Source organism: Gallinula chloropus (assembly GCF_964237585.1).
Source record: "Gallinula chloropus genome assembly, chromosome: 8".
Classification (NCBI taxonomy): domain Eukaryota; kingdom Metazoa; phylum Chordata; class Aves; order Gruiformes; family Rallidae; genus Gallinula; species Gallinula chloropus.
Window position 1 is genome coordinate 25705952 of NC_140093.1, and position 59555 is coordinate 25765506.

Genomic DNA, 59555 nt, shown 5'->3' on the forward strand with positions numbered 1-59555 from the left:
CTGTCCAGCGCTGCTTGGATTTCTCCCCAGAGCACCATCAGCCAGCCTGCCCTTGTTAGGAGCAGCAGCAGCAAATGCCAGACTTACCTTCCCCATCCAAGCCCTGGTTGCCACAGGAGCAGCAAACGCACTGGCAAACAAAGAGATACCTGACACGCCAGAGGGATTTACTGATGATCTTCTGAAGGAGTTTTGTACTCAGGAGAGTTCTGCAAGGGGCTGAAGACATGCAAATGTGCAGATAACCTACACCACAGGGAACAGGAGAGGCTCCACAGGTGCACTGAGATGTACCCACATGCAGTTGTACTAGTAAATACAAGGAGTTTGCTCTTCAGATACTGGATCTATGGATAATTTCTCCACAGCAGAACGACTTCAGCAGAAGAGGCAATCAGCAGTAGGCAGTAAAAAAACCCCCAAAATCTCATCAAAACTCCAAAACCAACCCAAGAAAACCCACACAAGAGAAAAACCTCAGAGCCACCCTTCTCTCACATTCCTTTGAAGGAAGTTGCAAACACCACTTCACAGGATACCCATCAGCAGCACATCCACGACCCACCACACTGACTGTTCATAATGCAGTTTTATTTTTTCCTTTGTACAAAAACAAATATAAAATTTAAATCCAATAGAAAGTGTATACTAGCAATGACAAGTTTACATTACAGTAAGACAGGACAATGCGATGTGTACCTAACACCACATTTGTTTTAAAACTCTCAGTGATACATGCACTACATAAAATAAAAACTGCTAGAACTTTTAATCTATTTCTACCAAGAATATCCAGGTATCAAGATACTCAAGAACCAAGACTGATCCTGAGAGGTGGTATCTACAAAATTAAACCTTTTCCACACACAAGAAGAAACCAACATTAATAGAAACATTTATCATTCTCTGTTAAAATCCTCTCACAAAAGCCATACATAAAATTTTTAGTAGATACAGAAAAAAGCTCAAAAGTTTGTTAGCATAGGTAACCATTCAGTAGTTTAAGAGAATTTTTTAGACATTTTGAAGAGATACTGTAGTTTTCAATCTGTACTTTTCCCCACAAAGCCAGAACTATGTCGACTCCTGTTTCAAAACCTAGTCAGTGGTTAAAACTAGCTCTTGAGTGAAGTCAAAGAGTAGTGTACAAAATATTTAACAGGACAGGGGTGTGTCACATGAGTGTTTACTTCTTGGAGAAAGTCTTTTCCACATTCAAGGTTTGTTTATTTGTCCCATAAACAAGATTGTACCTGAGGGATGAAACAAAACACAAGGATTACCATTGCCTGTAAATACAGCTAAACTTGTCCATGAAAGCATAAAGCCCACAGAGTGCAGCTGAGCTACCTCACCACAGTCCTGTCTAGCCTACCTCAAGCTTGTGAACCCAGGGAAGTGTATGTTTGGATAGGTGGCCAGCTCATATTTCTAGAGACACACAGATCTGTTGATGCTCTGTGAGCCTCGGGATGGGGACTGCTGCCAGGACCCTACTCTTCCCTCAGTCCTGGCAGCTGTGTCTTGATCCTCCTGACTAGCCTATCATCCACATGTCACTACAAAAAGTACACAAGTCATTCAAGCAACTGGGGCAGCTCTTCTCTAGGAGTCAACCCATACTACAAAGAAACCATGGTCACCACGTTGGAACACTCAATTCTGTTTATAGCAGGCTGGGGCAGCACCCTACACCCCCCCCAGCCCTATTCTAAACTTTGCCCTCACACTATTTTAGTCTGTCAGAAAGCTGACTCCTATTCACCAATTTGCTATTGGTAACAGTTCTCCTCTCCATTCAGGGGAGCTATGAACATTCAAGACCTCTTTTGTACCCTTGAACCCACCATGCTTGTTTCTGCTAACTCAGCAGTCTACACTTAACACCTATTTTCTGTTATGAGTTGTGCTCCAAATAAAATCTTCTAATACTAAAGGCATAAAGGTAGCCTTACAGATTTAGTCTTTTTAAAGCAAGAGTTATTCAGTAGCTCCAGATGACTTCTCTACTGCATAGCTTTTTGCTTAGAAGCTGAGTATCAGCTACATGTAAATGCCACCTACCTGTAGGGTTGTGCCGGATGAAAAACACAAACGGCCTGTCAACGATGAACCAAGGTGGGGAGGACCTGGCTATTAGAATTGCAGCTTGCAAGAAAGAGAAGGCTTAGAGTTAGACAAAGCAAGTTCCACAACACACCTACTCTATCAAATCAAAGTGTCCTGCTGTATACCAGAAGCTTGGACAGGTAGAGATAAATGCCCAAACCTATCAACTTGGACACAGGTCACATTCCTATGGTTATAGGAACCATCTTAAAAAGAAAGATGCTAGACCCACAGAAAGCTGAGAGGAAGTCTTGGGTTGTCACAGCTCAGTCCTCTCTGCCACCTGGCTAGCCAGGAACATTACATTAACAGCCAAAGCATTAGCTATTAGAAGACACTTCTCCAGAAGTAAGCCTGTTTGTATTTCTTGGAGTATAGCCATGGTCTGATCAATATTGGCAAGTTGGGATTTTCCCCAAGATGTTACACAAAATCCACTAACTGATCTGAAACTACAGTGTGTTCCTGCAACAGCCTCACAGCAGGCTGTCTCTGCTTCATGGTATAGCCTTCTACTACAGTTTTCCTTAAGGCTGACAGTTACCAGTTGTCACTTACTTGTTGCTGCAGAAGCTTTGGTTCCATCTTCACTAACTTCAATTTTTGTCTTTTGCAGAACGTTAGATACATGAAGACCTTCTGTTCCTGAAAAACCCAAGAACAGCACTTCCACTGAAACAAACTGCAAGAGTCCTGAAGTACCTTGCAGCTAGCAGCTATAGTAGCATGGGCAAGAGTAATAAGAGGTGCTACAATCCTGCTGGAATCAAAGTTGCAGTGAAGAACACTACAGTTCATATCTTTGAGTACAGTCACTAAATTTGTAATTACAAAAAATAGGGAATGACATACCTTACTCTTCCCATTTATTATGCTTTCTTACTTGATAGTTCTAGTTAGGAGTGTCCAGTTGCATTTTTAGCTTTAACTGAAGATATAAGCTATCTGAATTTAAGTTTCCTTCTCACATTGAGATAAATGGGAGTGTAAAAACCACATTTAGCAAGACACCTTGCTTTCAGTGAAACAGGAATTTTCTTTAAAGATGCCTCTGTAGAAGCTAATTAGGATTTTAATGAAAGCAAACAAAGATGATGACATCTTAAGAGTCACCAGTTCAAAAACTGTCTACACTCCACTTACAGCCCTGGTTTGGTTCAGTCCCTTAAATTGGGAATTTAGTCCTTGAGGTTTTTCTACAGCTCAAGAAAGTCATTAAGCACATATTTCAGGAACAAGTTAAATACTTCAGGTGCAGTATTTGTTAGTCTAAGGCATGGTATGGTTAGAAGTCCTGCCACAGGTTTTAGACAATGCCCTCAGGTTGTAGCATCAAATCTTAAGCAGCTGACCAACATGATTCAGTACTGTAATGCAAGACCAGAGGGGGGAAGCCAGTGCAGTGCTCAGCACAAGCCAGCAGCCATGCTAGGCTGCCTACAGAATAGAACTTTGCTCCACTGTCATGGTAACACTTATTCAAGACAAAGCAGACAACTGCACTGGTAAAACAGTGCTTTATTCAGCACCAGAAACAATGGAAAAGGACCACCATGGATTAAAGCCCCCAAGACTTACTTGTTATTTTTGCAAAGTTTGCCTTGGACTGGTCAAACATATCTGTAATACCAAGAGCTTTCAGAGGGTCCTTTAAGTCTGTTTCTGCTACTGCTGTGAATCTAGTTGGAACAAACAAGAATGCATCAGTATTATGGAGGAAAGCTGCCTTAAGCACTGCTGCTCCTGTATCAGAGGAGATACAGGATATGACCCCCCAAAACCTTCCCAGAAGCTCAAATGGGTTCTATTAGTACTTACTTAGGTAAAATAACCTGGACTCTTTTTGCCACCATGGTTGTCATCCAGCTTCCTATTGTTTTTGTGCTGATGTGGGGAATGATAGCAGAGAGTGGTGTTGTGCTTTCAGTAGGCAGAGCAATCAACATGCTTATCATTTCACCGTGGTAGGGCAGTTCAATGATGTTATACCACAGCTCGTTCGGGGTACTCGTAGTGCCTGAAGAAGTAAGCAGAGATAGTGAGTCATCATTCTTACAGCCTTAAATCTCTATTTCCCTTTTAAACACCTACTGCTATAAGCTTTGCCCACATCTTAAAGCTGACTAAGAAGTCACAGACTGCCTGCCTTCCTGCTAGGCACCCCTTTGGAAGTGGCATGGGCTCTGGACAGATGCTAGTTCGACAAAAAGCATAGTCAGGATGACACCATGAAGCAAATACTCATTTGAGTCTGACACACATGCTGTTTCCCAGACAAACCTCATCAGCCCAGAGTGGCAAGGCAGCTATGTTACAAATCACCATGTCTGTGAATCAGATCTCTACTTCCGATCTCAGCTGTACCAGGACCTACTGAGCACTGAGAAACAAAAAGCAAGAGAGAGCAGCAGACAATCATTCCAAACTGAAAAGATCTTGTAGACAAGCTCTTCTCTCCAAGAGTTACTGGAAGAGCTCCCGTTTAAAGTAGTCTATTGCATTTACTTCATTTTCTTGCTTAATAAGGATCTCATTAAGAAGGAGTCTCAAGTCTTTCAAGGTAGTGGAGAGCAGCCACTTTGAGGCAGTTCAGGAGGCTATTCAGATGAGGAGGAGTGAGATAGCAACACCTCCACAAGTTACAGCAACAGGCTCTTTGAGCAATCCTCTCCAAGTTCCCTTTGGCTACTGTAGGATTTCTGGCATGGGACTGGGAAGCAAATGCTTTATATAGCAGTTACAAGTGAAAACTTGTCAGCTTAACTACAGACAGGGTTTCTGGGAAAGTTTTTGGAGAGCAATAAAACCTTATTATCTTTCCACTTTCTTCATGTAAGCCTGCACTTGTCAGCCCAAGCTGAGAATTGACATCTTCATTAGAAATCTAATCTTGTTGCCAGGGCCATGCAACCAAGTTGACTGAGCTCATACTGCTAGCAAGTTGGCAGCATTGCACTTATTTTGCAGTGATTGTGTCAAGCTTGGCAGTTTGATTATTTCCTTTTGTTATGACAGTGGTTCTCAATATAGGGCCTGCAAATCAAAATACTGGTTGCATAAGTCAGCTACAGGACAGTAACAAAAAGGTAAGCTGTCTAACAGTGGAGCACTACTTTCCTGATCTGTTAGGTACTACCATTACTGCTGAGGTTTATCACACAGGAGGGGAGTTCATCTTCACAGTCAACTAATGGGATTCAAGATGCTGAGAAGAATAAGCTCTTAAAGATTCCTTTGGAAGCATAACTAAGATACAAGCCCTATGTTAGGATATCCAGGGATACTTAACCTAACCCAGGTCCTACAGCAGTATTCATCTTGTTCCTTTCTAGTTTCAATAGTTTTTAACCTCAACATTTTTTCAAGCTTAAACACAGCCCAACAGAATGGAGTTTAACTAGTCTCAGAATCAAAATCCTTGAAGATAAGTCTTAACAAAAAAACCCAGCCTAAAGTTATAAACTTCTTTCAAACCTCACACTGCAGTAGGCTCCCCCACCTCCCTCACCTCACACTTTCAGCAATTGCATCTGCCCTAAGATGTGGGTTTAGGAGAGAAAGCCACAGCTGTTTAACTTAAGTCCACCAATATCAGCTGAGCGCTACTGACAGTAAAACTGGGCATTTAGAGCCACAGCAGGTCTTGTTTTTTTCATGTATGGCAAGCTGTATTCTCAGGTCTATTATTCAGACTGTGTTTAGCACACATGGAAGTGAGTCCCAAGCAGCACTGCTCTCTTCTTGGAAGGATGCAAGAGGAGACTTTCTTTTATCAGAGCTTCAATCTGACTTTGACCAATAAAATCCCAATAGGGCTCCATCGCCGGAGCTCTGAAGTACATAGTCAGTCACATCAAGCTGCCTGTGTCAGCTCTGAGAGTCTCTGATGGAAGCCTGGCTGAACCTGCTGAACTTCTTTTCATTTATGACTCAATTTGAATTTGAAGAGCAGCTTCACACCTCGAGAGATACAGCCACCATACTATGCTCCTAAGCTCCCACAGGACCGGGGACTGTGCAAGTTTCATTTCTTTATTATACAGTAAAATACAGATTTATTCTATTCTGATCTTTCTTTCCTATATAGCTCATCACCAGATAAACCTCAGGGTTCTGTTGACAGTTTTCCTTTATTCTCACCCCTTAAAAACTAAGGATTTCTCCTCACTGCAAAGCTTAAATAACATGCAAAGTTCCCAGCTGGGGTACTTCAGGCTTCCCTTTTAAAGGAAACAGGATAAAGCAAGCACTTTGACAGCGTATTCAGCCTTAAGCAGCTGTTAAATACCTCGCACAGCAAGCTTACCCATACCTCAGCAGTGTGAGATACTTCTGTGACACAAAGCCCCCTACATCAGATGCAGTAAGCAATGCCATTGAAACCCCACATGTACAATAGACTCTTGTTCCAGTTTGAAGAGGAGCAAATCCCACCGCCATGGGTGGTGCTACTGGGAGTGGCTGAGCTTACCACAGCGGAAGATAGATAACTGGGACAGCATAGGAACTTGGTAGGTCTTCCCATCAGCTCCATAAAACGGACGTTTCTTCGTGTTTTCGGGTCGGAATCGTGATTTCCATAAGCCCTTGAAATACACAGCATTTACTAGAACCAGTCTGGTCAAGCTGCCATCAATATCATCCGGAGCTACAACCTGATCGATCATACCTAGAAGAAATAAAGCAAGCCTGAGTATCTGCTGAAGTAAGGTTGGCCAACTGTTCATTAGGAACCTGAAGCACACGCTACTTTAGAGGCCACTTGATCCACAAGCACAGCAACTCCACGTTGGGCAATATATTTGATACTCATAAAGCAAATGGTACTCTGTCAAAGTGTATCCTTTGGGATACAGTTAGAAAGCAGACACATCTTGCTAATTGACAGAGTGATGTTATAACTAACAGGGCATTACACTGTCCAACACGTGAGCAGATCTAAGGTTAGAGTGGTAATAGTTTCAGCTGAAGGACTCCCCCATTCACACTCTGCTAGCAACATTGCTATGCAAAACTGGTGATGTGGTGGAGAAAGAATTTGACAGCCTCATTTCACAAGTACCACATTGACCATGGTTAACACTCCTCACACCCAGGAGGCACTGCTTTTAACTCCAAGCGATAAAAACCTGTAGTTCACCTAGACTATGAGTATGGCTGTGCAACATGATCTCTGGCTTCAACCTCTAAGCTTGACAATGGGATGCCAAGAGCCTTGAACTGAACCACAAGGAGTTGCAGTCAGAGCAAAAGCTGAATTGCTCTACAGCCTTCCACAGGTCTGATTTCCTGAGTCAAACAGAGTTGCCTGAAAGCAGCCTTTATGTTTGATAAAGCCTCACCTCTTGAGAACAGGAGAATCTCCCCATATCCCATGGGTCACATTCAGTTGGTCCCTGACACCATGGGCAGATGGACACACACACTATACACATCCCTCAAGGCCAGACAGGCACATCTGCTAGGGCAGTGAGATTGCTGATTCCTGGCCAACAAGATCCTAAACATCACACCAATGCCAGCTTGCAGCTGAAAGGCAGTGCTCTTTCTACCTCCCCATCTTTCCCCAGTATTTCCATTTGAATCCAGAAGGTCTCAGATACCACTCTGCTGTCTACAGAGAGCACTTGCTGATACTCACCCCTTGTTTCATTTTTCACCCACTGGTTGATGGAATCACATGCTGCATTTGGGTCCTCAAAGTCCACGCTCTTGACACTGCACTGAAACACCTCTTTGTTCCTTGTAACAAAAGGCACTTCCATTTTAAAGCCACTCTTTGCAAACACTGCATTAGCAATTGTAACAATGTCTTTATTCTTTTTTGAGACTATGAGCCTGTTTATCTTCTTTAAGGCTTTACCAACTCCTAGTCGGAAAGAACAGCAAGTTTAATTTAGAATAAGATGATGAACAAACAGTTACTTTATATGCAACTATTAATGACACAAAAGGTCAGGCATTAAGTGCTTGACTAGAAAAGGAGACCAAAACAGGCATTCTGAGAGGCCTTCCAAAATACCCATTTCTGATCTCTCCTCTGAAGAACACTACTGTTTCCCAGCAAAACCACAACCTCCACTGTGAAGCCTTCTGCCCACTCTAGCAGTCTGCTCAGAATGCTGCTGACAGTGCTGGGGACAACACTGAGGTTTCAAGCCTTAGCATGGAGCCACTAACCATGCTCTTTGACAGAGCAGACTTCCAAAACATATTCCATAGCATGTAAGCCCAGGTCACCCATCAGTCTGTGACAGTGACAAAGTCAAGGGCTCGGCTTCCTCACTCAGAGCCAACAGGTCTGATGGATTATGCAGGTAGTCATGAACCTCAGAATGCAGAGCCAAAAAGCTGTTTTCTTACTACCCTTCCTTTCCATTTACTGGAGAATAAAGGAAGGTGTCAACATTTCTGTAATAAGGTTCAATCTGAGTCTTAAAGACTAGGCCCTGGCCTAAATAAGCTACAAGCAGGATCTGATCCCTTAAGACATGAGCTTGCCTTTACAAAAGGAAAAAGGGAAAGCAGCAGGTTCCAGTGCTTACAGTCAAGATCCTAAGACCCAAAACCAGCTTGTATGGCATGCTTGCTAGCTCCTCCACTGAATATGAGAGAAGGCATATGGCAGCACAGAAGAACTGCTATGTTCACCATACCCAGTTCTCCCTGTTGTCATGGCTTACAAATGAGTGCTTGTCTACACAGGGAAGCTATTGCCAGGCAAGCAACTTCATGTTCAGCCATTTTATTGAAGAGGATCCTTAACTGTCTGCTTTTACCACAGCTATTCATGGGCTCCCTCTGTTTCCCAATACAATTTAGGCAGAAACATTTCCAGGCTGCTTCCTTATGTAGACAAACTTAAGATAAGAGATACAGAGGGAATAAAATAGTTAAGAGTTATTCTCTTAGCTGCATATAAGAAGAAGCCTCAGATGGCTTTGCTGTTTCATGTATCATGAATGCTTTAGCAGTATAATTTGTATGAATTTCTACATGATCACTCTCCAATATTATGGGCAAATTCTTTTGGAGAACATACCATAACAGAGGTTCTCAAACTGTATTCTGTGGACCACTGGTGGTCCACGGAGCACTTTCTTGTGGTCCGGGGAGAGCTGGCTGGTCTCATGATGCTGGCTCTCCTCTTTGCTTCCAGCTGCTAAATTGCATTAAAAGACAGCTAAAGATAATTAAATACTTCCCAACTATTACCTTTCCAAAAAAAACAGTTGCTGTAGTTGTCAAAGGACTACAAGGCAATCATAAACAAGAGCAGGAGATCTGTGCAAAGACAGGTAGCATCCCATAATGAGGCTCCATAACAAGGTACTGGCTACCTCTAAGGAGTTTGAGAACCTCTGTGTCTCAGACTTAGAAAGTCTGCAGGCCAAATAGAACTAGTTGATATAGTGCCTGAAAAATTTTTGCAAGTACTTGTATTTTAACCATTCAAATGTTCCTAATAGTGATTATCCCATGAAGAGTTTTCAATCTACAACATTTAGATCTCAAGCTAGCAAATCATTTTGCTGTAGTTTAAACCCAAACAGAACCAAAACAGCAAAGCAAATGAAGACAGAACTACATGTTATATGACAATATCACTCAAGATTTAAACATGCACTTACCTCTTGGAGGGTTTCCTATGCCTGGAAGGAAGGCAGAATGCTGGCACTAAGATGTTAAGTCTTGCTGGCAAACACTCGCAAATATATTCAGCATGCAAAGTAAAGCAGCAAGAACCTTCAGCCTACACCCTCTCAAGGGGCAGACATCAGCAGAGGAATATAAACACAGGCACATGCAGTGTCAGGCACAGAGACAAGCAGAAACGGCTCTTTCAAGAAGAGGGCACTACAAGAACTACAGATTCAGGGATCTTGACAGCAGAAACACAAGTGAACAAAACTGAAGAGCTTCGAAGTGAAAGTATCAATTGTATGGTTAGAGTTTGCATTGCTTTCAACACCACAAGAATAAATTTTCTCTTGCCCTGTTATCTAAGGAGTGACAATTCTAAGGGCTGTTCAGTACAGCCTTGAAATGGGAGTATTGCAGACTTCCTGCACAGTGCTGGCACTGCTCTGCCATCCACACTGTTCTAGAAAATCAGTTTTGCAAGGATGAAGGCAGTTCTAGCCAGGACCCTGAAGTCATTAACAAAGCTGCTTATAAGCCAGTTCAAGTATCTGTACATGTCCAAACTCAAATTGCCAATTAGCTTCAAGCATGTCCATTCTGGGCTTTGGTAAATAGACTTAATTGGTGTATGATGCAATCTACCATACTTTGAAAGCCATCTCAACACAGCGTGAAGATACTGAAAAACGCACCCAAAACCACCTTAGGAATCACTGACCATTTACGCTGTATCTCATCATAGTTGTCAGCTGCTTCTTTGTCTTGCCATCAGCACCCAGCTGCAACACCCCCAGGACTGATGCAATCCCATGAGGAGAAACAACAATGTTGTCCTGAGGCTTAGCTTTCACTATCTGATTGAAGACCTGGATTCCAACATCAGAGCTAAGTTCCTCCAAAGGGTAAAAACTGAACTGGGAACATACAGTGGTTAAAGTCCCAAGAACAAAGACAAGTGGCAAGTGCCAGTTCATGATTTCTGGTTGGAGATACCTGTAAGAGAACAGGAGAAAGTTGAGTCAGCTTTACAGGTGCAGCATTTATTTTCAACCTAAGTTCTTATGTACCCAAGAAGCAGGCAAGTGTTGCACAGGCTCCACACAGCATTCAGAGCTCTGGCAATGGGACTCACACCAGCATTTTAGGTATAGGGGTTTCCAGCAGCAGAGATCTCTATAAAACAGCTAGGTATCAGTGGCTATATAACAGGACAGAAGCCACCAAGCTGGGAGACTACCTCCCACCACACACCAGTTCAGCTAGTGCAGCATTTCAGTGAAAGGGAGCCCTGGCATTCTAGTGAAACTGCCCTTTAGGATAAATCCGTGCTCAGAAGCCTTGCAGTACAGTCCTCGCCCACTAAGATGTGATGCACAGTGTATTTCATAGATCATTTTCTGCAGCAAACAGAAGCATGTATACATATGCAAACAGACCTTCTGTTGTGGGAATTTACACCTGCCTAGAATAATAAAGATTAGCTGCATCACCGGCATCTTCCGTGATGGGAATATAGAGGAAGACTTCTAGACTTCAAAATGCAAAGGTTAAGTTTGGATTTTTAGCCTGTACTTTTCCATATAAAAAAATTCAGCAGCTAATTAGTACAGAAGGAAATTCACATTCAAAATGGGTCACTCTTCATCTGCAGATCTAGCACCTAGTGATACTGAAATCTGTTACACCCATCATCTCCTGGGAGGTGAGGCATAAGCAGCAGCAACAGTTTGTTCCTGACCTCTCAGAAACAGATTAGAGAACCAAGCCCAAACCTTAAACACTGGGTACTGTAACTACTAAGCTGTATTTTGTCCTCGTGGAAGTGCATTCGATGCCTTTTTTGTTAGGGCAAACAGGTACTTAGAGGAACAGTCATGCAGTAATCTCCTATTTCATTAAATTAGGTTCCCTGGTCACCTTTGAGAGGTTCAGCCACAAGTTTTAAGACACTTCAGTATCACAGTTCAAGTGTCTCAAGTTCTATTTTCAGAGCAAGGAGCAAGTCTGTTCCCCCACTGAGCTGACTTTAACACCTAGATGCTCTTGGAGCACCAGTCTCAAACACACGACGGAGTCAAGGCGCCCAAAGGCAAATCGGGCTGCAGAACACAAGCACCTGATGAAAATGTCATTCGCACACCACATGCAAAAACCCAAAATGGGTCTCCCCTCCCCTTGTGCCCCCTGCTCGGTGTGGCACCCTGACTCTGCTGGCTCCAGCAGAAGGGGGCCAGCGGAGCAGCAGCGCACAGGCAGCAGCGCGCTCGGGCTGGGGCGTTATTGGCAGCTGCCACCCCCTCACACGGGAGGGCACCCTGCACCCAGGAGCTCTGCCATTGCACAGCCTACCTACGCTGCCAAGTTCAGACCACGCTGGAGCACTTCGTTACCAGAAAGCCAGCTGGTGTTTGTACAGATTCCTTTAATCATCTTTTAATAGCACGTACTGTAGCTGTGCTGAAACACTCGCAAGCAACAAATACAGCGCTCCCACTTTCTTCCACACCATTTCAGGGGATGGAATGGGCTCTGTCAAGGCTTGAACCAAAGCTGAACATGAAGTAACACAGGAGTTGAGCCATCCTTCTCCCAGCCCAGCTGCTAGTATAGCTGTGACCAGAGGAACCTGTTGGGCTGATTTAAGTTACACAACAAAAAGTGAAAACACTGTCCCACAAAGCAGGTTAACAGCCCACCCACTCATTAAGCCTTTCCCATCGACCTACTAATCCCCCAAGCAGTTCTGGAGTCACTGCAATACAACACCTCCCAAAGGAGCTCCATACCAGCCACCAGCAGGCACTACTCAAGCTGAAGCTGAAAGTTACATTCATTTGGATGGCTCCAGACAAGACCTGCCAGTGGAAAACCCAAACACCATCTGACTCCAAGCAGGTTACAGGAGTCACTCAGATTTGTCCTGCATCCCACAGCACTTGCCGTGCCAGGAAGCAGCCATGGGGAGGCTAAGCCTGGGCAGCAAAAGCTAAATTTGTACTTTTTTGTTAAAAATGTTAAAGAACGTTCTTAAGTGTTTCTTGATACTAGCACAAACTACCCAAGGTCTCTAGCTTTCTTCTTAGGGAGAAGGCTTTCTTCTTTCCAGGCAGCAGCTCTACACCAACAGCAATGCTGCCTTGCAAGAGGCAAGCATGGCTTGTCATTTCAAGAAGCTATGGGTTGGCTTTAAGGGTTTCTTTGGTGGTTTTGTGATCATCTCTTCATCCTACCCAGAGACCCAAGTGGCAGTTTAAACAAAAATTCTTAATTCAGATACTAATCACACTTCTACCTTTGCCTAGTATCTTGGCAAAAAAACCCACCCAAAACCAAATGAACCCACAACTATGTGAGGTTCTTAGCAGATGCACTTACAAGCAGGCAAACAGTTAATGTCAGTGCAACACAGCCTGTCCCATGTACTGATGGAGACCAGGGATGGGATAGACAATGCAGTCAGCACAGGATCTGAACCGTAATTTGCAAACCTTGCTGTTGATTGAGGCAGCTGCACCTGATCCAGTCAGCAAACCAGAAGCTGTTGGGCTATTTTGAGCACACCTAGCCTTGACATATTACATTGCCAGAAGTATATCATGAGAGCAAAGACAGGAGTGACACTTCAAGGAAACCAAATAACACAGTGTTTCATTGTCATTTAGGTGCTGCATCTGTGCAAGCCTAAATGAAGCCAGGCATTTCTCCCCTCTGCCTTTGCAAGCCCCAAGTTGGCTACTTCACTGGTGACAGCCCTGCCAGACTCAGGGGGACAGCTACCAACAGCCTCACATTTTCCCTGTGACATATGGGAAGCCTTGTCACAACCACCCAACTCTGCTCCCAAGGCCACTGCTGCTGGATTTTGGTTTTGCTTGTTATGTTTTGAGTAAAGACTGTTACCTCCTGCACCTAACCTCCCCAGAGGTCTCTATTCTCGCCTAACCCATCCCTCCCATTAGCTATTAAGGCAGACAGGTCTCCATTCTGCAGGGCAACCCCTAGCAGATACCCACTCAATAAGCAAAACAAAGTTGTTCAGTGACATGAGCAGAAGGAAAAAGAGTAAAACTGCTTTTCAGCAGTAGTTAGAGCCGTCACTTCTTGGTCCTGCCATACCCATTGTACAGCTTAAACAGCTGAGGAGCTAACTTTATCTTACAGCAGAAGTGGCATTCATGTTAATAATGCTTCTGGCATGGGTTTCAGTAAATTCAACTTTTCTGCTGTTCACTAAGATGAAGTACATTTGCATATCCTAAAAAAAAGGAAAGAAACAGCTTAAAGTACAGCGCAAGGAGAAAAGATCCAAAAGGATGTAAGATGTGTAGGTTGGAAAACAGTTGACCTGTTATACAGAATACCAAGCAGCTTTCAACAAGCTTTCATAACACTGAAGCTAAAAAACTTTGTGATAGTTAAATTTTAATCTAATGCTTCAGAAAGCCAAGCAAAAAATACAAGCTAGGCATTTCTTTGCTTATGACCTTTATATTTTTACAAAATTAGCTGAGGAGGAGGAAGGTGTATAGGCAAATTCATTTACATAAGTGTGGGCTTCTGAGATACACAGGACTCAGAAGAAAAATCCCTCATCAAGGTAGCCTACCCACTTAGATTGATAATGTACAGGAAAGGCTACATCCCTGCTTAAGCCTCTAAAGGCAACAGATACTGACAACAACCCAATGAATTCATCTAGGGAATAATAAAGACCAAACAAACTGAATTTGTGATGCACATCCAGTTCTTAATACTAATGCTAAAGTTCCTGAACAAAATGGGTAACAGGGCTGTGCACAGAGCCCTCAGAGGGATGCCCCATCCATAGCAAGTGTATAGAGAGCTCCATCGCTCCTCACTGAGCAGCACCACTCCAAGTCAGTAGTTACTACCCATATCTATCTGCAGAGCCTGGTTTAAGCTGCTGTGTGTTTCCAGACAAGCAGTCCAACCAGGCAGGGCTCCGGGGAAGGCAGGAGGGGAACACCACAGTGCATTACATCTATGCTGGTAACTGTGTCATTTCAGGACAGCTGATGAAATGTCTTCAGGCTACCGATCTCTGGATGACCTCAGCCTCTAAGCCAGCACTGCAAACGCTCACCCTCACATGTTAGGCAGCACACTCAACTCTCACTCTGCTCAGTTACTCTCATCACCCACATAACACATAGAAACAGCTTCAGTTTTCAGCTGAAATTATTGTGGAAGTATTTATGTCAACAGAGAGGGCACGATGCTTTTGGCCTGCTTGCGACAAAAGCAAAGTCACATTAATACAGACTGTTTGATCTGGGTGTAGAAAAGCATTTGGTGGACTAGGGATAAGTTCCAGGCTTCAGCCCCAGGCACAGAAAGCTGCTGAGCATGGATATCCTCCTACAGGAAAAGCTGGCTTCGGAAGGACTTGGTTTTCAGAGTGCCAGCCTGAGCTGCTGCACTCTTCCCAAGAGGAAGAAGTTCGTCTGGTTCAAGATGAGAGGCAACGACACAAGCTAGAAAAATACCCAGATTTGAAATACAAGTTGGGGGGAAAAAGAGAGACCTGTCCCAGAAAGCCTGAATAATACTTTGACATGAACTGGGAAGACATAGTGACCTGTACATAGATTTTTAGATATCTGTACCAACTGCACTAAGTACTATACATACATTAGTATCCCATGAGACACCTTCAGGTGTTTATTTTGAAGCCTGAGTTCAACAACAGTAAGGTGTAACTCCAAAGGCTCATTCTTGGTGCTGTAAGATAGATTCTGCTCTTTAAAGACATATTAAGCATAAGGAAATTCAGAGACCAGACTTCACTTCTGCGAATAGCTGTGACCAAAACAGCAGCAAGCACAGCTAAGCAGAGCACAGCTAAAAGGCACAGAGTCTTGCAGCATTGCTGATCTCACCCTATCAAACCCATGAAGGTCAGAGCCCCCAAGACCACGTGGAGACACCATGTGTGGCCTGTGTGCCCAGAGAAAGCACAGGACAAACATTTGGGGACTCCTCCAAATTTGAGATGTTGATGTTTCCTTGTCAGTACCATCTGTGCTACTAATTTAAAAGTCTTATTTCAACTGACATGTGAGCTCAGAGAAAGAAGTTTCACTTCAGGCATTTAACTAACTCTCTCCATCAGGACTGGATAATACTCCAACGTGGTAACAGTCACTTAAGGAGCTGGCTGAGCACACAGCAATTGTTTCTCCAAAGCAGCAAGACCACTCTGACTGCAAGGGGAAGGTCACATGCTGGGTCTTGTTTTTCAGATGATGCATGTTTGGCAACATATTAAAACACTGAAGCCTGTTGGTAAGCTTCTCCTCTCCCCCTCACAGGTGTTGGCAGTTCTCCTTCTGCCTAAGCCTCTTATAAGCCAAAACCTTCAGCTTCAGCATCCTCTCCTACTCTCCCTCTGCTTAGCCTTTGCTACATCTGAATGTGCTTTTGGGTTTTGAGCAGCAGGACCCAGTCTGAACACAGACGAGCTCAGGAGCAGCTTCTTCCACACAACAGAACAGAGGAATGTTTCATCTTCCTCTGGGCTTTCTGGTACATCCTGAATGTTGGCTCTCCCTTTTCATCTAACAACTCTTTCTAGTTCCCCTTGCTTCCAAGTAGTGAGAAAAAAAACCCCACAGAAATTCCCATAGATAGAAAACCACATTGTTTTTACATGTTGATATATCTAACAGAACAAAACATACTTTTATTATTCAGTACCTGTAAGACTGAGTATATGCAGAGCATTACTAAGAAAGGGCAACTGCTAGCTTTTAGGCAGCTCAGTCAGTGCTTACACTGCTCTTAAGAGGTGTAAGTTACCACCAATGTGAGATAAACCCAAGTTGTACACAGAGATAAGCTGGAAGTGGTTTTAAAAACAATTTTGTGTGTTAAGATAGTGGTGTGACTTCAGGCACACTCAAAAGCACTGGTTCTAAGGCTTTCCCCTCCCAACCTTATTCCTTTCTCAGCTACTTCTCATTCCCTGGGTTTGCTAGTGCATTTGGGCTGTTTCAAGATGGACTGTCTCCATCTGGAACGCCTCCCTTTCAGCTGTGTCCAGCCTCTCCTGCCAAGGGGGAATTTCCCAGCAGAGCACTGCCTCGCAGAGCTGGCTGGCCCCAGACAGGAACTGTGTCTGTGTCCAAGCACAGCTCCCACACCAGCACAGAGCTGGGCTCCAGTGCTTCCTCACAAAGAGTCCCCAGCACGACGTTTGGGGGGTTCCCCGCTCAGTACCAAGAACAGGCACACACACTCTGCAGCCACCTCACGATTAGCATCTTCTCTTCACAAACCAAACTGGTTTTTCTCTCCACTATCCATCTCCTACAGGGTTAGGTGGTGACTTGTAACAGTTCACTGCCTGATTTCACCATGTAGTTGTAACCATACTACAACCACAAAAGCACTGTTCAGAATTTGAAGAACTGAGATAGGCATTTACATGTAGTTTATTTTTACTACCATCCTTCATTTATACATAATTAAAAAAAAAAGCAACTTGAGCCCTGCTTCATGAAGCAAATACACTGCTGGCTGATGTCACAGAGCAGGGGGTTTATGGAGACAGCTCTGGGATTTTACAGTCCTGCCACCACTTCACAATTTTATCTGTGTTCTCTCACACAGTAGGCCAAACACCTTTTATTAAAGCACATATTCCTGTGTTTACAGCTGAGGAAACTCAGCTGTCTAAGATCCATTATCAAATCCTATAGTATCAGGAAGAGTAAAGAAGACTACATTTGATTTCCTGGTGTCCCAAAGTGGCTCTGTTGATCCCAAGTTCTTTATGCAACGTGGTTGTTTTAACATAATGAAGCAGCAGCATGGGACGGTCACCCCATCATGACTAAAGCTGCAGAACCAGTTTCCCCAAAAGATGCAGCAGAGCAGTGTTGCACAACAGGGTGGTGAGGCCATACCCTCCTGCTCAAGACTCACCCCAGCAGAGGCAGCGACTGTTCCACCATCAAAGCGCTCGCCTACAGGTGAGCAGCAGGTTCACATCCCAGACTCCTGGTGTGAGTTTTTACAGAAGAAAGCCTCATGGAACCCCAGTTCCCACATTGACACTACACAAGCACAGACTCATTAAGAGCCAAAGGCAAATGGGCTTGCAAGCTCCCACTAATAAGGAACTGGGCATTAACTCTTTGGTAATGGCCTGTGTAAGTATAGATTTACCTCACAAAGCACTGGGCAGCAATGGCTGCTGTCTTACCAACTCAGGTCCCTCACCATCACCTTAACCTCCACTTCTGCTGTAGTATCTGACCTTCTTTTCTTCCTAAAAGGATATTAAAGGGAAATCTAGTACCCTTGATCTTGCAATTTGCTGCAGAACTCACCTGTTACCAGGACTCCCATGTCTCTACACACAAACTGAAGTTTGCTCCTTCTCTTCCCAGGTAAACGTTAATTTCCTGGCCAGTGGCATGTGCCCTGTCTGCTGCACATGCAGGCTGAGCACAGAAATAGTCTTGGAGATGGCTCCATGGCCACTTTGAGACTGCATGGAGAGCTGTGCTTGGAGCAGACTGAGCATCATGAGCTTCCCAGTACACATCCTTCTTCAGAAGGGTTAAGAAACTAGTATCTGTAATGCTCGATCCTAGAGCATGTCAAGCAAAGGAAATAATTTTGTAAATCAAAAACCAACAAAAGCTAAAGATGTAGAATTAAACCCTCAAAATAAGAGTGAACATTTCAGGAGAGCTTTGACAAGGCATGCGAGTTGCTGCAGGGTAGTGAAGGATTGTTTGCCTTCAGATTCCACACCTTTTAGTTTTTGTTTACTCTACAAATCCCATCATATCCTTCATATCCTATTAAACAACACTCTATGAAGCCCTGGTCCCATCATTCCACACCCTACTGCTCAGTCTGGGTTTACAGCACATCTGAAAATGGGATTTCCTATGTAGCAGTAATATTTTCATTCACCTGGGAAGCTAAGGGAGATGGCAGGATGTATCAGCCACAGGACATCTGCCCAAAGTCTATGCATGCTCTGGTTAGAGATGCCCAAATGTTAACAAGTAAGAGACAGGCTCTCAGCCTTCCAAGTGGTCTTCAAGAAGCTCCTTTTAAAAATAACACAAGTAATTCAGCTTTACTGAATTTTTACTTATTCTCCCTCCTACAAGAGGTAAGGCTATGTCAGTAACAGTGTTGGCAGTTCTGTGAAGTTACACAGTTGTATTTGATACACTCACTTCACCATAAAATTACATTGGAAGAGTTCCAATATTCTCTGTGCAAGTACAAGCTCTTAAAAGTCCTTATTATGAACAATCTCATTGATATCCAAGACCTGAAACTTAAAGGATTTGTGTCTGGGGAATAGTGCCGTCTGACAAAGTACCTGGAGGCATCAGGATCACTGTTCTAACCATTTGCTTCACTTGTCACTGGAGATCTGCAGTGATAAGTGACTGGCTCTGTATTTATTAATCATACTGAACAACATTTATAATCAACAGCTTCCTATTTGCAAGTGAACTTAGAAGCACTGCTCCCATCTGAAATACTAGATAACAAATGTAAGCCCTAAAATGTAATACAGCCAGGGACCAAAGTTATTAATATTTAAAATGAAAAAACATTGATTTTCTATCTTTAGGACAGCATCACTGAAACAGACTTAAGCTTGCAGAAATACCAGGCAATAGTTTTCTAGTGACTTTCTCCTCAACCGTTTCAGAACTAACTTAAAATTACCCAAAAAAGGTAACTTCCCTTTACAGCATGTAGACATTTACTTATATTCTTCTTTCCCTCCACACCCACCCCCCCACCAGCTTCAGCAGTAGACCCAGTCAGCCAGAAGAGCATCAGAAGTCACAGATGCTGTAAGGATGCAGGAGTCACACCCAGTAAGGATTCAGGAAGGAAGCATTGTGCTGGGAACCCAAACTGTATATGGAGATAGACACCTCTCCAGTCATCTGCAAGAGGGCTTACATGAACCAGTTAAAAGGACTATTAACAGCTATTTAGAAGCCCTGGATTTAAGAAAGCACAGTTTTTTCATTTATCCCACCTCACTTCCAATTAATCCCACTGGCTTCACTACAGGCTTCTGGAAAGGCAAGACCTAAGTTTCCATTTAAAAAAAAAAGGAACAGCTGAATATGAACTATGCAGAAGAATCCTGCAAGAGCAGGTCATGACCCCAGTGCATTATCCCATCTGATTCAGTTCAGATTGAAAGTTTGTAGGCTGAGTTGTGAGCTGCATTGGCTGAGAAGCCTCCGCACAGTCCACGGCTATTTCTGTAACGCAGATGACGAACCTCGGCAGAGGAAGTAGGCAATTAGCTGGGAAAGCAGCCTCTTCAACTGAGCTGCCAGAGCAGCTGGAGGCCTCAAGCTTGCTTCATTGCTGAGAAAGCTACAGGAACTATTCCTTCCAGAAAAAGGAAGGTATATAACAAGATGGAGACGTACAGTTAACAGGCATCCGCTTACACAGGGTTTCTTAGGTTGCTTAAGGATATAAAGTAAGAATGGAAGAAGAAAAGTGAGTTAGAGGTAGGTCCAGTTTTCCTCTTGCTTTTGTGCCTGTAACCTGTCAGAGCCAGTGACAGACTGCCCTTGTATTGAAAGAAGAAACCTCCAAAGCCACTCACAACCTTTGGCCAACAGAAGCTTGCAGTTGAGACCAGATGACACAGCCATCTCCAAAGTAATAAGGACCATCATTAAATAGTACAACGCACCCTTTTGCAGGAATAGATGTTTAAAGTTCAAGTCCTCTTAAATAAGAACAGCATTTAAGAGGAAAACACAACAGTTGGTCAAAGCTACATAGCTGACGAACGTGAATTCAGCACATCAGCTGAATTGTACCAACATTTCTCAGTACTGCTGCTGGAGACTCCAGTGTGATCTCCAACTGCAGCTTACAGTCTGCTGACAACTAGGATTTCTCACAAACAGCTTACACCTGCACACTGAAGCCACTAAATACACACAGCCATGAGTACTGGTCTTCAGAACTCACTGGTAAACAGCCTTGACACCTTCCATAGCTGTTCTCATAGTCCCAAGATACTAAAAACCTTCAGGCCAGTGTTTCTAAAGCCCAGAAGAGAACAGGAGGCTGCCTGAAGCACATGGCTTACAGCAAGTTGCTGAGTGTGGTCAGCAAGACTGAGATTTCCACCATGGGAAGATCAATCCACAAGATGAATAAGCTTCCATACTTAAACCACTTTATGGCATATTTATCATACCCCAGCATGAGTCACCTCCTGATTTCAGCCTGGAAATAAAAGCAAGAGCACCTTTCTGACTATTAAAGGTGAACACCAAACCACAGGCAAGATGCAGTAGCTGCCAGAACTCATGTGTTTCCACAGACACCACTCAAGAAAAGGTACTAAAGGATAAAGCAAAACAGTTAGCACTTCAGTGTATTTCAAGGCCACAACAAACAACTCCAACTGTCTCACACAAGCATTGCTACTAGAATTGCCCCATCACCTTCCTGCCTACGATCAGTGGCTCCAACTTCAGCAGGTATCTCCCCTGTGTTTGTAGAAGCATTTGCATAGTTGAGTTGTAAACTAGATTCTGGTACAGGAAGAGCAACACACAGGACAGCTTTTTTCCATAGCATGCCAGCCTAAACATCTGTGGAGCTACAGCTATAGAGTGCTACCACCTTTTGTGGCCACCTACCCCATCAGTTTAATCATCGCTGAGGAGATACACCTCTGATTTCACACGGTTTCACATATTCCACTGTCTCATTTTCACACATAGAATCTATTTAATAATAATAAAAAAATCATAGTTCTCTAGTTTATACAGTTAAACCTTTAATTTCACATGGAGGTGACTGGCTACTCCATGCTACCTGGTCTCCAAAGCTAAGAGGCAATTCTTTATATCATTCTGCTTATTCAAGAGTTGTTTATATTTAGTATAGGTGCACTGAATTACACAGTACTTACAGGCAAGTACCTTGCTGTAAAACACGATTTGTAAGTTATGTCACGGGCAACTGGGAGGATGCCCGGAGGCACGCAAAGATGACTGCATCCAGCAATGCTTTACAGATTAGTGATGATTAATCCACCTTCTCCCTGTCTTCCCATGTATAAAACCTTTGACCCTAAAGAATAGTAGAATCCAGTTAACAGACCAACTAACTGGAAGCGTTTTGATGATTAGGCTGGATTTCCCCCTAATTAATATTACAAAAGCATGCTCTCTCATGCAGGCTTGTGATTAAGCAATCCAAGTAGTCCAGACAACCCTAGCTCTCCAGCTTCCAAGAAAAACCTTCCACTGAGCCTCAGCTTCTTCAGGCACAAGCACCACAGTCACCCAGTAAGAATCAAAAGCCGCAGCTGGCTGCATGAGCCAGGTAGATACCGAGCCCACCACCACCAAAGCCACACAAGTCTCCAGCCAGAGCTCCCTCTGAATCCAGCCCTTACTGTTGCTGCATGCAGTTTATACATGCCTCTTAATTCCTAGCAATAAGGTAAGGTGGCTATTCTTATATATTTATATATACACACACTTCAATCAAGTCTAAAAATGCCTAGTGCAACTTACAGGGCTCACTGCTTGACATTTTTCTGCCTAAAAGTATGTCGCTGAAAAGCTTCAGGACTGGAACACATTTCTGGCTGTGCAATTTAGAGACCCACACTAAAAGTCTCAGCATGCCACAAAGACATGCTATTCTCCTGGTTGTCAATGACAACACCAAACAGAAGCTCCAGCACTTCTGTATACACCTTGAGACAAAACCCACTGCAGATTTCTGTGATTTTCTTTTTTATGCTGCCATGAGTTGATATCGTCCCCCACATGAGGTACACAGAGCTATATATAGACAGTTTTCTATGGTGATGGCCATATCACCATCTGAAGCAAGGAGGAATTGTAACATCCCAATACCCAGGTAGCAGATACAAGGGCAGCATCCAGGTAAGTAGCTTTTCAGCATCTTGAAAGCACTGACAAAATTTGCTGACAGATTGCCTGACATACGACTTGGCCATACCTATAAAGCAGCTGTGGACTAACTAGCATTTGTTACTCAAAGTTTACTCCTGTACCAAACAGCTGCTCTTCTGACAGGTTTAATCACACCCCATAAAATGTTAATATTCCCAGCTAGCATACTTTGTATGTATTTGAATCAATCTACTTAACCATACTGGCTTTTTATTTGCATTGGTCTTCACCTCACATGCTTTAAAGGCTCATCTGACCACCCAGCTGGCATGCAGCCGCTTCTCACTTTGCTCACAGATCTCCACAGCTTTCCCCCCCTTTTTCCAAGCTTTTCACTCTGCTCACAGATTTCTCCAGCTTCTCCCCTTTCCTAACCTACACGATACAGATTCTTACACCTACCAAAGGTCTGTGAATAGTCCCCACAAAACCTAATGAATTCCTGTGGAAAGCAGGGGGTAAGACACCAAACCTCACTCACACAAGAGAAAGTGAAGGGAGAGGAGGAAGTAATTTTTCAGTGCACTGAAAAATGAATCAGTCTACCAGGTTTCTCAGTCAGGAAGTTGCCCAAGAATGCACTTAAAACCACAAAAACCAAACCATGTTTCGGAATCATAACGCAGGCATGAGAAAGGGGAGAGATATAAATCATACCAAGGCAACATAAGTCATACCCATAAGCAGATATTCTCAAATCAAGGGAAATCTGGCACTTTAACACTTACGTGTTAGTGCAATGGTGTCTCCAAAGGTTTCATTTCTCTGTAAAGAGCCTCCTGCGCTGCACAACACTGAACACTGCTTTACCCACTAGGTAAGAAGTCTCTCCTGAGGGGTACCTCGCAGTCCCAAACCCTCCCAGAACTCGGTACAGGAGGCACGCTCCCACACGATCCAAGAGGGAGCCCAGGCGAGACCTTCAGCTAACCACCGCTCCGCCTCAACACACACTCGGTGCCACCAGCACCACACAAATCCGGGTTCAGTAACAGAACATACACACCCCTGTGCTCCCCCCAAACCGCAACGGCTGTAAACATCGCTGCCCCATCTCTCCATCACTTGCCAGGTCAAGGAAGCCTCAGCAGTTGTATTAACTGAGTTATGATTATATTTTCAGTGCAAGAAAAGCCAGTTCTGTCTCACAACAGCCTAACGAAGCGAGCAACTTCCAGCCTCTTCGGAGGAAGGCGGTGCTCGGGATGCGATGCCTCCCGCACCCGAGAGCGGAGCGGGCTCCCGGGGACGGAGCGGCCGGCCGCTGGCAGGGGGAGCAGCGCTCCCACCCGGGGCCCGGCCAGCAGAGCGCGGGGCAGCCGCCTGCGAGCCCGCTCCTCGGGAGGGGAAAAGCCGCCGGGCTTTGGGGAAGGCCAGCGAAGGGAAACTCGCCGCGCCGGCAGCGCCCGCTCACGCCACGGCGCCCACGCAGCCGGCGCCGAGAAACTTGTGGCAGGAGGTAACAGGCAGAGCGCACCGGCCACCGCCGGCACCCGGGGTAACGCGCCCGGCTGCCTCGGGGCTGTCAACAGGGAAACTTTGGCTCCGCACAAACCCACCCCCCCGTCACCGGAGCCCACACGCCGCCCCAGGCCCCCCCCGCCGCTCCCGGGAACCGAGCGCCTGCCCCGGGCCCCCCAGCCCACCCTGCATCCCCACCGCCGCCATCCTCCTCCTCCACCCCCACGGCACAGCGAGCCACCGGCTCCCGCTCACCTCCCCTCAGCGCTGCCTCCCCAGTCCCGCCGCGGCAGCCACTGCACCGCACCACTCGGCCGGAGCGCGGCGGCGCCCAGCGTTTATAGGGCCCGCGGCCGGTCCGCCCCGCCCCGGTCCGCCCCGCCCCTCCGCCCAGCCCCGCGGCCGCCCGCCTCAGGGCAGAGCTGTCGGCGGCCGCCGCCGCGGAGCGGGGAGGGAGGGAGCGTAGCAGCGGGAAGCGTCGGTCCGGCCCCAAGCCCGCCTGAGGGGAGCAGCCCGGCCTGTCCGCGGTGAGCCGGCCCACAGGCAGACGGCGCGGCGCTGCCCCGTGGGGTCTGTGGCGCTGCAGGTCCCGTCCTGCTGGGCACGGCCGGCTGTGCCCCGTCGCCCGGGTCTGGCTGTGCCCGTGGCCCAGCCGCCCCCGGGTCCCTCCCGAGCCTCGTCGTCGGCAGCGCTCACCCTTCTGCCTGGGGTAGAGTGAGAGGAGCGCAGCCGCTGCGGGGGGAAGAGGGAGCGGAGGCAGCTCTAGCGCTGCCCGCGGGGGCAAGGCCCAGCCCAGGAGGAGCGCCAGCGAAGCAGGGGGTAGCGGGAGGATGGAGACCTCCAAGACCAAAGGCCACAACGGCCGCTGCCACCATGAGGCCCCTTCCTGGCAGCGGCGTTAGGGGAGATGCCAGGATTTCCTCTGAAGCGACACCTCCCCTTGCCACCCAGGCTGGGACCACGGTGCCCATAGCAGCAGGGACAAGGAGACGTGCCGCTGGCCTAGGACCTCCATCCCCCCGTATGGCGCTGAGGTTTTGCCCTTCACAAACCGTGTGAGGGGGGATCAGAGGGAGGTGAGCTGCTGCTCCGGCACAATGGCACGGGCATGGCAGTGTGACAGGACAGAAGGGTGATGCTGGGGAAACACACGTGAATCTTCACACTGACTGACAGCCCCAGACTCCTCAGCTGACAAAGCACAAGAGGGAATTTCCGCTGTTCATACCAAAACAGTGCTGCTGACAACCCCAGAGAAACAGGCAGGGAGTTGGTCCAACGGAGGACAGCACTGCCTTGTTAAGTCATCATTTCTGCGCCTGTTTTCCAAAAAAATTCCTCATGCGTGGCACAGTCCAGCTCTGAAGAAACAGGAGAAGTATGCAATGAACCACATTTCTTCCCTCAGGAGTTCGGATTCTTCTGGATCAAGAAAAAACAGCCCATCTCCTGGCAGGAGCCAAAGCAGTGGCAGTAGCAGCCGCTGTTGGTCTTCGAGGTGAAGAGCCTGGCGTCCACTGAGGTGGCACCGTGCCTGGGCAGCACCGAAATGCAGGCGGGCAGGATGAGGGAGGTGGCACCGTATGGTGGGATGTGCAGGGGAGGAGCTCTGCTTCAACCACGGCTAAGGGAATTTGGCTGAGACAAGGTGCTGGCACTGGCACGCTGGGCTCTTGAGGAACTTAATGGGCAGTGCCAGCTGGGGTGGATCTTTCTTAGGCTATTTGCTAACGAGCTTGATTTTGCTATTTTAATTAAAAATTGTCTTATTTTCCCAAAATGCTTCATACCATCATTTCTATAAGTGGGGGTTCACTTCTCAGCTGAGAAGAGAGATGAATTAAAAACAACAACAACCAACCCACCTTTTGCATGATTTTTCTTATTAGCAGGGACAACCCTTGAATATCCATTTTCTCTCAGGGATGAAGACAGCAAGGTACGTAGTCACACCTCCTGCCCAACTGCTTAACATCATAAAAAACACATGGAAGAGTGTTAAGAGTGGTTTTAGGAGCCTTTTGGTACAATCTGGCTTGTGGAAAGGAGGCAGAAGAGCCAGACCATGATAAGCCATCTGCACACAGATGTTGGGGCAAGAATCCTGGCTTTAGTCTGAAAGGCCAAAGACCTAAGCCAACAGCCAAGCCCCCAAGTACTCTGGATCCAAACCCAGCTTTTGCAGGTGCAAACTATGTCATCCATCTTCATTAGAAACAGGACAGGGATAAGGGAAGTTATGTTCCAAACACATTACTGCGAATAGGCTCCGTTTCAATTACACCCGGTTTGCACAGCACAGTTCTCACCCAGTGGAACTGGAGCTGGAGAGTTGCAGCCAGAAGGCAATGATGCTCCTTCCCTTTCTTGTGTCCATGTAGCCCACAGCTAGAAACTGAAGCAGCTCTGGGGCAACCACCTCTCATCCAGGCAAGAAATCACTGTTTCTCCTTGGCAGCAAATGGTTTGAGTGATCAAATTTGTGCCCATTAAACAGTTAACGAGTCATACTTTTTGGGAAGAGTAAGGCATCACACCTATTAAGTACTTAGCATCAGCAGAGGACTCATTTGTGGAAATTGAAGCATCAGGGAAAATAACAGGGAGGCAAGAGGAGTCTGGGGTGAAGCTGCATGACACTGGGCCACCCACCCTAAGAGCTGCCAAAGGGGAGTGCTCTAACCCCTCCTTTCTCCCCAGCCCCTCTGAGGGTCTCAGAGCCTCACTAGCTCTGCTGCTTCCACCCCTCATGTGACCCATCCCATCCTGGCAGGGGAAAAAACCCAACACTGAGCTTTTTTTCCTTGAATTTATTCTCTGAAGGAGCCTTCTGAGAGGCTCGATGAATACTGGAGCCACTGGAACAGCAAAGCAGCCAGGCCCATGGCAGCCAGGAGTGAAACTGGTTTAAACTGTCGGGGAAACTCAGCCACAGGAGGCATTGCAGGATCTGGCACAGATTCTTTTAAGTAGGTGCAAGTGGGATATGCTTGGTTGCTACTAGAATTAATTTCATAGATAAGTACCTATGCGCAGGGATTAAAGATGCCTACATGAAAGCAAAATTCTCTTGACAAGTTGCATGTGCTGTGAGGCTATACTTAAAAGCAGAGGGGTTCTTCAGATGGTATCTCACCTTAGGAAGGGCAGATTGCAAGCCCTACACCAATTTGCTAATGAGGATACAGGAAATCTCACCCGTTTTTTCCACTTGAAGCAAAACATCTCTCCCCACGGAGGGAAACATTGATGCTTCCCTGTATGATTTCGGCTTAAAGAGGAAGCTGACAGGCAGAAAGTCGCGGTGAAATAGAAAAACTGGCTCCAACACAAACAAGCCTAAGCTTGACAAAATAGGCTGTAGTTTTAACAAGCAGCTTAGGAGAAGACTGAGGCAGAGAGGCCCTTGATGAAAACTAGAAATTCTAGAGCACCATTTCTCCAGCAGTTCAGATTGGAAACCCTATATAAAAGAAACTTCACAGTTCCCATGCATGTTTTATAAAGCTAAAGTAAAAAATTATGGTAAAAGTGATAAGCCTATAGAATTTATTGTTTCATGTATGGCTTTGACAGGTTGCCAAGAGAGTGGTGCTGCTATATGGAGAGTGGAAGAAATGACATTTTCTTTGCTTTAGATTGTTATAAAATTTTCAGTGCTTTACAAGCCCCCAGATGGTTTTTATAACCCCTTCAGGGGTTGCAACATATTGACTGAGAAATACTGATTTATACAGCAAACTCCACTCTCTTCTCACTGCTGGCAAAAATTACTGCTTTGTATATGTGTGTACACACAGTGGCTGAATATAAATAAAGGCCCAACAAACAATGAGATCCGAGGCAAAAATCCACCACCTGGAGGTACATTAACTCAGGGGAAATTTCCCTAAATTTACGCTGGTCTAAATAAGAGGGATATTTGGCCCTAAATCTTTTAGGTGAGCTTTAGATTGAGGATTAAAAAGTTTGTACTCTGTTTCACCCTGCAAACACAGCAGATTGCTAGCTGCTTTTATTGGTGGCAGGAATAGGGAAGCACTTCCAACCAACAATTCTCTTGCTTATTTATTGGTTTTCACTGTGTTCATCTGAAGTGATTTAACTAGAAGGTATCGGTGAGTTGGGCCATGGCAAGCCTGCAATGGAAGCACCACAGCAGGTGCATCTTTGCACCTCAAGAGGAGCACCTCTGAAATGCTTTGCCTAGAATGAATAGACAGCTGGAATAAACAGCGGGTCTGGGGTTTGTTTATTTTTGGAAGACTGTTAGAATTGTCTACATTTTGTCAGTTGGGTATAATTCTTACTGAATGCTGGCTTCCTAAAGTACACTGAGATCCAGCAGCGGACCATGAAGAGCTCTTACCCCTCAGGTGACCCAACCTGCGCTTTTGCTCTCACCCACCATTGCTGTGCTGGTGTGTGGCTCACGGGGTGACCCAACTGGCCACTGCCAGGACCGCCTGGGTACAGTGAACCTGGTGTGTGGCTCACGGGGTGACCCGACTGGCCACTGCCAGGACCACCTGGGTACAGTGAACCTGGTGTGTGGCTCACTGGGTGACCCGACTGGCCACTGCCAGGACCACCTGGGTACAGTGAACCTGGTGTGTGGCTCACGGGGTGACCCGACTCTGGCCACTGCCAGGACCGCCTGGGTACAGTGAACCTGGTGTGTGGCTCACGGGGTGACCCAACTGGCCACTGCCAGGACCGCCTGGGTACAGTGAACCTGGTGTGTGGCTCACGGGGTGACCCGACTGGCCACTGCCAGGACCACCTGGGTACAGTGAACCTGGTGTGTGGCTCACTGGGTGACCCGACTGGCCACTGCCAGGACCGTCTGGGTACAGTGAACCTGGTGTGTGGCTCACTGGGTGACCCGACTGGCCACTGCCAGGACCGCCTGGGTACAGTGAACCTGGTGTGTGGCTCACTGGGTGACCCGACTGGCCACTGCCAGGACCGCCTGGGTACAGTGAACCTGGTGTGTGGCTCACGGGGTGACCCGACTGGCCACTGCCAGGACCACCTGGGTACAGTGAACCTGGTACCTGGTGCTGTGCTCCAGCACACAGCCAGGAAGGGAGCAGCGCTCTGTTCATCCTGTACCTCAGGAGTTCAGTGGTCACTCAGAACACGGGGAGAGTTGCTGGTGTTCCTGCAAAAGGTCTCTAACCACCCTGTCTGAGGCTTTTCTGGAGCAAGGGAGAGCTCTTCACCTCTTGTGCTGGTGCCTTCCTACTTTGCATTAAAGAATTAAAAATGCATTTGATCAGGCAGAAGGAAGGGAAGAGCATGGCACTGTAGCTTCATATTTAAGTCATCCTCTGGGAGGGTGGAGGCTGCAGCTCCGCTCCCTGCTTGCAAGGCAGAACGCTTTTGTGTTTTACATTAATCAGCCAGCAGATAAAATACATGAAGAACCCTTAGGCTGGGCAGAAAAATTAACAGCCTTGTCCTCAGCATCTCCTCTGCTCCTTTGCATTGCAGTACCTCGGTCACTTCTTGGAGCTGGGCCTTAACCTGTGCCCTGGAGCTGTGCACAGCTAAAAGCAGAGCCACTGCACTGAACTCCTTGACAGTTTTCAGCATGCAGATTATAAAACATTTAGATCACAAACTTTCTCTGGCAGGGCGTGCACACAGCTCCCAGCTCCTTCAGCCCTCATCTCAGCTGAAGCCATCTGACACTAATATTAAGGCAAGGCAGCGAGCTGCTTCCAGATTACCTTGGATTTGTGTGGATTTGGGGCTAAGCCCCGTCAGCGGAGCTGCTGCTTAAACTTTTGCACGCTGTGTTTAAATTGTAGGACCCAAGTGACCAGAGCTGGCAAAGTTGTATTGTTGCTTCAACTATTTCTGCTCACTTGGACAGCTGTAAAAAGAGCAGGCAGGCAACAGAACAGCTCCAGACCTGAAAGAAGGCAGCAAAAGAGACTTGGCAGAGGGAAAAAAGCACGGGCAAGTCAGCCGGCTCGGGGGAGGCGAGTCAGAGACCGAGCCCAAAGCACAAACAAAGCAAATGGCAGCCTTGAGCCTGGCCCCAGCCCTGGAGTGGCAGAGCGAAGCCACCAGCCAAGGCATGGCCTGGTTCCCAAGGCTGAGCGAGGCACATATCGGCAACGGGGTCAGCACAGAGGGACGATGTGAATGAACGATGCTTTTTTTCCCCTGAAATGTCCCCGTTACTCCGAGCTGGAATGCCACCATTTGCTATTGTGAGTACCCTATTCTAAAATATGGGCTTTTGGCATTCAGCTGAAGGATGGGAGATCTCATCTGCAACTCCTCAGCACTAGGAAAACACAGTGCTGCTGTGTCGAGCCTAAATTGCCTTCCATTGGTGTGGGCAGGATGCAGCGCTTAAACCCCTGACATGCATTTCCTAGAGACGAACGGCAATTCCCTCTGTGGCCCATCATTTACTATCTACATAAAAGCAGAAGGAGATGATTAGAGTGGGGAACTGCCCTGCTCTTGCTATATATAGTGTCCTGTCTGCTCGGTCTATAACATTTTGCTGTTCAGTTGTAAATAATACTCTAAGGAGGGGAATAAAATGGAGAATAACATTAAAATTGAACTCGGAGAAGCTGGTGTAGAAAAGCAGACTGAAAAAAAGAGAAAAAAAGAGAGCACAGGTCCAGAGCACACAGGAATAATCTTTCTACTTGGGGTTAAAGACAGAAAGCGGTGTGAGTGGAGCACGTCCCACCACCCGGGTGCCCTGCGGTTTGGAGCGGTGCGGGGCTACGGCCTTTGGGGTCTGCCAGCGGAACGGCAAATAAACCAGTCCTCCTGGCTGCCTCCTTCTGCCTGGCACCTGCCAGTACGGTCTGACATGAAGGCTTCCAGCCTTACACCTAAAGGAATTCTCACATTTCTATTTCAAAGGGAGCTGGGAGGCCGCACGCATTCCTTTTACATGCACATATTTAAATCTATTCAAATTCGTTCCTCTCATGAATCATCATATCGTCGTGAATCATTGGCGGGACTTATTAGCTTAAAATCTACACAGAACACGCTGGTAAGGAAAAATACAAAATGTATATGCCTTGAATATTCCAGTGGTATGGTGAGCACCCTGCAGCAACACACAGATTTTCTAGTACCAGCCTTAGGACGAGTGGGATTACTCCCATTTTACAGTGGAGGTAAAGTGGTCAGTCCACGGTTATTTGGGAAGTCTGTGGAAATGACCCCAGATCTCTTGTATTTCAATATAATTGCTAACCCACGGGCTCAGCTGCTTCTAAAACCAGATGGAAAAGCAATGCATAAAGGAAAAAGAACAAAGAAAGGGGTTTGGTTTGTTGCCAATGAAGAGTAAAAGAAGAAAGCCATTAACAAAGCATTTTCCCATGTGATTCAAATTAGGGCAGCCATAATGGCTGAAGAAAATTGCACTTCTATTCTTTTTCAGTGATATTTTAGAATTTGGGAAAGTTTTTGTTGTTGTTTTGCCATTCAACATAAATATGTTGAGTTTGGTGCCACCACCGGAATGACTCAGTGCCCTAAAGAAATTCATAACATCCCCAGCACTGGAAACACATTACTGAATTTTAGATCTCAGCCACATCAGTACAGATTTTTCTGTGCTGGGAAACAATTTCTCCACAGTCTGGAGGAAGTGCTTTCTAACAAATGAAAAATGAATTCTGTATTGGAAATCCCATTAAGTTCACTGGGTTGGTTTGTTTTTTTTTCCAGGAGTAAGGAATGAGTAAAAACAAACAAACAAACCCTTTTGGATAGGCCCCAAAAAAGAGGCATAAAACATTAGTTGGGCTTTTAGCCATGAGTTAATGGGAGATCTATGGTCTCGATGAATTTTTGGTCATGCTTTTCAGGAAATACACAATACAGAGTTTATTAGCGATATCTTAATGATAACAACTCAGGGCATGTTGGTTACTAGCTGTAGGTTTCTTTCTTACTGACACGTTCTTCTGGAAACCTGGCCTTGGCTCTGCATTCTGCCTGAGCCAGGGTTTGGGTTTTTGGTTGGTTTTTATTTTTTTTAGATTTTAGCTTTTTTTGGTTCTTTCAAACTGAAAAAGAAGAGAAGAGTTTACAGGAAATATCAAAAGCAAAAACATCAACACAAAAGGTTTTCAAACCTGAAGTTTCCACTTCCTGCTTTAGGGATTCTTTTATCTGAAAATCCACAAAACTGATTTTTTTAAACAAATATTCATCAAACAAGTGCTTGCAAACTGTGCTTTCCTGCCAGCTCCAGTGAAAGCTTTCTGATTAGCCGTTTCTCTGAGACGTACCTGGGTGCTTTCGCGCTCTCAGCTCGCAGGACAACGCGGCACGTTGCCTTCTCTGGGAGCTGCCAGCTTGTAGCCTGAATTCCAGCACACGAAGGCAGCTTGCATTCAGTCAAACACTTTTGAGCTGTTCTTTTCCATATGCTGAATTCTGTGGATAAATTTGCATTATTTATTTGGAGTAGTAACCCAAAGAGCTTAAAAAGGATAAATAATGGGAAGTTGTAGAGGTGGGGCAGTTTAGACTATTTCCTGCATTTTACTCGTAGGGAAACAATAAAAACCCTAATATTCTCCCCAGAGAGTTCTGTCTTGGTTGTTGTTGTTGTTGTGGTGTTTTTCTCATCTCTATTTAAGTGACTTTTAGGGCTAACAATTGCTTTGTATCCTCTGTGGATAAGGTCTAAAGAGAAATTCTATATTCACACCAAGAATATTAAATCAGTTCAGGTGACTGTTGTCGTCCAGGTGCCTGCAGAGATGGACAAGGTTCAGGGCTTTGATTTCAACCTGCTTGGATGGAGCAGGCTGCTGCTGAGCCTGTCCAAGAGAGCATGCTGTTGGTGTGTTCAGCCAGTAGGAAGTAAAGTACAAAGATAAGGGTCCAGAAGAGAAATGATTCCCCAAAGGTTCAACCCACTGTCTGAAATAATTAGCAGCTGCAGCCAGTAATCACTCTCCATTGAGACAGGAAGGAAACACAGCAGCAGGCAGCCGAAGTACAACGCAGATGTACCTTGCTCCTGCCTGAACCTGGCTTCTCCTTTGCAAAGCACAACAGCTAGCCCCGAAAAGCGAGCCTTCCAGTTTCCTACTGCAACATCCCTCCTCTCACGTCAGCTCGGCCTGGCACCTAGGAGAGGTAAGCCTCACCACCACAAGCCAGCTTGCCTTTTCTCAGAGCAAAGCCCAACTTCTGAGTCTGCAAGCTGGAGGAGTGCTCCCGTTGCTCATTTTGACAGAATGACGTAGAAGATGGCAGCTCAGGCAGTCTTTGGCTAAAAGTAAAGGTTTCTTGGCTTTCAACTCATTAACATATTTCAGGTCTTGTTTTGAAAACCCTGTTACTTCATAGCAAGATATTTCATACTTTCCTTCTGGTCTCTCTATTTTCCTGTCTGCACTTAAACTCTACTGCTGATGATTTTCAGCATCTGTTGCTTCTGTCGTGCTTTTCACAACCTTTCTAGTCTCTAGGGCTTAGCCATTAAACACTCAGGTCTGGTTAAGGTGAAGATTTTATATATATATATATATGTATATATATATATATACACACACATATATATACAAATAAATAAAAATCTATCACCATTTTGATGAGCATTCTTAGGAAACACATTTAATCCCTTTTTCTATTTTCCCAACTTATTTCTCCACCCACCATTCTCCATTTGGTGTGTTTGATGCCTCAGTGTCTTCGGTTTGCCCACCCCCTTCTGCATGTTTTAGATACTACTGTAGCCAAACTTAAATGTTCTCTGACTGAAGCTTAAATACACTACATCTGCTCAGGTCAGTTCTCACAGGGAATGATGCAACAAGTTAAAATACAGGGAAGGGGGACAGACAGGATGCCAAATTGCTTCACAGGCGTCAGCAGGGCCATTCCCATGGCATGTGGGTGTTGCATACAGACGTATCCCATGCTCTTGCCCTGTGGTTAGCCTCCACCACAACTTCCCATCCGCTCCATTTATTTATGTCCCTTTTGGTGGCAGTGCGGAGCCAAGCCCTGGCCAGATGGCTGAGGCCAGTCCCTGCCGTCTGCCAGTCCCCTTCGCTGCTGCACCAGCACAGGCTCCAATGCTGACACTTCATCAGATGGATCCATCCATGAATCCCAGCATCACTAGGAAACCTAAAGAAGATGTTCACACTGTCCCAGGCCAGGACACTTTCACTGTGCCAGAAGTTAGGAGGCTAGACAGCTACACCCACTGACTGCTCCCTCTAGAAGCAGTTAAGCACACTGAAGTCCTCGTGTGTCTGAGCAGCTCTGGTGAAGCACGTTTCCCCCCAAGTCTGGACCTCTGCCTGGTGCCCAAGCACCATGAGTGGCCCTTCTTGAACAGAGGATGCTGCGGCAGCGGTCTGCCTTGGTGTGGCTCTGCAGACAGCAACTGCCATTTCCACAGCTATCATAACAGCGCTTGGGGATGTGTTTCTGTCTTGAAGCTGTGTCCACTGTCTGCATTTTCAAACCACAAGTAAGCTGGTGGGCTCATGGTCTAGCCTAAGAAAACCTCATCTCTGCACCAAAATCTCTCTCTCAGGGTCTTCCTTGGGTCAGCACCTTTTCACCTCAAACACACACAGCCGAGTAGACCAGAGATCAAAGCTACTCCTTAACCAAGACAGAACCCAGTGAACCCAGGGTTGTCTCACGTCACCTCCTACAGGGAAAACAAACATGACTTTTTCGTATTTGTTTTGCGCTGAGCAGCCAGCTCTGCCTTCCCACCATGTCTCACTGGCACGAGGAGGGACATAAATCACTCTCCAAGACTGTGCTGTGCCCATCACTGCGTAGACTTCCCCTGGCTGCACAAGAGTCCTTTTTTTTTTGCTTTAAACTAGGCTGAGATGATATTTTATTTGCAACTTTTGTTTTGTTCTAGTCTTGGCTTGCCTCCATCCACTTTTGCCAGCTATGGTTTTGCTGCTTTGTTTTCCAGTCGCGCCATTTGGGCCCAGTGGATAAGCTTTTAAGTCAGAAGGCTTGCTCGCTGGCAGCAGCATCCCCAGCTCAGGCTTCCTTTGCCCCATCGGGCTTGACAACACTTCAGAAATGATTGATGCCGTAGCCCCAGCGCCTTCCCTTGAGATGACAGCACTCAGGAAAGCTGTCAGTGCTCAAGGAGAAAGTATCACCGCAGAAATGCTGGCTCCTTTCAGCTTATCTCCAGAGTTAGTTAACTCAAAGACCATAGACAGATTAGGGTTTCTTACTTCATGAGTTACTGGACAGTTGACACCAAGAGCTGCACTCCTGCAGGGAAATGTGGATATGTCTCCCTCCAGTCACAATGCCATGAAGCAGCCAAAATCTGTAATTCATTTGGTGTGTTTGAGGTTCAGAAGTCATGGAGGACCACGTGAAGCACCCACCCAGCTTACAAACAACTGTGGTTAGGTCCCCCCCATTGCGGATTCTTCTAGTTAAGGCCTGGGAGGGAAGAGACAAAAGGCGAGTGAAGCAACAGGAGTTGCACACGTTAGCACTGGTTCTCATGCCCTACGGTATCAGGGGAAGCTATTTTTGGCAATTCACCTGTTGTGAAGGAGGTCCAGGAAGGTAATCCAAATGGCAATGAGCTGTATAAAGCAGCTTCAACATTTTTTAGGAACTTCCCACTTGGCTCACACACTGGTCCAACGGTAGCCGTCTCACAAGGTGCCTTTATGCCTCTCAGGCTCAACAGTCCTTTGTGTTGGATAAATGGTACATATCAAACTATTGGTATTAGTAACTTGTAAAAGAAAGGCCAGGAATTAAGCTCCAAGTAGCTTTGAGACAGCTCAATGCAGCCTCTCATGCTCATCCGTTTCTTCTGAGAGCACTTCAATTCCCTCTGCTTGCAGAGAAGCCATTTCTCACTGTCGCTCCTGGCCAGCCCAGTCCTCAGAGGTGCTCTGGGCTCTGCCTTCTTAGGGTGGTTATTTCTCTCACAGAAGAATTCCTGGTAGCTTGCCACAGTTTCTCTCAATAAATCTCCCCATACCCAATCTTTATAAGGTTTTTTCATGTCAAGTGTTGAGCAATCTAATATTACATCATTTGTACTGAGTGTTCACTGTCATCGAGAGCAGAGAGCTGCCTACTGGATATGATTTGCTTTCAGAGGGGAAACAAAGACATTTTTATGAAGCCTGAGTGTTTCAAACACTGCAAGTCTGACCCCCACCTTTCACACACGTGTAGAACCAGCATCAGGCAGCCACCAAACCCACCAGAGCTCCCTCACCTTTCAGCAGTGGCTTGTTCCCACTAGCAGAGCAACTGCAGGATGACTGAATTCCAGTTCAGCAGCATTTAGAGTCCAGTTTGCATAGGAATGAGTAGTTACTCCAGGATCAAAGGCACAGAACTGGAGCTCAGTATCCATACACTGTATTCAAAGTGAGCGGAACACGTGAGGACAAACTATTGCAATCATTGGGATTGACTCATTCTGAAATGCTGTTATTAAACAGATTCAAGGTGAAATACATCTCTGGTAATAACCATAATACTTTCAAGACTAGATTTTCGAGTTATCTGTTTGCCTACGTGCCTGCACAGATTGTGTGTGCCACATCTCTTGGCATTACCACAGCAACTGCATGCACAAAAGTGGCATCTGTGCACCCACATGGCCAGCTAGACACCCGGCTGGACTTGGACTGAACACCCAGGTTGGGCACACAGATCCCTCGGAGCAGTTGGCTCCTACTTTTATTAAGAGTATTGTCAGAACGGTGCAAATCATAGAGCAGCAGAAGCTAAACACCAGTTCCAAGTAACATAGACAGAACTGAGCTCACATATCACCCAAGCAGTGCCAGAAGCTCCTTAGGTTTTGCATCCATCTTTCCTAAACACAACTGCATTAAGCAATTCATACCTCACACCTCAGGAGTGACCACACCTCAGGTTAAAACATTTCTTCTGCTGTACAAGCCTCTTGTATAGCTCATTCACAGTGCCTATTATTTGTATTAAGTTATTTCCTTTGCATGACCGACTACCTGCCAGCTGCCTCTGAAACCAGCAACGATGAAGTGGGAAATAAAAGCCGGAGATGCCCATCCTTCAGTCCCCACCACCCACAGTGCCATGCAGCACTCAGCACTCCTTCCCCAGACCTCTGACCTCTCCCCATCCCTTGATTTCTGGAGCTAGGGAGGGGGAGAACTGCCATAGTAATAAAATGCCATTTTCCTCTTACCTCTTTATAATAATCTCTGACAGAAAAACTCCTGGGTAAATCATCCAGCCACTAAACTAAATAAAACCTCCACCAAACCAACCAAAAAACCAACAAAAATACCCCCCAAACAACCAACCACACAAACTCCTTTGTCCTCAACCAATTCCTTTGTCCTCCGGCTCTTCACATTCTGCCTTTTAGTTCCCATTTCGCACAGACTCCCTCAGTGTTGGCAATTACCATAAATTTTGCCATGTCTTAACTGAGAATCTCTAAGCAGCCATTCCCAGATCGGGCACTGTAAGATACATCATGACAGCACCAGCTCTATTCACACTTCTCCAATATGCCCTTGATAAATCATCTACTATATTTTCAACTCCTTTTCTGGATTGGCATTCAAACCTTCACTTGGTATTTCTAGAGTGTTAACAGCTGTCTCCCTATTCCTGGTGAATACTTAGCAAAGGGTCTTGAAAATAATCTCAAACACCTAGGGATCTGTTCCTAGGGCTGCTCAAGTTTTCCATAGATGCGCTAGGGGAGACCTTTAGGAGCGCTGCTGCTGCAGTCACCCCTTGTGACACTGGTATCTCAGTTTGCTAAATGCTGCTTGAGATTAGAGATACACTTATAAAAGACAATGCAGAGGTGGGATGGGAGATAAGTTGCAACATAAAAAGAGCAGATGAGGAACTGAGGCACGCTTGGCTTCCAACCAAATATGCTGTGCATGCTCCATAGACACACACAAGAGAATAAGGAGGTGGCACGTGAAAGCCCTTAAATCTGTCAAAGGAGAAAAGAACAACTCTGGATTATTCACAATGACCCGTTTCACACTTCAGAAAAAAAACATTCCAGTGGATAAAGATTTAGCTAGTTCTTTGGGGACTTGGGCTCAGTCCCCGACCTGCCAACAAACTCTCAGTGCAACCTTTAGAAAGTGACTTTGCTTTGCTCTACCTGTCTGTAAAAGGGGAATAGTGGTGTTCCTTTACTTCAGTGCCATGCATCAGAAGTTTGGAGCATGGAGGTGCTCAGATGCCACAGAGTCTACTACTGCTCTTCAAAAGTTGACTATTCCCCATCTTACAGAGCGGTTTTTGATGTGCATGTAACAGAAGGTAGCTAGCAAAATGAAGCAATTAGTTCTGTGACATTTTCAGCTGCCTAACGAGTTTCTCTTCTGCTTGTCACACAAGTATTTCAGAATTGGAGCTTGTGTTACCAGTTCTCAATATTTTACGCTTTTCCAGGCTGCAATTCAACAGCTGTCTCAATATTGCAGTTGGAGCCAACATATCCCATATAGATTTTCCTCAATATGTTGCCATTTTTAAAAAACTTTCACCATGCCTCTTTGCTATTCATGGCTTGATCGTGGCTAACTTTTCATTAGAAACCTGGCACTCCAGTCTCTCCCCTACAAATGTGTGAACTGAGGTTGTTTTCGTGTCAGTGAGATTAGTTTCTCTGAAGGCTCAGGTTTCTGTCCCAGTGCTTTTTCCCCCCCACTCTTCCAAGCTGCACATCATGTGCTTGTTAGTCAGATCTCCACAAAAATACCACAGATCTTGTACAGAATACTACTCTTTCCAGCCTTCCTATTTTGCTTTCTAGGCTCAAGAAAGTATTGCATTTATCATCCATGCTATTGCAGGGCTTTTTTGGTCCAGCCTCTGTTCCTTAGGGTTGGTCCACGTAAAATTGTCCTTATAACGACAGTTCTATGTGCTACCATTGTTAGTATTATTCTCCCCAAAATATTGTAGCATATTAAGCATAACCCTCCTTTTTACTCCTCCTAATTCAGTAGAAATCTTTCTGGTGGAGAACCATACAGCAAAACTCTGGCCCTTCTCCCCTGTCCTTCGGCGTGGCTAGAGCTGCACTGATGTCCCACTGAAGATCCCTGTCCTGGCTTCCCCAGCCCTAGTGCCAAAGCATGTAAGAGTCCTGCTTTGTGCAGCCAGGAACCACTACAAGTGCCCGTATTGATTTTGAAACTAAACTGACAGCACCCTTGCCACCTATGCTTGGATCGATACTCTTTGAAGCTTTGCATTCCTGCTGGTTTGCATGTCCCACACCAGAAGCCCCTTTCCATGCGGGGAGGATTCTTTGTGGCAGATCCATCGCTGTCCTGGGCTGAAACACACCTACAGATGATTATCCCTGAAAAGCTTTCAGCCATATCCTTTGGACCACTTGAACCACAGACTTAGTAAAAACGGCGTATTTAGGGAAAAGGAAAATATACCTTTGCATTTGATGTTACTTTGAAGTAAGTGTTATTAGAACACTGCACAAGGAATCAGACTTTATATGGGAAAAAAAGTTTGTTTTGTTCCTTACTAAGACAACAGGTATATTCTCTTTTTATCCACTACACTTTCCATGCAATGTGCCAGTACACAGAGAACACTGAAGACCTCAGGACACCTAAACTCTTCCATTTCAGCCAGACCATTATATTCCTTTTCCTTCTAAAAGTAGCTTATGCAACTCATCAAAATCTGCAAGTTTAGAACTATTTCTGAACTTCAGAACTATTTTTAGATCAATCATGTACAGCTCACTGAGTGTTATAATTGTTTTTGTAGTTTAGGCAACCTCCTTCCTTAATTCACCATATGTTACCAAACTCCGTGAGCTGTCCCTTGCCTTCTCTCCCACGTATCACACTCTTAGATGCTGTAACTAGTTTGCATGTCTTGAAATTCTTTGTCCTGTGAGGATTAATCTCATCAGGTCCTCCTCAGAGTAGTTCCCCAGTTCCTAGTGCTGCCCAGCTAAAATCCTTGCCCCCATTCTCAGTCTGCAGGCTCAGTCTACCCCTATGGTGCTTTCGGAGGAGCCTTCCTCAGTCTGGCCCCATGGTACAGCTCCAGCGGGGTGAAGTCCTGAACTGCCTGTGGGATGCTGTGACTTGCTACCCCTCCAGCTGGATGGTCCCTGTGGGCAGTGACTGTGGGTACTCACTGTGGTTCAGCTCAGCTTTAGGGGAGGTGTGCAGGAGGACCCAAGCATTGCTGAGGTGGTGCTGGTGCTGCCAGGAGACCTGTGTGGGGTGGAGGAGAGAGTCAGGGCCATCTCCTGGGTAAATCATCCAGCCACTAAACTAAAGGGTGAAGGGAGCAACTGCAGCAGCCACCCCATGTTTGCATGCTTCCCCTCCTTTCTACACAGCTAAGCTGAAGTTTGGTTTCAACTAACTTCTTTCCATTCTTGCTCTTGTGAGGAAAACGGACAGAAGTGCATCATCATGCATCCCTTACCTGCAAGAAGGGAAATGTTCCCTAATAGCATCAGAAGGAACAATTCTGGGTGAGCTATGGAAGAATAAGTTGTCTCCTGCCATGTCAGATGAGGCACGTCTCTCCTCAACAGCCCACATTGTCTAAACTCTGTGATCCCTTGCCAGCCCCCCCGAAACATAGCTGTGCTGCATACAGCCCCTGGCCAGCTTGGTGACAGCACTGGCCATCCCTAGCAGGGTCACATCCTGGCTGTCACCTAATTATTTTTCCTGCCTGCTGTCACTGCTATAAAATATTATTTTCCAGTTTAAGCTCCATCCATTTCCCCCTCCACTTCATCTGGTTTTGTTCCAGTTCTGTCTATTGTTCTCCTTACATGTGCTGTAATTACAATACTGGTATAACTTCCCATACCCTCTGCTAATGGAAGTCACTGTATGAACTTTACCAAGGGTCAGCACCTTCATTTCTGTTTCACAATAGCTAATTTGAGCCCTGAGGAGGTGAAGTGATTTGCACAAGGCCATCAAGCAGACCCTTGACAGCTGTGAGACAAGAAGCCAGGTCCAAAGAGACCTTGAAAGTTGTCCTACCCACTTAGAAGCTGTTCTTCCTTCCCAATTCATACACATGCAAACAATGCACCTATTGTGGAAACAGGGAATTAACCCTCTTATTTCAGGATGAAGAAACCTTTCAGAGCTGTCTTCAAAACCTGACAGTGCTGTGGCCACAATTGTGCTGGGGCTGGACCAATAGCTGAGTATATTAATGTCAAACATAAATGCCTGCTTGCCAAATGTCACACACACTGGGGAGCTATCCACCTCAGCTGTCACCAGGCACAGGCAGATCAGGTGAGGCCAGCAAGCTGTGCGTGGGCTTGGGGCTGCCAGAGACCACCACGCTCCGCCCCTTGCTGTGGACTGCATCACCTGGACCTTCATCTTCCCCTTGGAGAGATGCCTCACCTGTTGGTTGTCTCCTTTTCCCCCTCAGTTCCTCCTTTCTACCATCAGGAGAGTGGTCCCACCTCTCCCACGAGTCCTGCCTGGTGAGCCTCCTCCTGCCACACTGGGGCTGGGGGGTCAGTCCAGTAGTGAGATGCTCCTGGCAAAGCAAGGTCATGGTGACCTGCACAGCCCACATCTTCCCAGGGCTCAGCCAGGCAGAGCAAAGGGTTAAAACATCGTGAGGGATTTCTCTGTGAGCCATGGAAAGGACTAAGAAAACGGAAACTAGCCTGAATTTAAACTGAAGGAACCCATTCTTCTGCCAAGCCACTTGGTTCCTTAATCAACTGGGGCCTTGTTTCACAGTCAGTCATCAGAGGCTTTAGAAAGTCGTTCAGACAAATCTGTAACGGGAGAGCCACAAAGGATGTCTTTTCTGTGTCACTCTACCTAGAATACACAGTGCTTGGGGACGGGGCTGCCCTCAGTGGTGCTTCTGTACCGCCAGAGCACAATGCACAATGATGCTATAGGATACTTTCACTGCGGAGCTCCTGCTTATTTAAATATGCATTTCATTAAGGCAAGTCCTGTAGGAAATTGAGCAACGAGTTTTCCCAATGCTACTTCTTCCCAAAATAAAATCTTTGTTGAGGTCAGGAGTGGGTTTCGGAAGCGCCGCGGTCCGCTCCAAGTCAGGCCCCGCTGGCGCTCACTGTGCTGCAGTCCCGTTGCTGACTGGATTTCCAGCTTCTAAGGAGATACTTAATTTTTTTACAATATTTTTTTTTTTGAAGCTCAATCTGATAATGCTTTCAATGATTACACTTTTAGTTCTCATTATTACAGAGTCAGGAGGAAAAACTACCCCACATAATACCAGAAATCTGATTATTCTGGGAAACTTTGAAGTTCCCTTCGCCAGTGGTATTCTTTGATGTGCCTATTAAATAAATAATGATTTTACATCTAAGGTTTATCTTACAGTGCAAAACACACCATTATCCTTGGTGTAAAAAATCTTTTCATTGTTAGCCACCATAAACATGAGCGGAAGCTGTGATTCAGGAGTGCTTGAAGCTGACCTGCCCAGGTATGGGGCAACGTAGTTTTTTCACATTAACTACTTGTGAAGTAGAACCCGGCACTGCAGACTGGGAGGGGGGGAAGGAAGAGGTTAGATAAAAATATAACAGGCATGCAGGCAAAAAGAAACTCGCAGACGCTCTAAAGACAGAAAGGCGTCAGATTAGAAACAGAATGAGAGTCTTTTCATAAGATTTTTCAATCACAGCCTCGGGCACTTGGTATGACAGTGGGAAATAGGATGACATTTCTAGAACTGTGCTGAATTAAGAATAATAAAAATATCAGAACTTACTGCAGAAGGAACTCATTAAAGCCTTCGGTGATGGTACATGCAGTATGTTACTGTGTAAAGCGGGACACCTAAACTGATTTATTTTTACGTATGTAGTTGAGGTGATAATGGCTTTGTGAGGTTTGCAGGGTCTAGAGTCCAGAGCTGCTCTGTACATGTGCAGCTCTCTCTCTGTGTCTGCCAGGGCTCATGCTTCATGCCGCTTGCTGTCCCGGTCACTCATCCTGCTTGCTGTCCCTCTGCAAGGCTGCAAGCTGCTGCACTTGCAGCTGAGCGCTCTGTTTTCCCCTGGGATGGAACTGTGCTGCCTGGGGCAGGGGCAGGCTGACCAGGCTGCAAAAGAGAAGCTGCTGTGGATCTCCCAGACCTACAGGGAAGTCACATCACTTTGACAGTGGATGAGCCCCCAAATCTTTTTTCATTACCTGCCTTTCATCCACAGCATCCTGGCATGGGGAAGCCCCAGACTGCCAAGGGAAGTAGTGGAGTCTCCATCCCTGGGGGTATTTAAAAGATGGCTAGATGTGGTGCTGAGGGATGTGGTTTAGTAGGGGATGGCAGGTTAGGGTGATGGTTGGACTTGAAGACCTAAAGGGTCCCTTCCAACCAGAACAGTTCTATGATTCATGAGCCTTACAAATCCTGTGTGCACCATGGTTTGGGTGCCTGGTGCTGGGCTGGTAGGCAGGAGGCTGCTCCTTCAAAGGCAAGGGGCTCCCAGCACCCCTGCCTGAGGTGAGCACTCACCTGGGCAAGGCCTTTACTCATGCCTGTGCCTGGAACCCCCCACAGCGCCCACTTGGTGAGCCACGCAGGGAGGAGGAGAACAGGTGGGATTTACAGCAACACCACAGGCCAGAGCACAGAGCGTGAACATGCCAGCAGCGAGCATGCAGAGAACAGGAGCAGGACAGAGAAACAGAAGCTGGAAGGAGAGCTTCTGTATTGCTTCCTGCCTGTATCCTCACTTCCAGATACTGATTTCTTGGAGATTTTTAAATTATTATTATTATTACTATTATGGATAAAACCTAGAAGTGTTCTCCATCCTTCCCACAGCCGCCAAATAATCTTCACACTCCAGGAATGTTCTCCCTTCAACTTCACTCCTTATCCCTTGCTTTCAGCTCCCACCTCCACTGTCCAAACCCTCCCTGAGCCGCTGTTCTCCCAGCTGTCCTACACCACCTTTTATTAGCACTCTTCAGTGATGCTCATCTGACATGCCTGGCAGAAGAAATCACCACAGGCTTCTTCTAAACGCAGAGATGCGATCCCATGCTCAGGAAGCAAGTCCCCATGGACAGACCGAGGGAAGCCGGGAACTTACCCCGGCCATATGCTGCTCCTCCACTTGTTTCCTGAAGCGAACGTCCGTCTGCAGAAACCAGAGGTGATAATCCTGGGGAACATTTATATCTGGAATGGAAAAGCTGTGTTAAAAATCCAAGCATGAGAAGTGCAAGGCGTTTATTTTGGATATCAGTGAAAATGATGCTGTGGTTGCTTTTCCCTTCAGCGCTGGGTGAGCACTGTGCAGCCACCAGCCCTGACCAAACCCTGCCACATCCCTGTCCACTGACAGGAGCAATCAGCAGCTGTGACCAGCAGTAAAGTGAATGGGAGAGAGGGCATTTATCCAGAAGCCAGAGGTCCTTCCTGGCCTGCGGGTTGTTAACCTGTACAAATGTATCAGCAAGCCCTATCAAATCACCTTTGGCTGGCTGATTTCTTCCAAGAGATATGTTCAGAAGAAGGCTCCTCTCTGCAGCCCTGCTCACTAGTGCAAGGCTCCAGGCTCTGTATGGTTCCTACATGAGGTGGCTACTCCACTTCCAGCATTTTACTGGTTTTCAGTCTGCTGAGCCACTGAAACCAGTTCAGCCTTGAGCAACACTCAAACTGTTTCCCTGTAGTGCAGTCCCCTTTTACTCCATCCAGCCTAACCAACAGCTACCAAACAGAGCAGCATTTAGGTAGGACATTTAGGTAGGACTCCCCCAGTGCTACCAGATGGACCTAGGTCAGACTGTCATATGCATAGTTATGGCCTGACACAGACCGAACCTGCAATACACACACAACATGGGCTGCTTCATACTGGAAGAGCAACGTGATCTGTGTCAGCCCGCGGCTGGAGGATACCCAGAGGCAGCAGAAGGGAGAAGGCAGGAATGTGCCTGTGGGATGTGGAGAGGCCACCTCTGTTGGAAGCAGTTTGCATTGACACTGGCTTAAGTGTTTTACGGACCTACACCCTTAGTGACACTGAATTTAGCTTCCAGGCCACTCAGTCATCAGAGGGCATGGCGTCCCTCCCAAAGGCCACTCCACAAGCCGCACCACACCACACCACCTCTTCTGCTCTTCGGTGGAGCCCAGAAGCTGGATGGAGGGGTTCCTGCACGTCAGCCCCGCTAGCTCCAGAGCAGCTGTGGGAGCCCAGACCTGCAGGCACTGTAAAGGACCCTTCATGTACTCAGGGGTACAGCAGTCACTGAAAGCTTTAGGCTTGGGGTCTGTCTGTGCTAGAGCACAGCAGCTGTGCCTGACCAAGGGGAGGAGTAACCAGACAGGATGACACACTCCTGCTGCCCATCGGTCAGCAACTGGCAGTTTTAGACAAACCTGTTTAGCGTCTCATCAGCAAGCTGTGATTAAATCCTGGGCAGCACAAAAAAACCACAGGCAGGTAAATTAACAGAGAGCAGAAATTAGCTCCAGTCTACGTGGCTTGCCAAACTGCAGTTGGTTTCATGTCCTCAAGCAAGTTCAAACATGGTAGCAGCTCCTAATACAGCATGAGACTTCAGCAAAAGCCTTAAACCAAATACCAGGGGGGTCAGTAACTTCTGCTGCCTAAGAGGATGAACTAATCAAATTACACAAGAGGAAGGGGGTGGCAGCTCTCAACTTTCACCTTTTGTGAACTTCTGTAATTTTTCCAGGGAGGGTGTTGGTACTTTTGAGACACGTCACCTCCTGTAGATAGAAGCAAAAGTGCTTACAGGAACTTGTAGGCAGTAACCATGGACTGCATCTGTGGTTCTCAGCCCAAAGTCACCTAAACAGCTTTGCTTCTCCTGTTTCTTGCCATCAGTAGCATGGCCTTGGCACAGGGCATGGTACCATTGCCCCAGTGCAGTAAAACTCGTGAGCGCACCTATAGCTCCATCCAGCTGATTAGGCTGCAGCTCTATCACTGGTTAAATGAACCTAAAGCTGGTGTCACTCTGGTCCCCTCCCTTTCAGTGGCTGTGTGTTCCCACCTCTACCTTGATTTGATAGTGGCATTTATCTGACCCCTGGAGCTGAGTGGAGCACGAGACCCCAGTCTGGCAGAAAACTAACTCCACAAGAAAAAGGAATATTTTTTTGTAAACTACTATAAAACCACACCCATAAAACCATAACTGATGTGAACCCTCCATAGAACGATTAATTCAAAAGGCAAGTTACTGTAAATTTAGGCTCCTCATGCATTTATCATTCTGCAAGATATCAGATATGTTTCAGAACCATTGACAATTAGATCCTGGAAAACTTGAGGAACCAAACACGTTCTCCATAAAGTCTTTCTTTCCTGACTCTTGGGGGAAATAACTGTTTCTAGCAATTTCTTCTTTAAAGCATTTCCTGAAAACAAAAAGCTTGCAAAATTATTGGGTGGTGGAGGGGGCGGGGGTGATGAAGAAAAGAAAAAAATATATAATTTTAGTTGAAGAAGAAAAAAAATCTTGAATAATTTCTCATAGTCTTTTACTGGAATCCAATAAACACATTACCAAATTACACTGTATATTTTACTAGGCTAAGTTATCTTTGTGTGTATTAGAGTCACAGCATGAAGCAAAACAATAAAAAATATTAACCTCCTTCATGTACCTCAGTAGAGTTATAAAATATCTAATTGAATAAACTACATTTGACATGAACAAATGGCGACATTTCCATGTAATGTTGTCGTTTTGGCTCCATGACAAAGAAAAGCTTAAGGAACTATGAGTTTTGTTTCCTAAGGGCAAGCTCTTCTATTTTTATAAACTCAGCAATCAATACTAAAGTATGAGCATAAGCACTTTTAATTTATGAACTGTATACTTTGAGCAAGTTTAATAGTTTAATCTTACGCATGTTGTTCTAGGAGTGTTTATTTTTGTTGTGCGGCGTAGGGCTGCCTAATGGAAAATACTACATTAGAGCATAAAAGTGGCCATGTATATGTAGAAAACCAGAAAAGGAATAATTAAGATATAGCAAAATTAACACCACACAGATTTCTTGCAAGCAGCAGAGCCCCATTAACTTGAGGGAAAGCACGACCCCGAACAGGGAGCCCTCACCGAAATCACCCCTAGGCAGAACACCATCAGAGGATGCAAAGATCCTCTCTGTGGCTAGCACTCAGCTGAGCAGGCTTCTCCCTCCTGGGCAAGCACTTGCCTCTCTTCTTTTATCCTGAAAGAGCAGAGCTCAGCCATCATTTGGGATTCGGCCTGGGTGGAGTTTTGTACCTAGTTCCCAGTTCTGAGGATATGGCTTGTCCAGCGTGTCACCCCCCAAAGCACAGCTCACCCCAGCGCCTGTGCTTGACCTGACAGTCTGCCAGTCTGTGTGAAGCTGGGAGTCAGCCAGGAGGGGTTGGATGTGTTGGTCTAACCTGACCTACAAAGGGCTTCCCAACAACACTTGTCTATACAAACATCGCTCCTGTTCATCTCAGAGAACTTTTATGAGGCTGGCTGTGGAGTGAATCACCGCTGTCCATTATTCACAGCTGAAATACAATGTGACCTGCTGTTAGTTTAGGGAGAGGATGGCTCTTCCCACCAAGCCCATGCTCAAACCTGATAAGGATGTCCACAATGCCTATTTGTCATGTAAAAAGCAGGCGTTTTTCGCTTTGCAATATTGATGTCAGTCGCAGATGGGCTGCTGGTTGCCATGCAGATGATAATGTTCCAGGGAGTTTCAGTTAATATTAAATAGAAAGTGGCTCAATTTGCATGTCTCTCTAGAAATGGCACAACAACCATCTTGAGAATCAATATTGATAATACTCTGAATGTGAAGCAAAAAATAAACACACACAGCAACACAGAGCACATGTCACACAGGGACTCCAATAGCTGTTAAAAGACTGCAGTATCCCACAACAGGAAAAGTGGGAAATTTAAATGAAAGCAAAAATCAAATTTGGCCTATCCAACTTGGCCAAAAATAACATCAGAGCCAATTCTTCATCTCTGCATCCTAATTAAGACCATGCATCAATTAGCAGATTGCAGAACATCTGCATACAGCCACAAACTTTACTTGCCAGATCCACGTACCAGTGTAGGCGAGCATCATGTGCAAGAGCAGCACACGCAGAGAGCAGGCAGACCCAGGGCAGCTGAGCTGAAGTTCATCTCCTAGGAGCATCCAGGGGGCCAGGAAGAGACCTCTCACCATGCTTTGGCAGGGGAGCACAGAGCCAAGGCAAGCCTGTACTTGCATTGTTTGGCGTTGGGCTTTGCATTCTGGAGGTTGGCCTATGGAAATGTGATGAGACAAAGCAGCAGGTGAGGAGATTTGTTTCATAATTCTGACTCTCAACCCACATCAGACATGACAAAGAAAAGCAATGTTTGCTTGCCCAGGTGCTTCAAGCTAGGATGAAGCACTCCTGACCGCATGCGGCATGAAATGGCTCACTGGCTCTCACCTTTCTCAGAGGTGTCTAACTGCTCAACCTGCTTGTGCAGTCAATAATTCACAGAAAGTTGTATCATCTGAAGAACATTTTCTACACCAGCCAAACTGGCCTGCTGTGTTCTCTCAGTTTGGGCTTTCTTACTTTTATTTATGGAGGAAATAACAAGATTTTCAGGAAAACATACACACACCACAAGGTATTTTTCTTACCTTGTTTTATATTGTAAGTAGCCTTACGTCTGCTAAGTATTCAGCTAAAAAAAGATGCAAACTGCTAAGTATTCATCAAAACAGAGCATCGTTCAAATTAAGGCATGGTGTTGAAGACCAGACAAGTGTGGGTCCAACACACCCACCATCTGAGGGTGAGTCTCATCGTACAAGCAGGATTCTCATTTATTTAAACATGAATGTGTGTGTGTGTATGTGCAAGAAAATAAAAAAAAAACCCTTTTACTGTGTTCTAAAAGAATATAAAGCAAGGAAACCCCACAGCAGTCAGAAGCAAGACAGACACCCTGTGGCTGGCTTGGAATTTGAACCCAGGGAGAGGCATTTTCCCACTAGCTCCTCAGTGGCTGCTCACATTGCTCATCCCAATGGAGCCCATGTTATGTCCTAAGCTTGCCAGCGATGGACAGCGTCGAGATTTATGACACAGGTGAAAGAATACGTTCAAAACCACTGAATAACCGGTGATGCTGGGGCAAATCCCGATGCAGGGCTAGTGGTAAGCCATACCATTCCACAGCTCTAGATGTGGCTTCTCTCCTTTGGCGCAGGTCGGAGTCAGGCAGCCTACTCATTTCCTGACAAGCAGAGCAGCATCTTTGTTACCCACATGTAAACAGAAGAGAGCGACGTCAGAAACTAACCTGGAATGTAGAAACCATTTGTGCATCCCTTAGCAGAATGAAAGAAAACAGTACATGAGTAATCAGAGTCCTCAAGGAAGGGAAAACAGAGAACAACGTTGGCGAGGCTGAAGTAAAATACAAATGAGAGTGCCTGTGTGTGTTCCCTCATCCGCAGCCCCAGCTCTCCCGCCAGCTCATGCAGGCTCGCCCCTCAGTACAGCAGGCAACTTTTCTGCAGTGAGAGGGGGAAAAAATCATACACTCAGCTCGATGCCTCATGATCTAGTACCCAAGAAGTTAACTTGGTTTTTTAATATATATATATATAGTTTGTTACTTCAGCTGCAACTGGAGAAGAGCTCAGTGGAAAAGGACCTGGGGGTCCTGGTTGATGACAGGTTGGCCATGAGCCAGCAGTGTGCCTCGGTGGCTAAGAGAGCCAATGGGAACCTGGGGTGCATCTGGAGGAGTATAGCCAGCAGGTCAAAGGAGGTGATCCTCCCCCTCTACTCTGCCCTGGTCAGGCCCCACCTGGAGTATTGTGTCCAGTTCTGGGCTCCTTGGTATAAAAAGGACAGAGATCTCCTGGAGAGAGTCCAGAGAAGGGCTACGAAGATGATTAAGGGCCTGGAGCATCTCCCCTATGAGGAAAGGCTGAGTAAGTTGGGACTGTTCAGCCTTGAGAAGAGAAGACTAAGGGGGGACCTAATTAAATTTTATAATTATCTGAAGCAGGGGATGCAGGGGGAATCAGCCAGCCCCTTTTCAGTGTCTGTGGAGACAGGACAAGGGGCAATGGCTGCATGTTGGAGCACAGGCAGTTCCGCACCAACATGTGGAAGAACTTTTTCCCAGTGAGGGTGAGGGAGCCCTGGGACAGGCTGCCCAGGGAGGTGGTGGAGTCTCCTTCTCTGGAGATATTCAAGACCCGCCTGGACGCCTGTCTGAGTGATATGTCCTAGGGAGCTGCTTTGGCAGAGGGGTTGGGACCCGATGATCTCTCGAGGTCCCTTCCAACCCCTACAATTCTATGATTCTATGATGATTTTTTTTTTCAAAACGATCGTCACAGCTTTACCTTTACTAATAACAGTGAAGAGATTATGGGTGTGAAGTATCACATTATAGTTGTTGCCACGGAAATAAACTGCAAAGTTATAAGCACAAAAATAAAGAGCCTGCTGCAGAGGAAGACAGGGCAGCCACGGCTTTAAGGAGGTGCTTTTGCAGGAATAAATGATGAACCGATGCCTCCAAAGCTCCTGAACTATGGGAGGTAACACAGCAGCCCCATTTGGCATCTTTATAGAACAGTGCATAATGTCTCAAATCGCTTTAGAAACAGAGAGTGCCTCATACTTGATGGTTTGAGGTTAATGGTAGTTCTGTCATACCGGGAACTCAAGTGGGATGTTCTGAAGAGTCTTTGCATTGCAGCCTGTTCCTCTGATGCTGAAACACAATCCCAGGAGCAAATAGTTGCATAAACCACCCCTCCACACACACCTCTTTTGTAGCAATAATATGCATGCATGAGCATGACTAAGATAAATTATAGCAGACCCATCCTTTCAGAAACTCCCCTTAGGCAGGAGGATTTCTCCACTGCCCGTATCCTTTGAGTCTGTCGCCATGTGACATCACAGAAGACGATAAAGGTATCAAATTCAGGTGTGATCTAGAGACACATTTTAAAAAAACAATAGAGTATGGCTTAGTTAATCTTGCATGATAAAGGCAAAAAAACACGGGGTCAAAAAGCCTGTCACTTGCAATCAATCAAATACAGATTTTGAGAAAAGCCATCCCTAATCTTGCTCAGAGGATGCAATAGAGCATTACTGACAGGCCAACCCCATGCTGGGGCTCATATGAGCTGGGCTGCCATGCCAGAGATGCTGCCTGCAGAGGCAGCAGCCATGGAAGAGTACAAGCCATCCGTGCTGGCAGTTGCCCGTGCCCTACCTGCACAGGAGCTGGGCTGGCAGCCAGCCCTGCCACCAGCCACCTCCCAGGGAATAAACCAGCCCCCCTGGAAGGTGTGGGTGCTGGCATGGTGGGACAGAGCCAGCAGGCTGGGCTGACCTTACCCTCTGTGCATGTCCACGGGTGCTGGGCATCAGATGAGGAACACCCAGAGGACACGGCGGTGAGCTCGGGCATCCCCAGCGCGCAGCCTCCGTCTGCTCTGCGGGTACACGCCAACAAGCTTTGCTTTTGTAGTCTCAGGCCGACTCATGTCACAAACAGTCAATTAGCTTTTTAAAAGTTAAATAAACAAACAGGGCAGGAGATTATAACTGATTAACTGAAGGGCAGGAAACATGGAAAGCTGGTTTGCTAGAAAGAAAAGCTCTTGTGCCGAGATGGCCAGTAATTAGCAGCAACAAGACCTACCAGAAATTTATGAGGGAAAAAAAAATAAAAATCGAACCCTTCCTGTTTAAATGTTCTCTTCTCACTTGTTTTGCTTGGAAGACTAGCTTAAAACACAAACACAGACTGGGTCTCAAATACAGAGTAGATTTATGCTCTGCGAAAGTCATATGCTCGGATTGCAAATCAAAGGAACCTGGATCAATGTGAGCCTCTCTTTTTTTTTTTTTGCCTTCCCCCCCCCAGGTTGTGTATTTTGTTAACAGCTCTCAGCTCCACAGCTCGATACTTTCCTCCAAGCACCTGGAAGGCAAGTTGGTTACTGCTGGCCAATGCCTCAGGCCCTTCTTGGGACACAACTGCCGACTGAGGCTGCTGGGGAGCGAGAGGAAGACTTCCTTCTCTGCTACTGAACGCTGCCATTTGGCAATAATTTAGCACTTTCAGCCCGGCAGTGGCTTACGTGGCTGGTTTATCAGTCCGCAGTGGGGCCGCCGGTGGCTGGGCAGAAGCCTACCTGGTTTCCTTACCGCAGCTCGGAGGTGTTCTCCACCTGGCTCCCGCAGCCGCGCAGGCTCTCCCGATTCACGTCATGAGATCCCCAGGCAGAGCTGAAACCCTGACCTAGATTTCAATGGCTCTCCAAGCTGTGTTTGTGCGTCTTCAGCGTGGCTGTGTTTACTCTTTTAAATTGCAGATAAACTGCAAATTAAAGAGAACCCTGGGTCTTTTTTTGTCTCTTTTTTTTTTTCCCCCTTCTCCAGCTTCAATGCATCATCCATCTCTGCTTCGTTGTCCTGGCTTCGCCTTTCTTCGTCTTTGTTGGGTATTTTAGAAGAAAATTTGAATCAGAATTAAAATCTGTTCAGATTTAGAGCAAGCCTTCTCATATTCTTGGAAAAGTGGCACTAGAAGACCAGTAGTAACTTCATAGGGAAGGAGTACGACAGGTCTGATCCTGATAGCCTGTTAGTGTCCGGTTATTTATTCTTCCTTATGGTGTAGGAAGGTCCCAGGTGCAATTGCAGCTCCAGGATGCAGGTCTCTCTGCATGATTAAGGATGGGGCTTAAACTCCAATACAAAGGCGAAGGAGAGGAATATTATTCCACCTCCTTGATAGGAAATTGCAGAGACCTGCATTTTGGAGCAGAGTAACATGGAGCCAGAGGAAGCTCGCAGGAGCTGGTTGGCCTCGTGGTGCTGGGAGTCCCACCAGCAGCACTGCTGGGGCGTAGAGCCCCTCTCCAGGCACGGGCATCCCTTAGGTGCGTGGACCCGACTTCTAGAAACCCTCAGCACGGGCCAGACTCTCAATGAGATCAGTGGGAGCAGGATTAGGCCACTGCAGTGGATTCTGAAAGCCCCTCAAATAAAGAGCCGCCCTCCTTCCACTTCCAAAACCACTTGTGGATTTGGGGAAGAAAAACCCCAAAGCATGCCCAGCTTCACTACAGCATGTGACTGCTGCTTCCCCACCTGCACATCCACACCACAGGAGCTGGTGGGCTCATTGTCACCCATTAATGTCTGGTGGGAAACAAGCAGAGCAGGGGGTTCCTGAGTTTCCTTTACTAGCTAACCACCGTTGGGAAGCGTGGAGCCCTTTTTCCACAGCCACAGTTATAGCCACGGGACATGGCATTCACCTCCTTGAGCAGTGATCTTGCATTTATTTAAAATCCTGTCTGTGGACACGCTGGAGGTCCTGGGCTGGGGCCACTCCAGAGCAGGCATGTGCTCTTCAGAGCCTGCTAAAGCCCTGTTCACATTAAAAAGCAAGTAAGTGGGTGACAATTACAGTGTTGCATAGTTTTGCCTAAAAATAGCTCTCCCACAATCTCACCCCACTTATTTCAGCACGGGACTGAACTGTTATTAATTTACACTTACTGGGAAAGAGAAGGAATTTGCTTCTTTACATAAATATTTTCTATTCCAGTGCCTGACACTGTGGCCTTCCTTTGCAGCCCAGCGCAGAGGTTCCAGCAGATGCTGACAGCACTCACAACGATAATACATTTTCTAAATCATTTTCAGAAATCCCTTTAGATTTCATGTTTAGAAATCCCTGTCAGCATTTGGATATCTGCAGAGCTGTGGAAGTCCAGCTGCCCCCAGAAGAGCTGTCCCCCTCTGAGGGCTTCCCAGCAGCCAGCCCTGCAATTACGCAGGTTGGAGGCAGGGTTGGGTACCGCAAGCGTGGGCGGGAGCCAGGGGGAGAGCTCTGCCCCTCTCAGCACATTGCTTGGCGCTCTGATTAATCTTCCTGAGAGAAAAAAAAACCCACCACCAGAACCAAAGCAACCCCCTTTCCCCCAGAGACACACAGCAGGGCTGAGAAGGGGTGAGTGGCAGAATCAGGGCTCTCTCCTCACTCGGAGTCAGACAGGGTTTGGAGAGCTTTTAAGACTGAGAAGGGAAAATAGCTCAGCTTTGAGTGCATGGGAAGCTGGAGATAAACTCTGAGCAGCCTTCTTTAAATCAGGAACTTCCTTTCCACCGATGTCTGGGTGAGCAGGGGGTCCTACTGCAGTCCCCACAGTAGGCTGCACTGTCCTGAGCAGCCCCGTGCTGGGGACCCCCCACCCACCTGGCCGCTCAGTGGGACAGTCCCTTCTCTCTTCCAGCCAAAAGCCACCCTACCCCACAGTGCCCTGGAGTGACACCATCTGGGATGGGGAGCAAGGGGAGCCAGCCCACCCCCTCCTGTCACATCGTGCAGCTCTGTCAGATGACACGAGTCTCTGAAGCTCTTGGTGACGCCCCCTCCTTGCGGGCACAGTGCTCCACACCTGAGAACATCTGCTCAGGGTGGCAGCCAGCCAAAAGAAGAGCAGTGAAGCTTTGTCTGGGAAGTGGCATGAGCCTTTCTTCCAGCTGTGAACTGAGAGAATTTAGGAAGCTGGTCCTCGTACTGAGGTGGGTGTGACATACCTGCGGCTCTGCAAAGGCTGGTGAAGGGCTGGCACTGCCTGGCACAGCATCACCTGCAGCAGTGGTCCCAGCAGGCGACCGGGCACGCTTCTCCTCAGACCATTTTCCCCACAGATACATTCACAAAACACCCCCTATGCAGAGCCCGTTGCTGGCTCTGCTTGTGCAGGCTAAGCCCCTGCTGCTCCCAGCCAGAGCATTCCGCAGCCGTGTGCAGGATGAAATCCCCACCTCCCAAGCACTTGCACCAGGGGCCTCTTCTGTGAGTTGCTCATGTCCAACCGTGGCTGTAAAATGATGCTGTTGGTTAAAAATCTAGCTTGTTCCCAGCCACCCTGATGGCACCCTCACAATCTGTGGTGCTGGCTGTGACCACGCATGTTACAGTGCCCATTCATCTCCATGCTCAGGCTTATCTCCACTGGTGTGACCTGCCAGCGAGGCTGTTGGGCGTCTCAGTCTCTCAGCTCCAGCCTGTTCCTCTGCTCCTCCATATGGCACAAACCAAGCCTCTGATGCTGATTAGAAGAGCTTTAAAATTTATCTTGTTCAATTTACATCTTCAAAGGTCTCTGAAAAATGTAAATCTGTATTCTGGTGGGGGGGTGGAGTTCACTGCCTGAAACAGCTACTATTTAAGCACATGCTACAGAAAGCAAGGAAACAGAGGGCCAGATTTGCCAGCAACGTGCAGGGGATTCGCCTTCCCTCCTCAGTGGGTGGCTGGTGGTGGGCAGTCACCGTGGCTGCAGTGTCAGGACACTGGGCTCAGCCAAGTCCTGGTCCCAGCCAAGCATCAGGCTGCCAGTGAGGGGCCTGGGTGACTCTGGCAGGAACAGTGTTTCCTCAGGTGCGTCAAGATGGGAGCAAAAGCTGATGAGGTGAAGTGTTGGGGTGCTGGAGCAGCAGGATGAGCCCACCTGGCTGAGCAGCTGCAGCAAGGGGAGAAGATGGAGCAGTCCTGTGCCCCGTGGAGATAGTTCAGGCTCTGGCAGGAAAAGAAGGCACCACAGGCTCCCATGTTGACTGCACTTTGCAATATGTCCCTGGGAATATGAGTGACACGTATAAATACAGATTAACACAGTCAAAAAGATTTGGATGCTTAAATTGGTGGCTTTTAGAACAGAGAACTGCTGCAGGACCCCATTGCCTTAAAAAAGGAGGGCACAGGAAAGAAGCGGGAAAGAAGAGGCCATTCCCTGCCCTTGCATTCCCAAACACACACGTGCATATTATTTATATTTTTTGGAATGGCCCTGGAGCACCACGAGATCAACAACGGACCTTAACAAGCAACATCTCTGACCCAGGCTTAGCTACATTGGATGACAACGCCGTCACACACACGCCTCTAGCAAGCTGTGCTGCAGCACTCTGGGACCTTCTCGTGTCCCACCACCACTTCCAGGGGCACATCTCTGCTCTGGCAGCCTGCCTTCCCTCTGCTCTGAGCTGCTACCGCACGCCGTGCCTGCTTCCCCACCCCACACCTTGGCAAGGGCACCAGTGGGGAGCTCACCCTTCAAATCAGAGATGCTTGGGAAAAGTAGCTGAATAGACAACAAGCCACCAAGAGACAGCATTTGTGGATGCCCTGAAGGTGATACGGGATCTTTTATGCTCTTCTAAATTAGATTCAGAGAAATTCCTTTGGCGATGCCAATACCGCCGGCCCAGGAGCGCTAAATCATCCTTTACGGGCACATAAATACGTGTTTCGTTCCCTGTCACATTTAGTATCGGCAATGATTTCACACACAGCTGTAGATCAGCTCCCTTTTGATCACAGTCTGCCACCCTTTCCTAGCCGTTCAAATTTACAGCAACATTAATAGTTCAAAAATAATAGTGTTTACCGTGCACTAGGTTTCAATAAATTAGGAGGAAGCAACAGTTCCTAACGACGACTCCAGAAAGCAACAAAGCTGGCCTGAATGTAAGCTTTTTCACCCCGATTAACACATCCTTGTCTATTGGCAGAAAGTTTCCATTGCAGCTGTGAGAAAATAATTCCATGGATTATGTCACATTGATTCAAAGGGAATTCAAAGCCAAAGAGAAACCAGAAAAGCATTCCCTATGTTCTTAGAGAAAATATCACTGCTTCAATTAGGTGCTACAGATGCTCAGAGTAAACATATTTTCCACTGGTTTTCTTAGAACCATACCCACTCAAATCTCTGATATTCTTCTGCATGTTCATTTTTCATCCCAGTTTAATACCACGCCTCTGGGTGTTAGCGGTTAAGGGGACAGTGCCAAGCAATGCAAGCCAAGAAAAGCTGGGATAAGAAGGGAAAATATGGCCTTTATATAGTAAATAAACTTTTCAGCCTTAATGTTACGGCTGCTGTCAGCATAACTCAGAGGGGAAAAAAAATAACCCGGTGCTAGTTGTACCTTTCATTTCTTGGACCCTGTGAGTGTCCAGCCCTCCAGTTTTCAGTCTGCTCCCAATCCAATGGAAATAATGCACACAGCTGAGCATTCAAGGCTCTGATAAATCTCATCTTTGTGCAGAATCACTGGGATTCAGCGTGGGGGGAAAAAAAATCCCAACTAGATAAGACTTTTCAACGTTTCAGAACACACTGGCTTTTTTCTCCAGTGAAAACTCTACTTCTAGGAAATCTAAACACACGGTTGATACAGCAAGCACGTAGCAGGAAAGTCAGAAGTGAGACCTTGAGCATCTGTAAGTAGCACATGTGAACTGTACTTAAACACATGTACCACCTGTACAGATGTCTTCAAAGCAATAATAAAAGCTAACAGCCTTATTGCCAGAATAGACTGGGAGCATCCCAAATGTGAACGGTCTGGAAGACAAAAACATCCACACTTACAGACATCTCCCCCAGGAGCGCTGATGGTGGTGGTAGCCCAGAGGAAGGAATGCTGATGGACACACACCTTCCTGCCCCACTGCAGCTTCACCTTCCCACAGCATTTGTGATGGGAAGCTGGAACCGCAGCTCTCCAACTCAATTCTTGTCCTTGCAGTGCTCATCTTGGTCCTTCCTGTGGAGCCCAGTCCTCCTGAACGTGCTGTGCTGTTCTCCACGTACGCTGACAGAAAATGTCCATCCAAGTTATTATCCTTCCCTTGGAAAAGTGTGGGGCAGGGGAGAAAGAGGGTAAGGAAGCACCAGGTTTATAGGTGTTATAAACGCTGCTTACTTTAGAACTAACGCATCCTGGCAGATGGTACCCAACATCTGGGAGAATGTTAATGCCCAGAAATAAAATTTGTTTTCTTTATTTCTCTTTATTGGGACCCTATTTGGTTACAGTGTGTTACCAGAAGATCTATTTCCTAGGCTTGTCTCTTAAATCTAAATCTCAAAGCAGCGTTTATAAACATTACAACTGATCAGTTATTACTGTAGTGCAGGGCTGAATTCAGATCAGCGATGGCACACATAAATATGTCATGCAGAAGTATATCTGCAATACTTTACCAAACAAACCTCCAAGAATATTTTTTTTCTAAAAGAGATGGCCAAGAAGGCATAAAAAATAGATTATATTAGCATACCCCATGAAAACAAATGGTTTGACCTTGTAGCAATAAATGTAGGAACAGCTTCATTAATCACATTAAACCCCCCCAAAATGATAAAGGTTCACTGCCTGGGGGGGGGTGGGGGGCAGGAACACTCTGCCTTTACTCCTCTTTGACAGCAGCAGGCACAGCAGGTAGTGCAAGCCACAGCAAGTGCTCCTAAGCCCTGCAATAACTCTGTGTTACAGCCGGCCCCAGGACACGGGCTCTGCCCACGGTCCCCGGGAGCAGCACGAGAAGCGGGTCTCCAGGGAGTGTGACCCTCCGCTGGGCACCAGTCCTGAGGGCATTGCTGGGCTCCTGCCGGGAAAGCCTTGCCAAGCCCATGCGTCAGGGCTTGCAGGGGTGCAGCAGCACAGCACGCTTCCCACCCAGACCTTGCCCTTTCCTGGAATTACCTCAGTTTTCAGAGGAGGTGGGGAAATCTGTGTTTCCCTCTTCTGACCATTGCGGTGGCGGCTCCCCCTTGTTCCCCCTCCCCGCCCCGGATGACGTGCAGATTTTGCTTTTCATCAAACCATGCAGGAAAACCACAGGTCCTCTTGGTTTAGAATAGCAGGTCAAGTCTGTTCCCAGCTGAAATACTGCAGGAAGAAACAACAATCAAAAGGAGAAGAGCTTCTTCCCAGCTGCAGCGTGTGCCCTCCGTGGCAGCTTTCTGGGGGCTGAGGGAAGTGAGCAGCTCTATTCAGATGGCTAAATTAACAGCCAGGGTAGCAAGGTCTGTCTATGACAGCTGTACACATGAAAAGCCTAAAACCCATTCCCATCAGAGGTGTTGCAGTAAGGGATCTGGATACACATGTCTTTTAAAGCCTGAATCTCTCCTTAATATCTCTGTTTTCTTCTGCCATAAACGCAGGCAAGAGCAGACAGGTGAGGGGAAGGCGCTGGCAAACACAACCTGCTGCAGTCTGCTAATGGCCCAGCTCTTACCAGAGGTGGAGGTGGGAGTATTTTCTTCAGACCAAGTAAAAACCTAATTATAACAGCCTATTTCCACAGCCCGAGCCCTGCTGCAGCGCAGTAGTGCTTATGGCTCCAACCTCCTGCCTCCCTCCCCTCTACATCCAGCTCCAGGGTCACGTGGGGAGATGGCATCACTCCTGTGTAGGAGCTGCTGGAGGTA

General features: G+C 46.6%; 1 protein-coding gene across 2 annotated transcripts; it reads right to left on the reverse strand.

The window, feature by feature from the left end:
- Positions 1-570: 570 nt before the first annotated feature.
- Positions 571-32549, reverse strand: SERPINE2 (serpin family E member 2). Of its 2 annotated transcripts, none has more exons than XM_084267112.1 (9): positions 32486-32549; positions 10472-10746; positions 7751-7978; positions 6581-6778; positions 3928-4126; positions 3688-3788; positions 2668-2754; positions 2065-2148; positions 571-1253 (listed from the first exon to the last, which is right to left on the reverse strand). In XM_084267112.1, the coding sequence occupies exons 2-9, from the start codon at positions 10725-10727 to the stop codon at positions 1216-1218; spliced, it is 1191 nt and encodes a 396-aa protein (XP_084123238.1). In that variant the 5' UTR covers positions 10728-10746; positions 32486-32549; the 3' UTR covers positions 571-1215. The 2 variants fall into 2 exon arrangements, with proteins under 2 accessions (XP_084123238.1, XP_084123239.1); XM_084267113.1 differs by lacking the exon at positions 32486-32549 and adding an exon at positions 24453-24468.
- Positions 32550-59555: the final 27006 nt, after the last annotated feature.

What these genes read in the sequence shown, in the direction of transcription:
- SERPINE2 (XM_084267112.1), bottom strand. Translation starts at nt 10,727, where the DNA reads ATGAACTGGCACTTGCCACTTGTCTTTGTTCTTGGGACTTTAACCACT. An exon ending in GTTATCTATCTTCCGCTGTG is followed by an intron (nt 4,127 to 6,580) that starts GTAAGCTCAGCC and finishes TTACTTCTTCAG; the next exon opens with GCACTACGAGTACCCCGAAC. An exon ending in CAAAGCTTCTGCAGCAACAA is followed by an intron (nt 2,149 to 2,667) that starts GTAAGTGACAAC and finishes CTTTCTTGCAAG; the next exon opens with CTGCAATTCTAATAGCCAGG.